The following is a 72,089-nucleotide window of genomic DNA, read 5'->3' on the forward strand; positions in this document are numbered from 1 at the left end:
TGATCAGCCTGCTACCGTATAAAGTGGAAAGAATAAATTTGAGAAAATCCATAGCATTTATCTTGCATTACCATTGCGGGAGCAGAAGGCTGTGTAACGGTAGCGTTTACAGGCTATGGTTTCAGATGCTGTGGCATGCTTCATTGTGCTGCTGAAAAATATTGACCGTGGACATCGTAATGAGTTGAGTAGGATCTGAACCATGTCAGACTATTGAAATTCTAACAGAGCACATGTTGTTCCAGAGGTGCAGGGCTTTGTTTCTAGATATTTTGCTTTCTATTGAATCAACAACTGTGTACAACATATGTACCTAGTCTTGTTTTTCCACATGAATCACTCAATGACTAGGCTTAATTAAAAAGGAAATAACAAATTATGTTTCTAGAAAATGCCACAACCGATCATTTCTTACTTTGTTATTTGGAACCTGTATGCTAATCTCTAAGGGCATAAATATACATGTGCCTGGATTATAGCATGTGATTAGATTATGCATTTTTTTCTCTCCTAATAAGTGAAAGCAGAGCACAGCCCAGGAAGAAAAGTATCCACTAACACTACTGGCCAATGAAATCATCTAGAATCTGATCAGAGCTATCTTCCCAATGACTGACTCAGGCAGGGTGTGATTGTTTTGCTTGAATTTTTGCTTTAGTTGTCTGATGCAGCCCCCTCTCGGGGGTCACCTATCACCATCCAGTTGGCTAGGACAATGTGAACAATGATGAATTTCACTTCTCCAATACTGTGGTCCATATGAGGACTACAGTATACGATATTGCAGGTTTTTTTAAAAGGCAAATTTGTGAGTTGAGAAGTTCCTATTTGTTAGCATTTTAATGAACTTGGAATAGTTTTCTTTTGGAAATACACTAAGTTACCTCTTAGAAGGACTAAATGTTCGTGTTTCTCCCCCATCCACCAAAGTCATATGTTGAAGTTCTAACCTCCTATGTGACTGTGTTTGGAGAGGGGGACTTCTAAGGAAGTAATTTAGTTAAAATAGATCATGGTGGGGGGCCATGTCCTGATCTGATAGGTTAAGATAAAATCAGTTTCTTTTTTTTTTTTTTAAAGATTTTATTTATTTATTTGTCAGAGACAGAGGGAGAGAGAGCGAGTGAGCGCAGGCAGACAGAGAGGCAGGCAGAGGCAGAGGGAGAAGCAGGCTCCCTGCCGAGCAAGGAGCCCGATGTGGGACTCGATCCCAGAACCCCGGGATCATGACCTGAGCCGAAGGCAGCTGTTTAACTAACTGAGCCACCCAGGCGTCCCAAAATCAGTTTCTTTATAAGAAGAGACACTCGAGCTCTCTCTCTTTCCGTGTGTGTGTGTGTGTGTGTGTGTGTGTGTGTAAATGCAGATCAAAGACGTCATGTGAGCAGACATGTGAGCAGGATGGTAACCACCTATAGGTGAAGAGAAAAGGCCAAGAAGAAAACCTACCTTGCGGGCACTTTGATTTTGGATTTCACAGCCTCTAGAGCTGTGAAAAATAAATTTCTGTTGTTTAAGCTACTCAGTCTATGATATTCCGTTATGGTACCCCAGGCAGACTAATACACCTGTAAACTTGCATGAAATGTGAGAAAATATGAAATTTAGGGACAAAGGTGGCTATGGCACATTATCAGTGTGGTAATTAAGATCTCAGACACTAGAGTCAGTCAGAATAGCTTTTCCATTTTCTTTGTTTTGTCACCTCACCAGACTTTGGTTTCTTCATTTGCATAATTGGAACAGTAATACATTCTACTTAATGAGATTGATTATATGTGTAATAGAGTCACATCAGGCCTTAAGTGCTAGTTAATATTAGCTATTATTACTATTATTATGACATGAAAATAGACAAAACATTGGGTCAGTTTCAGTCCTGAAAATGAACAAACATGTTTATTATCTTTTATAAACAAAAATCACAAATGCTATACTCATAAAAGATTTGGTGCCATTCTGATTTAATAGTGCAAATGAAGCCTAGTTTTTCTTTTTCTTTTGGAATTGGTGGTAGAAATCCTCTATTTTCCAGAAATTTTTAAATAGCATACTAAAATGATTTTTTTCAGTATAGGTCCTATAGTGTGTTAAATACTTAATTATGTATTCCTTATTCTGAAAAATAATTACCTGTTTTGATAGAAGGATATTCACAAACTCATTAAACGTAACTTCTCCAAAGTGGCACGGAAGTCACACAGTAAGTTTGTGACCAGCCAGTCTAGCCCCAATGGAAAAGGTAAGTCTGCAGAAGTTCAGAATGTGGTACAAAAACTATATAGTAACCAATCTAGACTTTCAAAGGAATGCAGCTAACAAACCTGGGGATCTGCCTACCTGGAAATTCAGTTTCTTACTTCACAACTTGACAAAATCCTATTTACTGTTACTAGAATTATGTGCAAAAGCCAGTAAAAGAGGAAAAAAAACCCCAGAAAACCCAACTTTTCCAGACTTGTAGAAGATTTGTGGTTGATGGTTAATCTAACACCACAAAAAACAGTTTTTGATATGGGTCAACGGCAGGAGTCCTGCCTTGGAGTCGTGGAATGTTTCCACAGAGTTTTATTAGAGAATGCCCTTTCCTGAGAAACAAATTAATTAAGGGAAGACAGACAAATAAACTGCTTTCCTTGAGAATGGGCAATGCTGCAATGAATGGCATTCCTTAAGAGAGGGTCTGGGCACAGCATGAAGACTAATGAATTACTCAGTCTCTTTCACTCTGGAGACGTGTACTTTGATTAGCATCCAGGGCTGTTTGCAAAAGGACTCACAGTTATGGCTTCGTCCCTTTCTGAGCTTTGTAAGAGGTAAGACACATTGGTCAGTATTTCTCACATACCCAGTGTATCTCCTCCAATTATCTCAACTACAATCGACACCAAGCAATTTAGAGGGGAAACTAATTGAACCTCCAAGCACTTCAAGGTGCTTTTTAAACTGCTTAATGTAGATCTCGATATCACAATGATTGACAAAGTATTATCAGTGTCACCATAGGAACCAGAAGTGTTTTACATAGTCCTAAAAGGATCTGACACATTTTTCAAAGGATGGACCCCACTGTTACCACCTGCTGTTAAGAGGTTTCAGTTCTTCGGTGTCTCTTATCTCTAGCAGTTCTTGATCTTCATATTTTAAGATTTGTTTCCCTGGTGAGAGGAAGAAAAGCCCTTTTCTATTGTTCAATAGTTTCATTGTTTCTCCCAGCCTTACAAATGACAGTTGGGGTGACTGCCTATCCCATTTGGTTTCTGGTATGGCTCTAGTTCGTGACCCCTTGGATTCTAACAGGCTTCCTAGAACGCTGCCCGGGAGCCGGGGGCCCTTAGCATAGATCTGACACCACAGGGCAGATTCGAATGGAAAGCCAGAGTCCCATTGTCAGCATGAATGTTCCCTTTATGATGACCTCTGGGCAGCGGGGGCTTGTACAACAGTGGGCACCTTTTCCTTCAACCTTGAGAGTAGCGTCTTGAGGGTAGAAAGCAAAGGGCCTCTATTTCCTGGAGGCTGTGAAGTAGGATTCCAAAATGTATGTTTGCTTCTCCCCTACACTCCCCACCACCAAATGTGCAGGATCAGCTATGCTCTCCCGTGAATTCAAAGAATCTTGTTACAAAAGGCAAATATTTTTCTTAGGGTGAGTAAATAAACATAACAAATCTGAGCAAATATCAGTTCATAATTCCTTTGGTGCTAAATTCCATGTGCTCTAAAGCTCCTTCTTGAGTTTGGGTATGGAGGTTTACATTTTTGCCCAGGCAATTTTTTTTTTTAAATGTAAATTAAGGCAATAAAATTAACAGGACTGAGGTTGGATAAGGCTAACTAATTAGTCTACAACCTGATTTAGGCTATCTTGACTAACATTGTTAATCTGCCTCATTTGGTGACCAGTGCGGGCAAATATCCCCCTCATTTGAAAAGTGACTCTGAAGTCAGAGTTATTCAGACTATATTTTCCAGTGACACCAGTCTCTCTCTTTTGTCTTCCCCAATCTTTGTTTTGAAAAATTCTAACCCTTCAGAAGTGTTGAAAGAATAGCCCAATAAAGACTCACATACTCTTCATTTAAATTCATGAACAGTTAATTTTATGTGTGCTCTTTACTTATTATCTATTTATCTATATATCATCATCATCTATCTGTCTATCTAAATACACATCTTTTCCAATTTCCTTTTTTTCCTTTGAGCTATTTGAAAGTAAAGTATAACATCATGTTACTCTTCCTCTAAATATCTTAGTATTTATCACCTAAGGATAAAGCCATTTCCCACATTATCACAATGCCATTTTCACTCCCAAGAATTTAAAAAGTGGTGTAATATACAATAACATCTAATATGGAGTACAGGTTAAAAACAATCAATTATCCTTTCAATGTTCTTTATAGCTTTTTAAAAAATCCAATCAAGGTTCATGTATTACATTTAGTTGTGATATATTTTCAGCCTTCCTTCATTTGGAACCACTTAAAAAAAAAAAAAGATTTTATTTATTTATTTATTTAGAGGAAAAATGGGGGAGAAAGGGCAGAGGGAGAGAGAGAGAATCTCAAGCAGACTCCTCAAGCACCACAGAGTCTGATGCCAGGTCTGATCCCAGGACTTTGAGGTCATGACCTGAGTCTAAATCAAGAGTCCAGTGCTCAACTAACTGAGCCACCCAGGTGCCCCTGGAGCCACTTTTTGTCTTTTGTCACAGAAACATGTTGAAGAGTATAGTCCAGTGGTTTTTGAATAGCTTACAGTTCAGATTTTACTGATTCTTCCCCCATGATTAGATTCTAGAAATTTCGACAATACTACATATACTTGACAATACCAGGTGTGCTTGACATTTCATCATCCCTGGAGACACATAATACAGAACTTAATCACTTGGTTGAAGCAGTTTATGAAAGCTCTCACTTTCACAAAGATACAATTTTTCTTTTATAAATTAACTAACCTATGAGGTAATACTTCGTCATCATATAGATAGTGTGAATATTCTATTTTCCACCAAACTTTCACCAAATGATTTTAGCATCAGTGGCTTCTTCTAGAATGGGCCCCCAAATAATAATAAGGATGGAAATATGTATATCTTTTAATGAAAAACTCATTTTTCTACTTACAGGGGGGGAATGAATAAATGAAGACTGGAAAAAAAGAGAATATACTCCCTTACCTGCTTGCACTTATGACTTCTCCAGAATCACCTTTCATGCATTTCTCACTAGGCACCAAGTCTGTAAAAATTACATAGATTAACCAGATAAAGGGGCAACTTCATTAATATGAATTTATTCTATAACTTCAAATTTATAGCATTTATTTTTTATTAATCTAATTTGTGAGCTCCATGAGACTGTTTTAATGAACATAATAACTTGATATTGGGGTCTCTGGATAGTATTTGGGGGTCATGTCTGTTTCAACACTCAACTTATAGTTGAATTTTGTTTGGTTATCCAGTAAGAAAAAAAAATACTAATTTTGTAAGAGATAGCAGTTTATTGTGACATCTCAAGGTGCTATTAATTAACCACTCTGGAAGCTTGAAAGGGATTTAAATAAAAATTTTTATCTTGAATTGCATGTAATAATATTATTTAAAAAATAGTTTGCATTCTTATCAATAAATATGTTATATTAGAAGTAATCTAAACCTAAAATGATGGTTAGAGCTAATTACAATTTAATGTTTATAATATGTTCTGAATTTGCTTGTTGTGGGAGAAGTAAGCAGTTATATCTAAGTCTTGCCTGGCATATAATTTAACTTAAACCACACTTGTTGCCATAAAAATGTATAGTTTTTTTTTTTTTAAGATTTTATTTATTAACTTGAGAGAGAGAGAGTAAGTGAGAGAAAGAGAGACAGCACAAGCGAGAGGGAGAGGCAGAGACAAAGGGAGAAGCAGACTCCTTGCTGAGTGGGGAGTCTGACATGGGGCTCGATCCCAGAACCCTAAGAACATGACCTGAGCTGAAGGCAGACACTTAACCAACTGTGCCACCGAGGTGTCCCCAAAATATATAGTTTTTATTTGAATGGACTTCTACAGGCCTGATTTTGCACAAGATTAGTATAGAAATAAATATTCTTGTTCAGTACCATATTCAAATGTATATGAAGAGAATATAGGTAAGCTTCACATGAAAGTACTAGACCACATAGCACTGATGAAGGGGTTAAAGTTTTCCAAAGTGTTAAAGCCAGAGAAGTGTGATGGCCCATAGGCCTGTATTCTTTCCCTGGGATCTTTTTGCATTGCCCTCTTGATTCAGCCCACCAAGCATACTCTGTTCTGCCTTAGGGCCTTTGCATCTGCAGTTCCCCTGGCTCTCTCCACAATTCCTTCACATCTTTATTAAACCACATCTTTCCAGACAGGCATACTCTAATTTCCTCATTGATTTTGTAGCCTCTGTTTAATTTTCCTGTTACCCTTATAAAATTTTCATGTTATATATTTCCCTTCTTTCCTTCTATCCTTCTTCCCTTCCTCCCTTTCTTTTTCTTCTTTTCTTCTTCTTCCCTCCCTCCCTTCCTTTCTTTTCTGCTACTACTACTAGCATATAAATTCAATGGAGAGTAGGGATTTTTAATCTGTTTCTGTTTATTCCTGAATTCTGAGACCTGAGGACTGTTTCAACACATAAGATGGACTCTGAGCATTTGCTGATTAAGTAAACATGATACTTTAAAATAAAGATACACATGTTATGTATATTTTTTTAAAAGGGAAATTAATATTAAATGTTATAAAATCTCTGAAGGGCTATGTAGAACTCTAGGGTTTTACAAGCCCAGTTTGAAACCAATTGCTCAAGACTTTGTTATTCCTCTTATTTCTGGAAATTGAGGGCTGTATAGGAAGTCCAGTAGTAAGGGGGAAAAAGCAAACTTGTGGCATCCTTCCAAACTGTTTCTTTCAACAAAGGTATCAAAAAATATATCACTGCTACATATCAGTGTTCTCACCTAAATGCTTGATTCCATTCTAAATAAAAACAAAATTTTTAAAGCCCCCTTATTTCTCCCTCTACTACAACTTAAAGCTGCATCATTAAGAAATTAATAGAATAGTTTCCTTCCTAATTTATATAGATTATTAGAACTGGAATGGCTTTTAGGCATCCTCAAATACAAATACCTCATTTCCAGGTGAGACAGCAGTCCTCAAGAATCATCTAGCTTGGAGAGAGGAAGCAAGATGGCGGAGGAGTAGGAAACTGAAATAGCATTAGGTCCCAAAAGTTCAGATAGATAGTTATGAAACCATTCTGAACACCTACAAACTCAATAGGAGTTTGAAGAGAAGAAGAGCAGCAATTCTAGGAACAGTGAATCGACCGCTTTGGGGAAGGTAGGACATGTGGAGAAGTGAATCCGAAGCAACAGGAAGATAAATTGCGGGGGAAAGGGCTGATTCCCGGCAAGCAGTGGAGCAGTGGAGCACAAAGTCAGAACGTTTAGAAGTCTGCTCCACTGAGGGATGTCACTCCAGGGGATAAGCAGAGGACAGTGTGGTATCAGGACCTTCAGGGTCACAGAGAGACTGGGGAGTGTCTGAGTGTGGCAGAGCTACCAGGAGTCGGAGTGGGGAAGCCGGCTACAGAGACAGAGCCGAGGTGGGGGCTTTCACCTCAGGATTACCTTAAACTGTGATCCAAGGCACAGTCAGACCACTGTTCTTTGAACAGGGACCCCCACAACCGGCAGATCCAGAGAGACCCTCCTCTATCCTCTGGGAGGAGTGGCACAGGAGCACACGACAGGAATCTGCTGGGTTTGGAGACTCCAGATGGAGCTGTGTGCCAGAGATAGAAATGCTCAGTCACAGGCTGGGTGAGCACAGAGCATGGCCAGAGGCCAGGGAGAGAGAAGGGATTGATAGCTTTTCTCTGAGGGTGCACTGAGGAGTGGGGCCCTAAACTCTCGGCTCCTCCAGGCCGGAGATTGGGAGGCCGCCATTTTCATTCCCGTCCTCCAAAGCTCTATGGAAAGTGCTCAGGGAACAAAAGCTCCCAAGAGCAAACCCAAGCAGATTACTGAGCCTGGCCCCTGGCAAGGGTGGTGCAATTCCGCCTGGGGCAAAGACATTTGAGAATCACTGCAACAGCCCCCTCCCCAGAAGATCAGCAAGAACGTCTAGCCAAGACAAAGCTCACCGATCAACGAGAACTGTGGAACTCCAGAGCTAGAGGAAAACAACACATAGAATTCATAACTTTTTTCCCCATGATCCCTTAGTCTTGCAAAGTTAAATTTTTTTAAATTTATTTTTTCTTATTCTATTTTTAACTTTTCCTCTTTCCTCCTTTAATTTTTTTTTAACTATTTTATTTTATCAATAACTTTTTAAAAAAATCTTTAAAATTTTTCATGGTTATAGTCCTATTTTATCCCTTCATTTTATTTAACCTTATTTTTTTATATACATATAGGTTTGTTTCCTTTAAAATTTTGGGATATAATTTCTTCTAATCAATATATAACCTAAATCTAGCTCCAGCCTGATCACATTATCTCCTTTTTTCCCCCCAACAAACATATCTTATCAATTCCTTTTTTAGAATTATTAATTGTCATATTTACAGTCAAATTCCATCCCTTTATTGTGTTTACCCTTATTTTTGTGTATATATATAAATTTTCTTTCTTTAAAATTATGGAAGGTTGTTTCTTCTAAGAGCCCAGAATACACCCAAAGTCAAGTGGATGACTCTGTTTTATTCACCAGTCTAATATATATTTTGTTTGTTTGTTTGTTTTGTTTTGTTTTGTTTTTGTTTTTAATTTTTTAATTTTTTCCCCCTCTCTTCTACCCCCAGTTTTGGGTCTCTTCTGATTTGGTCAGTGGTTATTTTTCTGGGATCTTTGCCACCTTTTAGTATTTTACTTTCTCACTCATACGTTCTTATCTGGATAAAATGACAAGGTGGAAAAACTCACTACCAAAAACAAAACAAAACAATAAAAAACCCAACAAAAACAAACAAACAAAAACAAACAAACAAGAGGCAGTACCAACAGCTAGGGACCTAACCAGTACAGACATTGGTAATATGTCAGAACTAGAGTTCAGAATGATGATTATTATGGTGCTAGCTGGGCTTGAAAAAGCATGGAAGATACTAGAGAATCACTTTTTGGAGAAGTAAAATCCCCTTCTGGAGAAATAAAAGAACTAAAATCCAACCAAGTTGAAATAAAAAAAAAAAGCTATTAATGAGGTGCAATCAAAAGTGGAGGCTCTTACTGCTAGGATAAATGAGGTAGAAGAGAGAATTAGTGATATAGAAGACCAAATGACAGAGAATAAAGAGCTAAGCAAAAGAAAGACAAACATCTACTGGACCATGAGGGGAGAATTTGAGCGATAAGTGATACCATAAAACAAAGAATATTAGAATAACTGGGATCCCAGAAAAAGAAGAAAGAGAGAGAGGGACAGAAGGTATATTGGAGCAAATTATAGCAGAGAATTTCATTAACATGGCAAAGGGAATAAGCATCAAAATCCAGGAGGCACTGACAATCCCCTTCAAAAATCAGTAAAAATGTGTCCACAGCCCATCATCTAATAGTAAAACTTACAAGTCTTAGTAACAAAGAGAAAATCCTGAAAGCAGCTAGGGACCAGAGGTCTGTAACATACAATGGTAGAAATATTAGATTGACAGTAGACTTATCCACAGAGACCTGGCAGGCCAGAAAGGACTGGCACCATATATTCAGAGCACTAAATGAGAAAAATATGCAGCCAAGAATACTACATCCAGCTAGACTGTCATTAAAAATAGAAGGACAAGGGTGCCTGGGTGGCTCAGTGGGTTAAAGCCTCTGCCTTTGGCTCAGATCATGATCACAGGGTCCTGGGATCGAGCCCCGCATCGGGCTCTCTGCTCAGTGGGGAGCCTGCTTCCTCCTCTCTCTGTCTCTGCCTGCCTCTCTGCCTACTTGTGATCTCTGTCTGTCAAATAAATAAATAAAAACCCTTAAAAAATAGAAGGACAGATAAAAAGCTTCCAGGACAAACAAAAATTAGAAGAATTTTCAAACACCAAACCGGCACTACAGGAAATATTGAAAGGGGTCCTCTAAGCCAAAAGAGGCCCTAAAATTAACAGACCAGAAAGGAACAGCAATATACAGTAACACTCACCTTACAGGCAATACAATGGCACTAAGAGCATATCTTTCAATAGTTACCCTGAATGGAAATGGGCTAAATGCCCCAATCAAAAGACAGAGGCTATCAGAATGGATAAAAAAACAAGACCCACCAATACGCTGTCTGGAAAAAGCTCATTTTAGACCCAAAGACACACTTCAAATATTTGAAGTGAGGGGGTGGAAAACAATTTATACCATGCTAATGGACATCACAAGAAAGCTGGAGTGGCAATCCTTACATCAGATTTTAAGCCAAAAGACTATAATAAGAGATGAAGAAGGAAACTATATCATACTTAAAGGGTCTGGCCAACAAGATCTAACAATTTTAAATATCTATGTCCCTAACATGGGAGCAGCCAATTATATAAAGCAATAAATAACAAAATCAAAGAGAGAACATTGACAATAATGCAATAATAGTAGGGGACTTTAACAACCCCCTCACTGAAATGGACAGATATCTAAGCAAAAGATAGACAAGGAAATAAAGGCTTTAAATGGCACACTGGACCAGATAGACATCACAGATATATTCAGAACATCCCATTCCAAAGCAACAGAATACACATGTTTCTCTAGTGCACATGGAACATTCTCCAGAATAGATCACATCCTGGTCACAAATCAGGTCTCAAATAGTACCAAAGGATTGGAACCATTCCTTGCATATTTTCAGAATACAAGGTTCTGAAGCTAGAACTCAATCACAAGAGGAAAGTTGGAAAGAACTCAAATACATGGAGGCTAAAGAGCATCCTACTAAAAAATGAATGGGTCAACCAATAAATTAAAGAAGAATTTAAAAAATTCATGGAAACATGAAAATAGAAATACAACTGTTCAAAATATTTGGGACACAGCAAAGGTGGTCCTAAGAGGAAAGTATATAGCAACACAAGCCTTTCTCAAGAAACAAGAAAGTTCTCAAGTACACAATCTAATCCTACACCTAAAGCAGCTGGAGAAAAAACAGCAAAGAAAGCCTAAACCCAGCAGGAGAAGAGAAATCATAAAGATCATTGCAAAAATCAATGAAACAGAAACAAAGAAACAGTAGAACAAATCTATGAAACTAGGAGCTAGTTCTTTGAAAGAATTAATAAGATTGATAAACCCCTTGTCAGACTTATCAAAAAGAAAAGAGAAAGGACCTGAATTAATAAAATCATGAAAAAAAGAGGAGTGATCACAACCAACACCAAAGAAATACAAACAATTATAAGAACATATTATGAGCAACTATACACCAGCAAATTTCACAATCTGGAAGAAATGGATGCATTCCTAGAGATATATAAACTACCAGAACTGAACCAAGAATAAATAGAAAACCTGAACAGACCCATAACCAGTAAGGAGATTGAAGCAGTCATCAAAAATCTCCCAACAAACAAGAGCCCAGGGCCAGAAAGTTTCCCAGTAGAATTCTACCAAACATTTAAAGAAGAATTAATACCTATTCTCCAGAAACTGTTCCAAAAAATAGAAATGGAAGAACTTCCAAACTCATTTTATGAGGCCAGCATTACCTTGATCCCAAAACCAGACAAAGACCCTATCAAAAAGGAGAATTACAGAACAATATCATTGATGAACATGGATGCAAAAATTCTCACCAAAATATTAGCCAAAAGGATCCAACAGTACATTCAAAGATTATCCACCACAACCAAGTGGGACTTATTCCTGGGCTGCGAGGTTGGTTCAATAACCACAAACTAATTAATGTGATACAATGCATTAATAAAAGAAAGAACAAGAATCAAGTATACTCTCAACAGATACTGAAAAAGCATTTGACAAAGTATAGCATCCTTTCTTGATAAAAACTCTTCACAGTGTAGGCATACAGGGAACATACCTCAATACCATCAAAGCCATCTATGAAAAACCCAGTGAACATCATCTCAATGAGGGAAAACTGAGAGCTTTTCCCCTAAGTTCAGGGACATGGCAGGAATATCCATCATCACCACTGCTATTAATCAACATAGTATTAGAGGTCCTAGCCTCAGCAATCAGACAACAAAAAGAAATAAAGGGCATCTAAATCAGCAAAGAAGAAGTCAAACTCTCACTCTTTGCAGATGGTATGATACTTTATGTGGAAAATCCAAAAGACTGTACTCCAAAGCAGCTAGAACTCATATAGGAATTTAGTAAAGTGTCAGGATAGAAAATCAATGCACAGAAATCAGATGCATTTCTATACACCACCAAGAAGACAGAAAGATACCTAGGTATAAACCTAACCAAAGAGGCAAAGAATTTGTACTCAGAAAACTATAAAGTACTCAGGAGAGAAACTGAGGAAGACACAAAGAAATGGAAAAACATTCCATGCTCATGGATTGGAAGAAAAATATTGTGAACATGTCTATTCTACCTAAAGCAATCTACACATTTAATGCAATCCCTGTCAAAATACCATCAATGTTTTTCAATGAAATGGAACCAAATAATCCTAAAATTTATATGGAACCAGAAAAGACACCCGAATAGCCAGAGGAATATTGAAAAAGAAAACCAAAGGTGGCGGCATCACAATTCTAGACTTCAAGCTCTATTACAAGGCTGTAATCAAACAAAAACTATGATACTATTATCAAGAACAGACACATAGATCAATGGAACAGAACAAAGAGCCCAGAAATGGACCCTCAACTCTATAGACAGCTAATTTTCGACAAAGCAGGAAAGAATGTCCAATGGAAAAAAGATAGTCTCTTCAATAAATGGTGTTGGGAAAATTGGACAGCCACATGCAGAATAATCAAAGCCAATCATTTTCTTACACCACACACAAAAATAGACTCCAAATGGATGAAAGATCACCATGTGAAATAGGAATCCATCAAAATCTTTGAGGAAAACACAGGCAATAACCTCTTCAACCTCAGCCAATGCAACTTCTTCCTAGAAACATAGCCAAAAACAAGGGAGGCAAGGGCAAAAATGAACTATTGGGGCTTCATCAAGATCAAGAGCTTTTACACAGCAAAGGAATCAGTCAGCAAAACCAAAAGTCAACTGACAGAATGGGAGAAAAGATTCACAAATGACATATCAGATAAAGGGCTAGTATCCAAAATCTAGAAAGGACTTCTCAAACTCAACACCCCAAGAACAAAGAATCCAATCAAGAAATGGGAAGAAGACATGACCAGACATTTCTGCAAAGACGACATCCAAATGGCCAACAGACACATGAAAAGGTATTCACCATCACTCGGCATCAGGGAAATACAAATCAGAACCACAATGAGATACCACCTCATGCTAGTCAGAATGGCTAAAATTAATGAGTCAGGAAATGACAGATGTTGGCAAGGATGCAGAGAAAGGAAAACCCTCCTAGACTGTTAGTGGGAATGCAAGTTGGTGTAGCCACTCTGGCACTCTGGAAAACAGCACGGAGGTTCCTCAAAAAGTTGAAAATAGAGCTACCCTGTGACCCAGCAATCACACTACTGGGTATTTACCCTAAACAAATGTAGTGATCCGAAGGGGCACATGTACCAGAATGTTTATAGTAGCAATGTCCACAATAGCTAAACTGTGGAAAGAGCCTAGGTGCCCATCAACAGATGAATGGAAAGATAAGATGTAGTATATATATGCAATCGGATTCTATGCAGCTATCAAAAGAAATGAAACCTTGCCATTTGCAGTGATGTGGAACTAGAGGGTATTATGCTGAGTGAAGTAAGTCAATCAGAGAAAGACAGTTATATAATATCTCTGGTATGAGGAATTTGAGAGGTAGGTGGTGGTTGTGGGGAGTAAGGAAGGAAAAAAATTGAAACAAGATGGGATCAGGAGGAAGACAAACCATAAGAATCTCTTAATCTCACAAAACAAACTGAGGGTTGCAGGGGTGGTGGGGGTTGGCATAGGGTGGTTGGGTTATGGACATTGGAGAGGGTATGTGCTATGGTGAGTGCTGTGAAATTGTAAGCCTGATGATTCACAGATCTGTACCCCTGGGGCAAATAATACATCATATGTTAATAAAAATAATTTAAAAAAAGAATCATCTAGTTTTTGAGTAGAAACTAAGCAAGAATAAAACCTGGTCTTCTGTAGCACAGCTGCATTCTCTCTTCACTATGTGCCTGAAATGACATGCTCTGTTTTTATACATTATGGAGAGATTTATAAATAGAACAACAGGTCAATACCACATCCCTTATAAAAAGGGATGGCTTAGGGAAAGGATCCCACTAAAAGGACATGCTCAGGGGTCCTCCTGTATCAAAAGGCTAGTCTTCTAGACAGTCTGTTAAAATGAGGAGGCCACAAACCCCCTCAAACATTACTTTCATCACTATCGCATTTAAATTCTCATAAGAATTTGGCATCCTTTAAAGGAAAATTTTTGCCACGAAAGAGAGTAGTACAGAAAACTTGTAATAGGAATTGTACTTAAAAAGGGGAATATCATGTAATTTTCTTTTTGTTGCACCAATGAAAGCAATATTCACACGACGGAATTAACAGCATGCCAGCTGATAAGCTCTCCAATAGTTTCCAATAAAATCTTTGTGCTGTGGAAGAGAGCTTCAAGCAGGTTAAAATAGCAAGGAGATCTGAATATAAGTGTTTAAGTGCAATTTTGAAGATTATATACTTTCTGGTTTCCAGAGTCTCATTATGTAGGAAAAGAAATATGAGTGTGCTTTCCATCCATGGAAATTCACTATGAAATTATATTGGGAAGAAAGTCAGTTTGTTTAAAAAGAAACAGTGAGATCCAGATAATTATTTAATGTTATAAAACCCATATTTAAATATCCAAATAATCTGTAGAAAAGCTAAAATAAAAAACTTCAAATGAAGTGTAAGTTGTGAAGATGTGTCTTCTTGATATTTTATTTTGCCACAAGCCTCTCTTGGGTGTGAAGGAAAGCCTCAGACTATGAGGGCGGTGGAAAGATGCAATTATATCCAGATTTGTGGAGTACATACTCGCACTTAGTCTTTTTCTGTGTCATTAGCCAAGACTCTGTGAAGTAAAAATACGTTTTTGTTCATGTACACTTAAGTAATTTTAATGTTTTTAAGTTCATTCATTTGGAATACTATTTTTATTTTATCCTATTTTTTATTCATTTATTCCCTAGTAATTAAAAAAACAACACCATAGAATATACTAGTGATATGAAGAATGTAACAATATTGGAGAATATGGAGTAAACCAAATATACCCTCTGGGCCTTGCTTTCCGTCCAACCCCACCCCTGTCCTCAAACCTCTTCATTTTTACTTCAGGCTCAGAAGAAAATCTCTGTAATGGCTTTATTTTTTTCTTCCAATGGTTGAATTTTGAAATGGAAGGGAAAATGGAGAAATATTAAAACAGACTATTAGAAGTCTAGATTCAGGGGTGCCTGGCTGGCTCAGTAATTGAGCGTCTGCTTTGGCTCAGGTCGTGATCCCTGGGTCCTGGGATAGAGCCCTGCATTGGGCTCCCTGCTCAGCGGGAGGCCTGCTTCTCCCTCTCCCACTCCCTCTGCTTGTGTTCCCTATCTCCTGTCTCTCTCTATCAAATATAAAATAAAATAAAATAAAATAAAATACAAGAAGTCTAGATTCACATAGATTCTTAGTATTCCCACTAGAACTATTGCCCTGCCATTGGAAATACAGAATCATAAAATGACTTTGGAAAGTCTATATTGTATAGTTTACTATATTGTATAGTTTACTGAAGTCAACTTAGCTATACCCTATAAAACTTTCGGGATTAGAAACGAGATAAGAATTCTTGCAGTCACCACTTGTATTCAACTTTATACTATTTTTCTAGCCATAGCTAGAAATATAAGGTTTTAAAAAGGAATTATGATTGGAAAATAATAAATAAAATTGTCATTATTAGTGAATGATACGTTTCTTCATGTAGAAAATCCTGAGTCTATAGATACGGTTAATATAATAAAAACAGTTTTATTTCTAACCAACAAGGACTACAATATTTTAAAAATTAAAAATCATTTAAATGCCTTTTATAAATAGCATCAGAAAGTATCAAGTACTCAGACAAATCCTCAAGAAAGAAAACTAGAAAGCATTATGGAGACAATCATAGACTTACATTAATGGGGGGATGTTCACTGATGAAAAGAGTCAATATTCTAAAGGTATCAATTTCCCAAAATGAATCTATAGACTCATTTCATTTCCACTCAAAATCTCAGCATTTTTTTTTTTGGTCCGGTGGAAATGAAAAAGCTGTTTCTAGAATTTACATGGTGAATCAGAGGGCCCAAAATAGTTGAGACAATCTTCAAGAAGCACAAAGTTGAGAGATACAAACTCCTGAACATCAAGCCTTAATATGAAGTTAGAACAATTACGACATTGACATTGTACAAAGTATAAATGAAAACCCAGGGTAAATAAACAGAAAACCCAGAGAGAGAGAGAGTCACATATGGATACTATGTGACATAGTCAGCATTGCAGAGCAGTGAGGAAAGAACAGTTCTTTGAATGAATGGTGCTGGATATGTTCAATATCTGTGTGTAGTGGGGAGGGGGCGGCAACTTGACAAGCTCTCTCCTCTCACCCTACAAAGCACACAAAGCAATTCCTGGTGGACTGTAATTATACATGTAGAAGACTAAGAAAGATGGCATTTGCTAGATACAAAAGTATCTTTTTCACTTTAGAACAATGAAAGATTTCTTAAACACAGTTGCAAAAATCACTAGCCATAAAAGGTAAGATTGATGAGCTAAAATACATTTAAACTAGAATCACCTTATCTAAACATTTTTTTAATGGACTGAACAGGTAAGCCATTGTCTGTGTTTTAAAAAATTAAGATCTCTGAATGTTTTTATTCCATAAACATTCTTTTGTTTATATTTTTAGATAAGATCATCCCTTACATTTATTTGCAAATGTTAATTATGCTAATTTTTAAATGGTTTCTATATTTTCGTGGATTCATTGTTCTGTTTGCAGTTTCTTCCTTTCACTGTATTTGGGTTTTGCAAACGTTATGATTATTGCTTGTTCATTTCACACGGGCATTTAAATTTCCTGATTTCCCATTTGTGAATGAAGGTTCTCCTTAGGGCATCTTCCTTTCCCGTTATCCTAAAAGAGGGTTAGTTTGTGCCTCTGGGGTAGGAAGTGAAGGCGGTGTGTCTTTTCAGTTTGTGAGTTCCTCCTGCTCTTGGTAAATGCCTCTGCAACCCCAATTTCCTGCATTAGGAATGCTTTAGTCCAGCAGTATATGCTACTCTTACTTCTCAGCTATTGTTCAGCATAAGCAGAAGTGGAAGTAGGTGCTGACCCACCATGTTGCTACATGTGTCTTCCCCATTTCTCCTGGTAATCACCACCAAGCCCTAGCCACTCTTTGGATCCATTTACTCTTCATTTGGAGCACCCTTAAAATTTCAGAGAATTCCCCTTTCCATGTTTCAGCCTATGCTTTCTCCAGTCCTCACAGCTGGTCTCAGGGCATGTTACCTGGCACTCAGAAGGGCCCTGTACTTGGTTTAATATTGCCATCTTGAAATTCTTAATGATTTTTAAATAATGGTGCTAGATTTTCATTTTGCTGGGACTCTCTAATGTGGCTTTCACTACATATAGCGGGGCCTCCCTAATATATAGCTGGGCTAACATATAGCGGGGCCTCCCTAATATGGCTTTCACTACGAACTTGATTCCTTAATTTCTTTTAGGATTCCTCAAACATCTTATTCTGCTATAGTAATTTTTTCCTATATCCAATGAAATTATGTTTTTTATTTTGTAAGTTTCATGGAGGTATAAATTTCACTTATTTTAAGAGTACAGTACAATGATTATCACTAGGTTTACAGAATTATGCAAGCAACCATCACAACAGTCAAGTTCCAAACTATTTCCAGCACTCCAAACAGATTTTACGTGCCCATTTCTACTTCCTGTTTTCATCACCAGCTCTGCGCTTTTTATATTTTCAAGCAATTTTTTAAAATGTATAAATTCTTAGGGGGGCTTAGATGTGTTTGTGTGTGTGTGTGTGCACTTATGTGTCTGGATGCTGAATTTCTCTTGAAGGAAGTTGAATCTTGAAGGAAATTCTCGTCTCTAAAAGAGGAGTGTGTGAAACTATCAGTCTGAGCAGCCAGTCACCTTTCTTCTCTTTTTCTCTCTAATAGGTAGGTAGTAAGAGGTCATTTTGTGTGAACTCAAGTCTGGTGACAAGATAGTGAATAGGATCCATTTAGAGTTGGGAACTTCTACCTAAACAAAACCTGTTTGTTTTTGTTTCCTTTCAGGATTAAAAAAATTATTTGAAAATAATATAACCATACTACTTAAAATCATAAACTGGTTCATTGGTAAACTCAATAAAACAATAATATATTATACCAAGCAGACTTTTATTCATTCTTCTTTTGGTTTTAATTTGTACAAAATTTTTACTTTTTCTGATTGTAAAACTCCTAAACAGTTATACTTATAGATGTGCACAATATAGAATGAATGATATAAGGAGAAAAACAAAGTTTTTAATTATTCTAATGCTGTATCACATTTTCCATTATTTGTCTTTGCATATAGGTATTTATCTCCTGGATTTTTCTATTTGTTTCTATGTGGATTCATAACTCATATACAATTTTCTCCTTGTTGTTTCCTATGTATGGGATCATTTATACATATTCATAAATAATCTTGAAAACATAAATTATTTGTGTCAGTGGCAGCTAACCTTGGAGAAAGAAAGAATCTAGGAGCAAAGTGTTAAATACTGTTCTGAATGTGAGAGTCATTAGTATCTATTTGTGATTAAAATCTTTCTAGATGGTTCTGTAGCAAGGAGACTGACTTAAGGTGATAAAAAAATCTTATGTAGGCCACCCCCTTACAGAACTTTACTAATGAAGCAGGTTAGAGAAGGCAGAAGAACCTTTTAACTAATTTACTTAGGCAACCTCCACTTTTTAAATATGATTGCTTTCTATATATTTCTCTCTCTCTCTCTCTCTCTCTTTTTTAAATATAATTCTGTTTATTTGAAATGTCCATAAAAGGCAAATCCATAGAGGCAGAAAGTAGATGAGTGGCTTCCAAGGGCAGGAGGATGGGAAGTGACTGGTAATAGGTAAAAAGGTTCTTTGGGGGGATTGATGAAAATGTTCTAGAATTAGATGGTTGCACATTATAAATAAACTTTTTAAAAATCACTGAGTTGTACATTTTTAAAAGGTGGATTTTGTAGAATATGAATTATATATATTTCTTAACATATTTACATTGTAGTTTTTTTTGCATTTTTCTGCTTCCAAGAAATTTTTATTCCATAAAGGTGAGATCTACACTCAGTGCAATTCCTAACACATAATAGGTGTTCAATAAAAGTTTACTAGTAAAAGATTAGGAAAAGATGAAAACAAAGTACTGTTTTTGTTCTTACTCCCTATTTTGGCCACTGAATAAACCTGCTAATCTCCCCAAATGCAGAAAGCAGAAAGATATATAATTTAATTAGATAAGTCCTATAAAGACATATAACATCACTTGGCAAGGTGACTGGCACATAATAAGTACTCTGTAAATAAGGATATTAGTCTTAATAAAAATAATCTGTCTCCATGTAGTTAGAAGCCTGAGTTCCCAGCTCTGGAGACCAAGAACAAGTAATAGCTACAAATGGGTAGCAGTTGGAGTGCCCGCACCCAGGGATGGGGACAGGCACAGGCCTTCTCTAGTCTAGTTTGTCCAATTGGAAGCTTGTTCGGAGTACCCCTCGGGCCACCCTTCTTTTCATCTGCAGATATGCTATTGAACATTGTAGTTCAGTCCTGTCAGCCTAAATTACATTAGGAGGATTAGGAGGTGCTCTGCAAGGAGAAAACAGGATTTGGCAATTTGATTTCAGGAAGACTTGGAAGGTCAGAGATGGAAGGCCAAGGTGGAATGAAAAAGGCTTTGAGTTTCTGCAGTGAGAACCACTCATCGGGCAAGAATGGCAGTTCCTGAAGTGTAGGAGCAATATTTTCTGTAAGAATCTTCAACATGATAGAATTTTTTCTGTTTCCTGAGGTGGGAGATACACTGACATGTCTACAAGGAACATTTTTGGGTTAATTTTGTTGTTGTCATAGGATTGCTCATTGAAATAGACTTTTGGCTCATCACAACAATTCTCTTTATTTAGTAATACTAAGAAGTTATTTTTAATTTCCCCTTAGTGTTTTTCATTACATTTTTGTTAAATTTTATCCAAAACTGCTTTTAAAAACAGTGCTTCATTTTTTATGCTTCAAATAAAATCTGTTTCCTTCTTATGAGCAATTGGCAATTATACACGAAGTTAATGAGATACTTATATGTGGAGGGGGGTTTCTAGAATATATTTTTTACACATAGTCACTTGTTTCTTTTACAACTAGTCTGCATGTCATGTTTTGTTGGTTGTTTGAGGATGAAAGGTTTTTTTTTTTTTTAAACCAAATATTGTTCTAAATAAAGAACTGAAAGAAAACCCTGTATTCTTGTTCACTCAGTGGCTAGTATCAGGTGTTTGTTGTCTGACCCTGGATGAGTTACCCAACATTCCGAGCTGTAATTTCCTATAAATCTATACAATGAAAATAATAGTATTCTGGGTTTTTTTTTCCTTTCTTCCTTTCCTCAAAGAATCTATTTATTTATTTGAGAGAGAGAGAGAGAGCATGAGAGAGGAGAGGTCAGTGGGAGAAGCAGACTCCCCGCTGAGTGGGGAGCCCTGTGTGGGACTTGATACAGGGACTCCAGGATCATGACCTGAGCCAAAGGCAGTTGCCCAACCAACTGAGCTACCCAGGTGCCCAATAGTATTCTGTTTACAGAGTTCTTGTGAGGATTAAAGGAGAAAATGAATGTAAGCAGTAAGCGTTGGACTGGGTGCGTAGTAAATGCTCAATAAATAGTTTACAAAAACTATTTGAGTGTGTGAATGTGAGAAGCAGTCCAGCAGACACTGTTTTCCTAGCAGATTATGTTTATAGGACCGTGCGGGAAGATTGCAAACATCTGTGCCTTAGTTGCCATTCTCCTGATTTATTTAACCATGTGGATTTTGTCAACTATTTTCAGTTAACCAGACACAGGCAATGCCATAGACACTGCACAGATGGTTTCTTCAATCCATCAGCGATGCCTGGGTGTGGCAATGCTGGCACTGGGCACATTAAAAGTTAGAGGCAAGGAAATTTGAGATTTTGAATCTTGAGACTTCTGGAGTGTTTTTAAACTCTGGTATGCTTCACCTCCAATCCTGGAAAAGTTGATCTTTCTAAATATATATATTTTTACAGAGTCAGCACCATCATGGCTGCCTGACTCATTAGGGAATGTTCTGAGTCTGTGATAGGAAGGCAGCAAGTGAGAAAGGTTGAGAGAGTTAAAAAACACAATTTAATGTCTGCTTCACTGCTTGTTTTTATTACTAAGCTATAAAGACAATGTAGAAGTGGGGCATCTGGGTGGCTTAGTTGGTTAAGCCTCTGCCTTCAGCTCAGGCCTGCTTCTCCCTCTGTCTCCACCAGCTTGTGTGCTCTCTCTCACTCTCTCTCTCTCTCTTAAACGGATAATAAATAAAATCTTAAAAAAAAAAAAAAGAAAAAAAATGTAGAGGTAAGAGCAGAAGTGTTTTGACAGTCTACTACAAAATGTTATGTTCCCATTGTGGACAAATCAGAAAACACAGAGAATAGGAAAAAAATTTTTCATAATCCTTCCACTCAAGGATAACTACCCTTGACATTTTGATTACATTCTTCATTATGATTATTTATGTGCATACATACACGCATATGTGCACATATATACATGCACACATATACGTGTATTTTACAAAAAATGGAATCACACTGGAAAGTATTTTGTCACCCACTTTTCCCACTATGTAAGGTAGTCCTAAAACTCTTTCACATAATTTTAATGTTATTCTTCATGATTCTTTTAAATAGATGTAGATAATCCACCACAAAAATGATATGGTACTTCCTTAATCTCCTACATTTTGAGAGTTACTTTTCAATTTTACTGCTATTGTTAAACAATGAGTATTAAAAGTTTTTAGCTAAAAGAGACAATTTTGGAAGGAATTGAGTGAGTCGCATAGGAAACTTTCTATTCTATCAAGGTTATCTCATAAAATGATTGTATTTGAAATCACTTACCAGCATTAGAGAACAACATAAGGGAATATAAAGAAGTTTCCAAGACAAAATGCATAAAAAAACAGGAGCTACAAGCTCCACAGAATAGAGAGAGTATATAATATGGATGCATGCTGAGTTTCTCTGTACAGGCAATTCTCACTTTGCATAGGAGTACAGGACTGTGAAAACAGCCATTCAGACTGAAACCGTGCAAAGTAATACAGTGAATGAGAAAATATAAGATTGTTCGATGACCTTTAAAAATTTCTGTCAAATGTTGAAAATTCTCTTTCAGTGATAAAAGTGTGGTACAGTGAAATGAAAATGAATAGCAAAACTAATGCCTATTTAGTACATCATAATGTAAAATAGTACAAATATTGAGAATTCAGTGTTTTTATTTCTGTGTAAAAAACTTCTCAAAAGTTGTTTGAACATTAATTGCCATATTCACATAAATAACTTATGATGTACTCAATGCATCTCTTCTGTGCCTTGGCAAATTTTGATCAGCTTCAGACATTTAATCCTTGGCTTTTTCAATGTCATGTAGTATCTCTGAGAATGCCTTTGACTTGACATCTTTTGCCCAAATCAGGCATTTCCTCCGGGACTCTTGCCTTCTCTTTGTCACAACCATTTTCCTCATTTATGTCCACAAGCTGGCCTTCCCAAACCCCTGTACCTGCACATCTAGAGTGTGTCCCACAGTAGTAGGAGCAAGATTACCACTGTCAGCCTTTTCTCCTATAACTCCATGAAGGTTATACTTCAATCTCATTTTCAGCATTATCACTTTTCATTTCTTTGCTGTACTTTCATCTTCATTAACCAATTCCTTCTCTTATTATCCATTTTTGTAGAATTTCATGGGGATTTACCACTGGGAAACAAAGAGGCAAAACTACCTGCTTTGCTGCCTGTATGTGGTTGAGTCTCATGGGCCGTGACTCATCACTGACCAACTTTGAAAGAGATGACATGATTGGCCACTGATGAGGATAGGCCTCTGTTATTCATGTAGTGATTTAGGATGCAAAGACAAGCAGCAAAATTTTTACTTTATACAATTACTCACAGTTAATATACTGTGGTAATAGAAATGTGGACCAGGTTGTTAGTAATTTAACTAAACCATGGTAACTAAATGTGCATATTGGGACTGTGCAAAGTGAGGACTGCCGATACATATTTACAAATAATGAGTGAGGGGGATGGCTTTCCAAACTGGTTTCATAGGCTGTAAATGGCAGTACCTCTCCCTAGTCCAAGCTATCTGGGAGGCGACGTTGGTTCTATGGAATCTGAAGGATATGTTGCACTTAGGTCACTAACCGCAGCATCCCACATTAATTCTTCCTCCTCTGATGTCACAGCACAGCAAAACTCAGTGAGGATTTCAGTCCAACATGGGGATCATTGTTTCCTATGATTCTCATACTCTGACAGTGCCCCCCCACACACACCTCATGGATAGTGACCAAAAAAAAAAAAGGCTCAAGTCCTATAGGGCCAAGTCTCTATGATAGTTCCAATAGGATACATCTTTGAAGTCAAGGTCAGGTCAATGGTGTTAAACATGGGGGGGGTGGGAGTGGAGGGACAAGGAACCAAGAAAGTTGAGGAATTTACAGCCAAGTCTGTAAACAAAGAAGACTGATGGTAGTTGAAGACAAACAGAAGATTCACTGGAAAGAGGATGAAATGGTCTTATGAAGTAAGGGTTGGGGACCCTGCAGAGATTCCCCACAGAGTCTTGCTATGTTGTTCCGATTATCTTCGCACCACAGTGTCTGTCACGTAAAAAGGCCTTACAGATGTTGTTAAATGAAGCAGGAATTATTGTTGGAATTCGACCACAGAGACAAGCATTTTTTAAATGTCAATTTGGGAGAAATAATACTCTAATAAAACCTAGATTACATTGGACTAAACCACACAGAGCACAGAAATAAAATGGACCAAAGATGAAAGTTAAGCACAAGGCTATTCGGTGAGAAATTCATTTTTTTTTTCCTCTCTGTTTGATGATTTGGTCTCCTCTGCACTGTTCCCCAGGTAGTCAGAGTGATCTTTTGGAAATGTAATTCATATTATATAGTTTCTTGCTTAGCACTTTCCAGCGGCATCCCTCATACAAAGAATAAAATCTGAAGTGTTTATCATGGCTCACAAAGTCTCTGTAATTTGATCCCTAACAAATTCTCTCATCCTACCTCTTACCTCTCTCCTCTACCACTTCCCCCTATGCTCCCATATTCTTTTGTTATATTAGCCTTTTTTTTTTTTTTCCCTATGCCACAAACAGGGAAGTTCATTGTGATCTTAGGATCTTTGCTCTTGCAGTTACCTCTGCTCGGCAAGTTCTACCTGTAGATTCTCACATGGAAAACTTTTTAAAAAATATTTTATTTATTTATTAGAGACAGAAAAAGAGAGAGCATGAGCTGGGGGAGAAGCAGTACATGGAAAAATTTTAACATGATTTTTGAAGGAAAGGATGTGTGATAAAAACACTCCCTATAAGAAAAATGATGGAAGGTGAATCATGTGCATGGGTCAGGATAAATTGGTTATGCTGCAGTAACAAATAGTCCCCCAAATCTCACTGGTTTCAAACAACAAAAGTATATTCTTTTGCTCATGGTAACATGGCCAGTGTGGATTGGCAACAAGGTTCTACTCACTGGCGAGATGCTAATATTTTATGATACCACCAACTCACCATGAGGTTTCAGGGTTTGCCATGTCAGAAGAAGATGAGACAGAGAGGAGAGCTTTGTCAGTTAAATGGTTTATCCCTGAAGTGACACAAATCATTGCTCAGGTTGTTTGACTGTAAGTTTGGATCTATTTCCTATCTGCATTTCCAAATTTTTATTAGGCCTGTTGACAGGGACTAAATTTTCTTGTTGGAATTTTCAAGGTAATTTGAAGTACTTCTAACAATTTAGATTCCTGGGTCCCACCTTGCAAGACAGGACTGAGTTGGTGTGGGGTGGGAAATGGTCAACACCTTATCTGCATGGCTTCTAGTAACTAAGCTGCAGGGGATGTGGACACCACACTTGGAGAAACACCTCTAGAGATTAGAACAATGGTTGGTCTGTTGTAAGTGCTGAATAAATATTTTTTGACTGACTGTATAATTAGGGTTCTTTTATAAATAAAGATTTAAAGGAATGAATCAGTGATTTAAATAAAAAGAATCTGCGTATACCAAGTTACAGTAGGAGAAAGAGAAAGGCCTGGAATTCTTTTCATCTCCCCTCAAATAACTTCCAGATTCAGGAGGAGGTAATGCTAGGACTTTCTTTCACTTTGGGCATGTTACTAGGTTGATCCACATCGCATCCCAGGTATGTCATATATCTTGTTCAGAAAAAGGGCACCAGTCTACTGATATTTTTTAAAAAAAGAGTGGATGAGTTCTTTGACTCATTTCCTTTGAAATGAACCGTGGAGAAAGCAAATCCAATCTTATGTAATTAGAAGTTACTTTAATTACGTGAAGTACAGCCTACATTTCTTTGACAATGATAGATAATAACCTCCTTTTTATATTGTATTAAAAAATCTAATGGCCAATAACTACAACCTTAACTAACTGGCAACTGAACTCTCTTGTGACTTATTTCTGTGTCATTTTCACACTCTGATCACAGAATAGCAATTCTAGGACTAAAGATCATAATGATGTCATAAAAAGAAAACCATAAATGTATACTTTTAAAGTGAAGCTAAATGTTCCATTATGATAGATTACCCATCCCCTTGAAAAGCTCAATTGTTTAAAAACCAGATCTGCTACATTTTCAATACTCAGACTTTCCTCTGAAAAGAAGTTTCAGGCTGGAGGATTCCATGGGTGTGTATTCATATGCATTATGTTTTGGTACTTAAAATCTGAAAGCTTCTAAAGTATTAAAACTTTCATGTTAATCATGGTAGGAAAAAAAGACAACAAGCTGGTGCTTAAAATATCCATTAATTGTTTTAAACATTAATTTGCAGGTGGATTCTATTTTTACAATTGCTGTGACATCTTACTTTAATAATGTCACTATTTCCTCCTTCTCTGGGGAAGTTACTCATAATGTTAGACTATACTTAAAGATTGTGGATGAATATGGGTACTCACACCTTGGAGCATGGGCTAAATGTAAGATAACAAAAGAATATTTGTTCAGTTACTACAAATAACAGTGTGTGAAATATATAGATTCTGACTAGTGAACCTCTGTTTCTTGGCTGGGAAATGAATGGATCATAATAGGTAATTTTACTTTTGCCTGAATATCGATCAAGTTTTGCTAATACTTTTTTTTTTTAAGATTTTTTGTTTGTTTGTTTTGTTTGACAGAGAGAGAGAAGGAGAGAGCACGAGCAGAGGGTGCAGGAGAGGGAGAAACAGCTCCCACCTGGAGTGGGAAGCCCAGTGTGGGGCTCCATCCCAGGACCCTGGGATCATGACCTGAGCTGAAAACAGACCCTTAACTGATTGAGCCACTCAGGCATCCCTGTTGATATTTCTCTAATAAATGGTAACAAACTAAAAGAACTCTAAGAAATACAAGAAAATCACAGGTACTCAGACACTTGCTTTTTTCTGTTACTGCATGAAAGTTGTGCTTTTCCTGGGTCACATCTGAGAAGGCAACATGTACAGCAGAGGCAAAGTCTTCTCTCCTACAAATGTCTCGGTAGTGTCGTAATGTAACGGCTTTGTGTATTTAAAATATACCATGAACAAGGGTAGTCCTCCACATCCATGGCAAGGAGAGTGTGATGTGTTGGTTCACAGGCCTCATATCTTCATAAAGAACAGCATGGGATTAAAACTGGAAGCTAAAAATTCCGAGCTGTCTATATTGCTTAGGACATTAGTGGGACACATATACACACATATATATTTCTAAAATTCAGGTGTAGAGTTGAGCTAATCACATCCCTTCCCTATCTCATAATAATTACTATTTCTAGAGGAAGTCCTTCCATTTCCTTTTTTTTTCTTTTTTTTTTTTTTAAGATTTTATTTATTTATTTGTCAGACAGAGATCACAAGTAGGCAGAGAGGCAGGCAGAGAGAGACTGAGAGGAGGAAGCAGGCTCCCTGCTGAGCAGAGAGCCCATTGTGGGACTCGATCCCAGGACCCTGAGATCATGACCTGAGCCGAAGGCAGCGGCTTAACCCACTGAGCCACCCAGGCGCCCCCCATTTCCTTTTCTTGTCTCCATTTTTCGATGCCTATTTCTTTCTTTCCTCCAGAAAATTACCTAATGTGTTGTTATGCATATTTGTTTGTGCTATGGTCAAATGTGTGTTGTTTTATGTCCTTGTTTTTTTAATTTTCATAAGTGGGCCTCAGTTATAAATCTCAATCTGCTTTTCTCTGTTTCACTCCAGTTCTATATATGTTGCTGGCTGTTTTTAACTCCTCCAGGCTGCTCACTGTTGTATCATTTATTAGGATCTGTGTAATATTCATACTCGCTTTTCAAAAGCACAATTTGGGTTGTCTTTATTAATGTGTTCATTCTCTATTTCTATCTTTCTAATAATCAAAATGGTTTGTAAATGAAGATCTTAATGTACCAGAAAGAGGGAAAACTACAGCCTTTACTAACATTTCCCAGTGAAGTTCTGTAATGGCACCGGAACATCACAGCTCTCTGACCAAAGAGAGGACTTCCATTATTAGATGAAGACATAAAATACAGGAAATACCCTCTATTACTCTTCCAGTCTCCCCATGCTTTAATCTAAACCTAGCCCAACTGATGTTATAAAGCTATCCTTTAGAGCATCCATTTTCACTGAAACATAGAAGGTGCTTGTGCAGATGTAGGATCTGGGATGCATGAAGAAATATACTACTTGAAAATAGCATAAAGCCAGAAGGTGCTGGAAGCAGACCTGCTTATAACATTGGCTTGCTCAGTCACCATGCGTGGTCATTAAGTGACTCTAGTTTTTTACTCTTCATAGATCTTAGCCAATAACTCAGAATATCTTGAGTTTCTTAAGGAAAAGTGATCATTACTATTAAGTAGGACCATTTCCCATAGTCTTTTTAAGATCTTTGCATCCTAATGAGGAATGTGGGCCAGGCTGATGAGGACCTGCTCCTGAGAGCAGTCAGGCTGTACCTGCGTCCCCTGGCACTGGGCCAGGAGGCTGTGTGCCTAATCTGCTCAGAAATCGTTCCTTTCTGTCTGTCACTGAAGCCTGAACACACTCCAGGAATTAGGTACTAATTAATGTCAACACATTATAAATGAAGAAAGAAGGGAAATTGCTTGGACTCATTTCTGAGGAAATTTTTAGCAATTCGCTCAGTTAAAGTTAATGTGTACCTCAGGGCAGTACTGAACCAAATCATAAAATGCTGCTCATGGGATGAGTGACCCAGAGCTGACCTGAGGGAGCCTCTCGACCAGTATTTGTTTCCATATCATGTCTATTTTGTTAGGATGATGCTTATAGCATTTGATGATCTGATCTGACCAGTAGCATCAGATGGGTGACCAAAGTATGGCTTTACAAGCAGTAAATTCTAGTTTACCTACACACAATTCTAGGAAATGACTTTCAAAATGGCACTTTCCTGATTTTAGTCTGTAGCTGCTTTATGGGCTTTAGTGAACAGTTTTTCAAAGACTAGAACAAGTAGGTCATTACATGGATTTTAGGAAGTCTTCCTCTTTTAATGAACAGCAGATTCTAATATCCTGTTTTTATATCTTTAAAATCTGGAACCAGATGTTAACATCCAAATCATTGTTTTGGATAATCAGGATAATAAATGTGTACTAGTATCTCACATACAGAGTCCAATACTGAGTCCAGTATGTGGAAACCAGTCAGGGGTGAATCTGTAGTCAGGAATGGGAGACTCAAGGGGGTTCAGTTCTGTGTTCATTGTTCTTTAGGCTTCCTTATTACATTCTACCCCTTTAAGGATGCCCTTGGTATGCTCCTTATTGAAGCTGGCCTGAGTAAGAATGTCTGGCCTTAGACAGGTAAACACTTTGCTGTTTTTGCTTAGGTCTTGAGCTCACTAGAGAAGACTCAATGCCAGCCAATCCCTCCATCTTCAATGCTTAGCACAACACGTAGCACATGGCTTGGGACAAGAGTAACCAAATAAGGAATACTACAGAGTAATGTAGGCACATCTATAATGTCAAACCGTATTTTGACCATAGTAGTTGGAGTATTGGAGACTATTGGAGAACTCATGATGTTCAACATCACTCCCTCAGCCATGGACTTCAGGTTAAAAAAATAGATTTCACTCCTGAAAATCTATATGGTCATGGGTAAGCAGCCTTGAAGTCTCAATTCTCTCATCTGTATATTAGGGTTAAATCTGTAAATAATGGATTTGTGGCAAAAGGGAAGAGGTCTAGAGTAACGATCTGTTTGGCCACATCAATGCCAATGATTTTGCTAAAGTGATAAAAAATAAGATCTGGAAAATTTGTTTTCTTTTTTTTTTTGTCTTTTTTTTTTTAAAGATTTTATTTATTTGACACAGAGAGAGAAATCACAAGTAGGCAGAGAGGCAGGCAGAGAGAGAGAGAGAGAGAGGGGAGGAAGCAGCCCCCTAATGCGGGGCTCGATCCCAGGACCCTGGGATCATGACCTGAACCGAAGGCAGAGGCTTTAACCCACTGAGCCACCCAGGCGCCCCAGAAAATTTGGTTCTTAGTTAAAAACTGTTTTGATTATATTCTAAGATGTGTTTTCCTAACTCTTTTTTTTTTAAAGATTTTATTTATTTATTTGACAGAAAGAGAAATCACAAGTAGGCAGAGAGGCAGACAGACAAAGAGAGAGAGAGGAGGAAGCAGGCTCCTTGCTGAGCAGAGAGCCTGACGTGAGGCTCGATCCCAGGACCCTCGATCCCAGGACCCTGAGATCATGACCTGAGCTGAAGGCAGAGGCCCAACCCACTGAGCCACCCAGGTGCCCCGGTTTTCCTAACTCTTAATATGATAGCAAGAATAAAGTGATTCAAGAAAAAGCATTTTTCTTTGTTTTCCCACATACTAAGTGCTTTCTGCAAACTATGGTGTATAGGGGATAGAAATGGAAAAACACACAAATAAAAAAGTCAGGATAGATAAAGCTTAATAAGAAAAAACTGTTTGGAATTTCCTGATTCTATCTATGCATTAATATTCCTGCGAATAATGTGTATAAATGGGGCACCTGGGTGGCTCAGTGGGTTAAACCCTCTGCCTTAGGCTCAGGTCATGATTCCAGGGTCCTGGGATAGAGCCCCACATTGGGCTCTCTGCCCTGCGGAGAGCCTGCTTTCTCCTCTCTCTCTCTGCCTGCCTCTCTGCCTACTTGTGATCTCTGTCAAATAAATAAATAAAAATCTTAAAAAAATGTGTATAATTTTCACTGCATTTTGGTAAAGTGTTGGAAGATAAACATGAGGAAAGGAGCAAAGATCTGTGGGACTTGTCCTAGGAGAGTAGCAGATAGACTGGACTACATGGAAAAGTCACCTAGGGGGATTAACTCATTTCTAACAGTGCTAGTATTAGATGAAGAGGCTTTTTTTTTTTTAAATGAAGATGAGAGCACAAGATACACTTTGAAATGTTTAAAAGCTGAAACAGAGGATGTTTTGTCTCTGAAAATTTAAGAGAATGATAGCACACACTTAACAAATGTCTTGCAGAGCACCCTTTCAAATGAAAAAAATATATTAAGCATACCAGAATGGCTATCTATGTGGGGGAGAGAGAATGGGGCCAAAGGGAATAAATACATACATTTGAGGGGCCTTGTCCAGACCACTGGTGATTAAGTCGACTCTCTCTGCACCTGGGGTCCAATAGAAACCACCAAAACAACGAAACTGAAACACCATGTGAGTATGTAGGGTTCTCAGGGGAGCCCTTTTCATTTCCTACACTGGGGAATGATGCTGCAGGCTATGGAGTGCCTAAGATTCCCAGGTGCAGGTGTGAGTGACTGAGTGAGTGTGTGTGTGTGTGTGTGTGTGCGCGCGTGCGTGCACACGCATGTTTTCCTGAGACTGAATTTTCATGAAGAGAGATGGAGCCTGAGAAAACTGCTGGCTTTTGAATACTTTGGCTTTCTTGAGTCAGGATATTCACTGCCCAAACATAGCTTTTCCTTTCAATAGCAGCTCTTCTTAACTTTCCCATGGCTTTATGTGTAGAATGTATGCGCGCATGTGTGTGTGTGTGCGCATGTGTGTGTGTATAGACCTTTGGAGTGTTTGAAGGTCAACAACACACCATTTCAAGACCCACTCCCTGTAAGGGTTAAAATGGTGCTGCAGCAAAATTCCCAACAACAAAGTCCAGCCCATTAAAAGGCAATTAGATAAACAGTTGCTACAAGCTTGAAAAATCTGCCTCCTTTACCAGGGTGAGTCACTTGGAATCCATCTACAGTTAATAAAAAGGAAAGGGTGGGGGAACATGGATGAAATGTGAGACAAAGGGAAATAAAATACTCTTTCAAAGAGAAATGTATAGGGATGCTGCTGGAGGCACTCAGGCAGAAATATGGGTCATTCACTTAAAAATTAGAAGATTTAGTTTTGTAAATTTAGCTTTTGTAAATAAGTCTGTTACCTTCTGCCAAAGGGATAGTAAGATCATGGTTGTAAAACATCTCAAATATTGCACTCTATTTTCTATGTTCTATATTCTTGACCATTTAGCTACCTATCAGTTGACTGCATGTTTGATCAGTTTCAGATAATGCCACAAATATGCATCAAGACATGCCTCTATTGGTGAGCTCACACACTCAGTCTTTCTGCATCACTTTATGACCAAGTTTTCCTTCTACTCTTCATTTATGAGAGATTCAAATGTTTTAAAAAAAGAAACATTATCCTCAAGTGATTATGCCAAAGGCTGTGATCCATCCAAACTCACATGCAAAACAAGGCTGGGCCTGATCAGTGCATTTTTGGGCACCGGGCAACAGCTGCTTGTCATCTACCTTCACTGGAGTGTTTTCTCATTGATTGCATTCCTTCGTTTGACTCTTTCATCTTAAAAGAGACAGAAGAAAGAAAGGGAAAGAGAGAGAAGGGGGGAGGGAGGGGGAGAGGGAGTGAGGGAGGGGGAGAGGGAGTGAGGGAGGGGGAGAGGGAGTGAGGGAGGGGGAGAGGGAGGAGGCCACCATTAAGACCACAGTCACCTCACACCACTTATAGACCACTGTACATCATCGTGCAGGGCAGAGAAGGCATAACCCATGACCAAAGCCAAAATGCACTTGTTGGCTTCACTTCTGTGGTGTAAACAATGCCAACTGAGCATTGGTAGTCTTGTCAAATTGGGTACTTTTGGTGCAATTCTACTAGTTTTGGTCGCTTAAAGAAGACAGCTCCCTCATGCGCAGCCTTCAGTGTGGGAAATGAGAAGTGACACTTACAGCAGCAGTGAAACCTTTACAAATTCAAGGGGACTTTTGTGGGTGTGTAGAAGTCAGGATATTAAGGCAGAGAGCAAAATCATGTCAGCATGGCTGAAATAGGTACATTGTTAAATTGTAACTTTCAGTTTGCCCTCATTCAGTAGAAGAATAACAGCCTCTGTCTAGATGTTGTTTTCATCACTTTTGTTTATGATGTAGGACTAGACATAACTGTTAAATTTATTGAAAAAAGTTTCTTAGTAAAATATGAGCATAGAAGGTTTCATAAACAGTTATACTTAGAGATATATTGAGCCAGATATGTAAATTGGTACAGGAGAAGTGTTCTGAAAGATAATACAACAATAGCTTTCACCTTTAAAATTGTCTTGCTCCAAAGTAATCACTTGGACATTAACCTTACCAACATTCTTCTGGATCTATCTCCTCAGGCAAAAGAAACAAAAGCAAAAATAAACTATCACGACCACATCAAACCAAGAAGCTTTTGCACAGTGAAGGAAGCCATCAACAAAAGATAAAGGTAAGCTATTGAGTGGGAGAAGATATTTGCAAATGATATATTTGATAAGAGGTTAATATCCAAAATATATAAAGAACTCCTACAACTCAACACCAGCAAAACACCAAGTAATCTGATTAAAAATGAATAGAAGACATGAATAGACATTTCTCCAAAGAAGACATCCAGATGGCCAACAGACACATGAAAAGATGTTCAACATCACTCATCATTAGGAAAATGCAAATCAAAACCACAGTGAGAAACCACCTCAAATCAGTCAGATGGCTAGTATTCAAAGCACAAGAAATAACCAGTATTGGTGAGGATGTAGAGAAAAAGGAACCATTGCTGCACTGTTGGTGGGAATGGGAACTAGGGCAGCCACTGTGGAACATAGCATGGAAGTTCCTCAAAAAGTTAAAAAAAGAATTATCCTGTGATCTAGCAATTTCACTCTGGGTACTTACCCAAAGAAAAGGAAAACACTAATTGAAAAGATATATGCTCCCTTCCATGTTTATTCATTATTCATTATTCAGTTTTATTCAGAGTAGCCAAAGTAGGGAAGCAATCTAAACATCCACTGATAGATAAATGGATAAAGAAGATGTGGTATATATATGTATATGTACACATATACATACATATACATAAAGATGTGTACATGTACATATATATGTGTTATGCACATGTATATGTGTATACACACACACACACACACACACACAATATAGGATATTACTCAGCCATTAAAAAGAATGAAATCTTGCCATTCATGACAACATGGATGGACCTAGAGGGTTTTACGCCAAGTGAAATAAGTTAGAGAAAAACAAATAGCATATAATTTCATTAAATGTGAAATCCAAAAAATGAAAATAAAAACAAAAACACATCCTTATTTACAGAGAACAAACTGGTAGTTGCCAGAGGGGAGGGAGATTGAGGGGGATGGGCAAAAAAAGTGAAGGGGATTGAGAGATACAAACTTCTAGTTATAAAATAAATAAGTCACAGGGATGAAAAGTACAGCATAGGAAATACAGTCAACAATATTATAATAACATTGTATGGTGACAGATGGCAGCTACATTCATTGTGGTGAGCACCGTGTAATGCATAGAACTGTTGAACTGTTATGTTGTACACCTGAAACTAAGATAAGCTACATATCAACTGTACTTCAGTAAAAAAAATGGCAGAACCAAAAATCTATTTCTAAAAAATTATTCTTAAAAAAAAAAAGAAAGTTGGTCTGTTGTAGATGTATTTGTAATAGCACATTTTTTAAAAAGTCCAAAACCAGGGGAGGAGGTAAACAAATTATTTCTACATCCATACAATTAAATATGTGGCTTTAAAAAACTATTCTGTAAAAAGATACTCATTCTGGGAGAAAAACTGTCATAAAATATAAACAACAGAAAGATGTGACCTATAAGTTGCTTGAATAGGATGTCTATTGTGGAAAATAGACTTGGAGAAGCATCCAGAAAGGTAGGGAGAACATTCAGCAAAATGTAAAACATTTTTCTTTCCATATTTTTAAAATATTTTCTAAGTTCTTTTCTGAGTGCTTTCTTGTGTGATTAGATACCATACCATAAATGTGACCCCCAAAACCTCATTAATATTCAAAGGGCTTTCTCTGAGTCCAGTGATTTGCTTAAACTCAGAGGTTGTGTTCACATGCTATCCTATGGGTACTGGGGTAGGAGCATCCAATAGAAGACTCTTGAGGCCATCTCAAGCTTGTACTACCTGGGGACCGTCAGTGTAAAAATGGCACACTAGAACATGGTAGGATCCTAGGGAGGAATGGTTCTCCCCAGGTTTTCCATCTTGTCTGTCACCCATAACCAGATGCTCATACTATAATACAAACGGTAACAAACTCTGAGTTCATGAAATGAAAGGCACTATTATATTGCTGATAGTGAGGAGGGGGGTCCAAGTTTAAATTGCTTTGGCAATCCTAACCTTGTGTTTCCTGATTCTGATGCAAGTGAAACCTCAACTTTCTCATATTACAATGGTTTATATAATATATTTATAGATATGCATAGAAGTATATGATAAAACAGGGCTTTATGGTTGGAGTAAGTAAGCAGCTGGATATCACTTTGTTTGATTTGTACAGAAGAGTGGAAGTCCAAACATAAAATGAAATGACTACTCCTTTGTTTAGCTATCATAGACTGTTTCTTTATCACAGTCACATGCAATCTATTGGAAAAACGGAGAGGCAATAACAAACCCAGCACCAAGCTCCATTCTAACAAGTCCCGTTCCAGCATATAACCCCCACATTGGTATCTCTGGATTCAAGGTAAGGGGAATAGCTTCCAGTGGTCCCTCCTGTTTTACTGCATAGCGACTGCTTAACACACATTCAAAATAAATACTCATAGGAACACTCACGCACAAAAGCTTTCTACTTAACACCATCCTGGCTGTGGTGATGAATAATCTGTGATAAATTTCCACTCCCCACACCTTCCTAAGCAGCCCTTAAAACCAGGGTGTACAAATGGCAGCTTCCTCTTCATGTTGCCTTAGATTTGGGAAGAATAAATGACCAAAATTAGGAAACAAATTTAAATCTTTTGCACAACGAAGTGAAAATGTGTTTTTACAAAACAATCTCTATTCTGTTGATACTGGAGAGGAACCCTTTTAAGTGAGTCAAACAAGAACCCCAGTGAAAATACAGGGATCTGCTGAAATTTCAGGCTTTTTTCATCTCCTTTCTGATTTCACACAATACAAAGCATGACTCTGCTCAGGCTAAATTTCCTCGCATTGATTGCTAGATATCAGAGGATGGCCGTTAAGTGTTATCAGATTACCAAACACATGCAATGTTTGCTTGATTGACAATTTTGCAGCTGGCATACTGAAATATATTCTGCTTAGCAACTAACGATAAGCAGAAGAAAACTTTCCGGCTACGTCATGGTTGTGAAAACAGGTGCAGGGTATCTGGAAAAAATTTTACTCTGAAAGGAAGACAAAAGTGGTCTTCAAATGAACAGCTTGAACCTAAAGGATGTTATGTCACCTAATAATAAAAGCAAATACAACTTCCTAATTCTAAAACTTTTTGTGGATTCCCACAAAAATAATTTACCTTTTAGCTACCAGGGCAAACTTAATCAACTTACTAAGAATAATTTTTCTTCAAAGATTGCTATTTAAGTCTAAGGACACTTTTATTATCATTAGAAAAATCTGTGTTATAGTTTGATTCCTCTGTACTAGTGGTGGTGAACTGAGTCATACAGTCTTTTGAAACATTACCCAAATAAACTGTAGGAAAAAGTTAAGAAAAATTGGAAGACATTTTTACCTTGTTTAATTTTTCAGATTTTGATTTTTTGAATGTTAGGCTCTTTAATTTTAGACTATTTAATGAACAAAATGTATAATGGTCATATCCTCAAAGGAACAAGAATCAGAAAACTCTGGATCTTTTCATGACGATCTCTAACAGGTTCTAGAAGTCTGAGTCAGGGGAGGCAGCAGTGTAAGTTCTAGGCTTTAGATGGTTTGAAACACGTTAGTAGAGATTGCCACAACTAAGAGTTCAGTTTATTCTTCTAGTTTTAACCCAAATAAAAATTCTCATCTCTCACTTCACATGTACTTTTTTATTTCCTCTGATTGATTCTGGAAACAATGGACTTCAAAAAAAAATAGGGTGTTTTTGTTTTGTTTTTAGCTAAAACTATTTGTCTGGTGTAGAAATACAAAACCCTATCTTTGGTTAGTTTGGAGATGCAGGAACCATGTCTTTTCACCATTTCAACAATCCTGGCAGTCATCAAATGACTCTATTCTAAGTTAACCACCAGTCGATAAAAATAAAATGTTCTTTTATTTTTTTCCTCTGCTATCTTCTATCTAACAGTTTCCAGATTCTTTCCCCCCCTAAAGTTATTTAGTCTTGACTCAAATGGAGTGATCAGCTTGGTACAGCCACTCCCAAAGAATGATTCATTCATTTAGCAGCTTCTGTCTTTTTCCAGGCAACCTATGATGAACAAGTGTGTGGCCTCTTTAATACGTTCTTCTCAACCTCCCAGTTTGACGTGAGAACATAAGAAGGAAGATGAGCCTGGAGTGCATCTTCTCCCACTCAGAGGTGCATAGCCAGGAGGGAAGGCAGAAAAGTTGTGCTCACAGACCACACAAAGTACTCCCCACCAGGCTGCAGCTGTGACAAGCCAGCAATCCTTCCCTTGGCACCTAAGGCACATCTTTCATAGTCTAAGAATAGATGTGCTTACATTGATCAAGAGTGGGGGAGGCTGACAGAGCTACCCTCATGTGGCTAGGGCTCAGATGCATAAAGATGTCAAGAGATCTGGTTTTAATTGAAATGCAAGCATTCACCATGTGGTTTTTTAGACACAGAGCAATTTTGCCTTATATGGTCAGTAGCATATGTTTTGGCAATACAAAAAAAATCAAAATAAAAACAGTGAACATGAGTTGTAACAATAACTTATCAGGGACTATAGGAAAGAATTATAAGCAGTGAACATTATATAAAGACATGATATTTATATTTTTTATTGTTATACAGATTTAACATGCTAACTGAAAAAAAAAATCATTCCACAGTTGATTGCTGTTTTATTCACTTGTAGAGAGGTAATTTTCCTACAGACAGATTTTCTTGTGATTGATACATTAGCAACTGAAAAAACACTTTGTATTTTCGATTACTCATTGGGCATTAGGATCACTTCTTTGAAAACTGCTACAATATTTTCATGATCATGAAACCATAAATACTGAGAACTGACTCATGATTCAACTGATGTAGAAAGATCAAAGAGCCATATCATAATTTAACCTTAACTGAATGTTTGTGTGGAGATAAAAATTAGGAGAGCAGGTCAATCCTAAAATAAAATTTACTTGGACTATTTATTTCTCCTTTTCAAGGTTTAAAATATAAAGCCTTCATTGGCTAATTTGTCCAGATGGCAACTTAGAATAAACGCTGAATACCACTAGGAAATGGTTCTTGTTTCTTATTTCTAAGAGGTCATCTCTACCTTGTCTTGTCAAAATGTGAGACCTCCATACTTGCAAACTCCCTGTGGCATATGGAATTGAACTGAAACTTGGTAGTTCCATTGTTGTGTTTATGTGGCCTCATACTAAGAACATTTTTTTAGGAAAGCATATGACACGATTAATTGAAAATATATTTTTTGTAGAGTGAAAAACTTTTGGCTTCATTATTGGTAAATAAATGGTTAAATACTTGAATAAAGCAGATTATGGCTATGCCCCCAAGTGGGACAAAATTTATAGTTGAGGCAGTACCTTTCATATATTTTACTGCTTAAATCCCACCAGGCCTGTGGCCACCCACTTTGCCCACGCATAAAACAGGCTACATAAATACAGAAGGTGATAGATGTACCAAATAATTATCATACCTATTTGCATATTATTGACTAATTTGTTGATTAATTAAAAGCTGTGTATAAGGATCATCGAGATCCAAGTGTGGATAAACTTGATATTCAGCTTCTGGGAGGTTGTGAGAACATGTTCTGGATTGTTCTCACACCAGATGTCACGTGTTTTCCTGAGAAAATTCAGGCAGAATTCAAAGCACCTTCAGGAAGGCCCATCTTATCTGGGTGACAGTTGTCTGACTGCCAAACAGAGCAGAAGAGAAGGGGATAGACCTACAGTTACTTCCCCCAAAGAATAATAAAATCAAAGTCTTCCTTAAGGTTGGCCACTGTGGGGATGCCTGGGTGGCTCAGTTGGTTGGACGACTGCCTTCAGCTCAGGTCATGATCCTGGAGTTCAGGGATCGAGTCCCACATCGGGTTCCCAGCTGCATGGGGAGTCTGCTTCTCCCTCTGACCTTCTCCTCTCTAATGCTCTCTCTCACTGTCTCTCTCTCAAATAAATAAATAAAATCTTTAAAAAAAAAAAAAAAAAAAAAGGTTGGCCACTGTGTGACTTACAGTCCCCTGTTCCTCTTTTGTCCAAGGAAGAAGTGAAGGCCCTAAGTGTCAGAAGTTGCCACAGAATAGAGCAAGGAGTTCACCAGACAGAGGCCAGTGGAACCCAGCTACAAGCAAATCACCTTTCTTCATGGTTAGTGCAGAGCCTTAGGACATCCATCTCCTCATCCCAGTTATCCTCTGATGCCACAGAAACCTTCATACCATCCAGTTCTTCTTGGCCACCTCACTTTTAGGTACTTGGATTTTGTTTCTGGAATCTGGTTCTGTACAGTCACTGGATTCTCATCTTTAAAATTCACTCTTGAAGTGATTCCCTGGCATCAATTCCCTTATGACCACATCATCTTAGAATCTCGTCACTCAATCCTCTTCAGACTTCTTTCTTTTCAAAGTTCCATTTCTCACTGACTGCCACCTAATCTAGCACAAAAAAACTCCCAGGAGTCAGAGCCTCCATGGGGAACCCCCATGCAGGTCAAGTCCTGGTTTGAACCTATGGCTGGGTGTTCACACAAGGTCTCAAACCCCACGTGGATCACTTTGATTCAACAAAAGGAATCTCTGAGAACGAGTTGGTCCTCCAACAGCAGGCCACATGGGGAAGCAGACATTTCGATGCTCCTGAAGTTACTCAGAGTCTCAGAGTATGGGGGTGTGACAGTCAAGGAGTATGTGGGAGGGAGTGTATGTGTTGATTATGAGTGTGTTTGAGTGTGAGAGCAAAGAAGTAAGTGAACGACTATAAGCATGCGAAAGTACGAAAGCTTGTGTACGTGTGGTGTGTGTGTGTGTGTGTACAAGTGGGAAATAAACACAACAGGAAAACTTAGTAACAAGGTCTGAGACACGTGGTATGCCACAGGATCTCTTGGTAAAAACTGAGTCAGACTCTAGCTCAGTTTCTGTGACCCCCTCACTGAGTGATCCAGAGAAGCCACTTTCTGTCTTGTAGACCACAGTTTTTATACTTGAAAAATGAGTATATGAAAAGTACTGTAAACTCCCTCTACCACAAAAAGTACCCCCACATTGCCATCCTGATTCTCTTTAATCAGCCCTACTACACATTAGAAAGTGAATATACAGCTGGAAAAAAGGAGGCTAGGGTTGAGAAGTATAAAAACAGCCTCAAGCCCCCTTGTCACATACTTTTTGGGTTCTGGTCAAAATAGTACAGGAAGAGAGAGACACAGGGTGAGAAGACAGCATCTACAGGGTGATGGTAAGAGGAACACAAGCACACTGATATTCCTCAGCCAGTCTCCTGGCCTGGAACATCTCCTTCTTAAATTCTTCTGAGACCTGGACATGGAAATCAACCCATATACCTTGCCTACTGCTTTTAAAAAGTGTCTCGACTCTTTAATAGAAAGAATTGGGTGGGTAGGAGATAGTTCATGTCATCTTAATTTGAGAGTAAATGTTACATGTCCCCGAATGGCCTCTGTTAATTATAACCAGGAAACAAGCTTGGAGCACCTCACTTCTTTCACTGGCTATATTGATGGCTTTCCCAGACTTCTACATAGAAGATAGCCCCGAAAGGCAACAAACATTAGGCAAACCTCTCTTTTCATGCTGCTAAAAATACATCAGTTTAACTGCAGTGCTATCTAAAGACTTAAACCAAAGCCAGAAACAAATGTAAATGCTACCCCTCTTAATAAACAGTCATTAATAAGTTCATACTTCATTCTAAGTCAGGCTGGGTAAGGGAATTATCAGTTCATAAGCAATGTAGATGAAGGAAAGAAGGAGATTTGTAAAGCAAATACACTGGAAAGTCATAACCCAATATCCCCATCAATTCAAACTCAGACCATTGAAACAAGAAAGGACTGTAGAGGTGGACTGGACTAAGTAAGATGAAGATCTAGGGGACTGAGCCCAGAGAGGCAAAGTGGCTGCTACAGGATCGCCAGAATTTTAGGGCTGAAGGTCATTTTCTGTCTCCCAGATTGATGCCTTTGCCGCTATTGTCTCTTATTTGTTATGTCCTTACGCTTTAGAAAAGTGAAATATTTTCCCAAGGTTGAGTTTTTGGAGGAAAAATTCCTGTGGCACTTCCAGTGTTTCTTTTTAAAGTTCCCTCCTTGGATTTGACATCTTTCATGGTGGGATTTTCCACCTCCCCTCTCTTCCTGACCACAGACTCGCACACTGACACAGCCCCCCTCTCTCTTGTGCTCTTCCTCCTCAGACTCCCTCTTCCTGAATGTCCTGCTTTGCTCCCTACCTTAATGTCTGATTGCCCCCTTTTCTCTCTCTCCAGTCACATGGGAGCATCTCCAGCTCCTGAAATCTCCACAGCCCATCTCAGCTGTTCTGACTTCAAGTCAACCACTTCTGTGGTTTTCAAAGTGTGGTTCTTGAGACAGCAGAAACACATCACCTGGGAGCTTGATGGAAAGGCCAATTCTCAGGCTTCAGACTAGACCTACTGTCCCAGAAACTCTTGGCGGCGAGGCCCAACAGTCTGTGTTTTAATGAGTCCTCCATGTGACTCTGACCTCTACCCAAGTCTGAGAACCACTAACCTACCTTACTTTCTGGTGGCATGAGTTCAAAAGCCAGAGCTCTGCATAGGACTGCTTGTGTTCAGATTCTGCTTTCTGGCTGTATACTTTGGATAAGTTACTTATATAAATACCCTCTGTGCCTCCTATTCCTCAACTATGAAATAGAGATAATATAGATTTGACCTCAGAGATTTGTTGTTGGCGATGAAATGATACAAGGTGTGCACATAATGTACTTAGCACAGAGCAAAACCAAGGAAATGCTAAAAAATATTAGCATTTATTCTTTCATAAGATAGTTCAACTCACAATACGTGAAATGGGTCACTTTTCATTATCACACTCTTATGAAACTTGTAAACAAATATAAATCAATAGGGAAACCATGTTACTTAAGAATGTAAAATCACATTCTGAATTGGATCTTGATATTATCAATTTCTATGAGATTACTTTCATGTTTGCATTTAGAATAGTTATGTAAATATTCATTTTCTGTAATTCAACAGTTAATAAAAATGATGACATAATGTCACTCAAAAGAATCAGTTTGGAGAAAGCTATTGCACTGCCACATAGGAGTAAACCCAGAAAAAGCTTTGCAAGTTTGTTCTTGTAGCAGCTGATATCTGTAAAGGAAAACACGCATACGTTTGTTGCTAATAAAGCACCTTGGTCTTTCAGTCTAAGACAACTGTAAACTTGTCTGTGCAGAATGTCCCTCAGGCATAAATCAAGATCAACAGATGGAACAGGACCCCACAAGCAACTCTTCAAATCCGAATCACTCATTTTTCTTGCCCATAAATATCAGTTCATATTAATCAATATTACTAAACAGCACTTACAATTGTAGCAATTCTTGCAATTATCATACAGAAATGAATTCATAGTATTTTACATATAAAATGGCCCTTCTGTATATATTTCAGAAAATATAGTAAAAGTTGGGTAATCTCTTGACCCAGTGTGCTAAAGTGTAACTCATTTCCCTTCCATGCAAATCTCAAGCCCTTTTAAATATCATATACTTGTAATAAAATAATCAAAATACTGGAAACATCCTTGCTCTCACTCCAATGAGTAGGGCCATTAATTAGTGGAGAGCTTTATATGTGATACCTACATTTTAAAATTAGATATTACTTTCCAATATAACTATTTAGTAAATGGATATTGCCATTTTAAAACTTGTGTTACTTGGAACATATGTACAGTGTATGGTCCCTGTGAAATGGCTCAAGCCAATAGTGAAAACAGAAAGTTCATCCAGAAGGGACCTTTTTAAAGACAGGCCAAAAACTATATGTGTCTAGCAATTTCTGGCGAGTCACTGGCAAAGTCCTCAGCTGTGAAGATCCTGGGCATAAGGTTATGCTACTGTGGTTAGGGAAAAATGGTGGTTGTTAATTTAATTCCTAGCGGACACAATTTCTGTTCCTCCAAAATATGCTTTGGGGTAGTCACCAGGAGACTACTTTACTTTGGCTGAAATGGAAATTCCTTGCCTTTCATGACACTTCAATTTTCACTAAGAGACAAACAAGTTGCTTAAACAGGTAGAAAATACGTAGATAAATTCTTACAGTGTATCAACAAAGGTTCATATACGGCAGTTAAGTACAAGGAATTGTAGGACAAGAAAAACAATGTAATGGAGTAGAGCCGTAGAAAATCTGGTGTAAAAATCAGGCACGTGAATGGGAGGTGCTCCACTTGGAGGACACACTTATAAGCACAGCTGTCTTGATTTCTTTCTCAGGTGTCACCATCTTGGCCCTGAGACCACTTTGTTTAGTGCTAGGGAGAAGATCTGGGGCCAGAGGCACTTACTAAGATGTCCAAATTTCTCTCTGGCCTAGTGTTCTTCCCCGGCATTTGTTATTATGAATTTTCCTAATAATCATCTTGGAATAAGGAATCTGTACTTGCATTCTCATTGTGAAATCAATCCTTTAAAAGAAAATAATAGCACCGCTGTTAAGATTGAAACACTAAGAGGATACTTCAATCAAAAGAGCTAAAAGAGCTCTGCTATCAAAGAATAGATTTACCCAAAGCAAATAGTGCCAGACAGTCTTGATGGCATTCTCAATAGAATTAAAAACCATGAGCACAATGAATGTACCTTAACACACATATATTTATATTTTTGTAATGCAATTGATAGAGTTTCTCAATAAACCTTATTTGCCAACCTCATTAGCGCTGGCTTTGCTGTGTGCTCTGTCACATGAACTGAGAACTGGCTGGAAGACAAGTCCTAATGACTCAGGGCAACGTGTTGACTGTAGGGTCAGCGGGAGGTCTGGTTTTGTTTAATGTCTTTATTAACGATCTGGAAGAAAGAGTAAATAATTCTTGAATGAAAGGATATTTTAATGACCGGCACATGGGCTTAACTGGAGAGCATAATGAAGTTGAAGCATGGAAGCACCAGTCCCAAGCTTGCTACTGACTTGAAGGAGGCAGTCGCTTGATCTTTCTAGATCTGTTTCCCTTGTGGAAAATGGGATAATGGTACTCTTGTGAGAAAACAAAGATAAGATTTTATGATTTCAAACACAAAGTATGATAATACTCCCTCTGATAATATTTAGCCCTTATCTACTGTTTAGAAGTCACTTTATATGGCAAGACCCAGAGTAAGAGCCTGTGTCAGGAACAGAACAACATTGTCGAAGGACAACATGTTTGAAGGACACATGGCTAAACACCCTGGAAAAGGGCTTTGTAAAGTAGGTAGAGGAAGCTTAGAGAGAATAGGAGGTTGAAGAATACCCACAGATTCTTTAGAGGAAAACTACATAGCAGAGTAAGGGATGACGCAGAAGAGGGTAAAGCTGTCTTGCTGTGTTTGGAGATGGGGCAGAGGGATGAGAAGGAACCTCAGGGAAGCCTCCCATACCATCCTCCTATTTTACCCTCTGGTCCAGGCAGACTATGCACACAGAAGATGTATTTACACCCCAGTACTCATATATTGCTCTTCACTTCTTATATTAAAATTTTGAACTATTGAAAATCAGTAGATCATTTCAGTTCAAGCCTTCAAAGTGATTATCTTGGGAGAGTCACTTCTAGTCTGATGCAGTGTCTGAGGTGACCGGCTTTCTCAGTTTACAAAGGGGGCAAGGAGCTATGGGAGGGGGCAGGGTAAGTGGGTGCTCATTTACACAAACAAGACAAAAAGGATATACCAAGTTTTTTTTTTTTTTCCATTGAGAAATATGATTTTCAAGCAGATCAGAATTCTTGTGACAGCTGAGGAGCCTATTCTTTTTAATAGTGAAGAGTCTCATTATAGATCCTGGATATCAACCTTTTGTCTGTACTGTCATTTGCAAATATCTTCTCCCATTCCGTGGGTTGTCTCTTTGTTTTCTTGACTGTTTCCTTTGCTGTGCAGAAGCTTTTGATTTTGATGAAGTCGCAAAAGTTTATTTTCGCTTTTGTTTCCTTTGCCTTTGGAGACATATCTTGAAAGAAGTTGCTGTGGCTGATATCAAAGAGATTATTGCCTATGTTCTACTCTAGGAGTCTGATGGATTCCTGTCTCACGTTGAGGTCTTTTATCCATTTTGAGTTGATCTTTGTGTACGGTGTAAGAGAATGGTCGAGTTTCATTCTTCTACATATAGCTGTCCAGTTTTCCCAGCACCATGTATTGAAGAGACTGTCCTTTTTTCACTGTATATTTTTTCCTGTTTTGTCAAAGATTAATTGACTATAGAGTTGAGGGTCCATATATGGGCTCTCTACTCTGTTCCACTGGTCTATGTGTCTGTTTTTATGCCAGTACCATGCTGTCTTGGTGATCACAGCTTTGTAATAAAGTTTGAAATCAGGTAACGTGATGCCCCCAGCTTTATTTTTGTTTTTCAACATTTCCTTAGCGATTCGGGGTCTCTTCTGATTCCATACAAATTTTTGGATTATTTGCTCCAGCTCTTTGAAGAATACCAGTGGAATTTTGATCGGAATGGCATTGAAAGTATAGATTGCTCTAGGCAGTATAGACATTTTAACAATGTTTATTCTTCTGATCCAAGAGCATGGAATGGTCTTCCATCTTTTTGTGTCTTCTTCAATTTCTTTCATGAGTGTTCTGTAATTCCTCGAGTACAGATCCTTTACCTCTTTGGTTAGGTTTATCCCCAGGTATCTTATGGTTCTTAGTGCTATAGTAAATGGAATCAATTCTCTAATTTCCCTTTCTGTATTTTCATTGTTAGTGTATAAGAAAGCCACTGATTTCTGCACATTGACTTTGTATCCTGCCACGTTGCTGAATTGCTGTATGAGTTCTAGTAGTTTGGGGGTGGAGTCTTTTGGGTGAACTCCTCAAACTCAACACACACGAAATAGGCAAACATATCAAAAAATGGGAAGAAGATATGAACAGACACTTCTCCAATCAAGACATACAAATGGCTAGCAGACACATGAAAAAATGTTCATCATCACTAGCCCCAGGGAGATTCAAATTAAAACTACATTGAGATATCACCTTACACCAGTTAGAATGGCCAAAATTAACAAAACAGGAAACAACATGTGTTGGAGAGGATGTGGAGAAAGGGGAACCCTCTTCCACTGTTGGTGGGAATGCAAGTTGGTGCAGCCTCTTTGGAGAACAGTGTGGAGATTCCTCAAGAAATTAAAAATAGAACTTCCCTATGACCCTGCAATTGCACTCCTGGGTATTTACCCCAAAGATACAGATGTAGTGAAAAGAAGGGCCATCTGTACCCCAATGTTTATAGCAGCAATGGCCACGGTCGCCAAACTATGGAAAGAACCAAGATGCCCTTCAATGGACGAATGGATAAGGAAGATGTGGTCCATATACACTATGGAGTATTATGCCTCCATCAGAAAGGATGAATACCCGACTTTTGTAGCAACATGGACGGGACTGGAAGAGATTATGCTGAGTGAAGTAAGTCAAGCAGAGAGAGTCAATTTTTCATATGGTTTCACTTATTTATGGAGCATGACAAATATCATGGAGGACAAGCGGTGTTAGAGAGAAGGGAGTTGAGGTAAATTGGAAGGGGAGGTGAATCACCAGGGACTATGGACTCTGAAAAACAATCTGAGGGGTTTGAAGTGGCAGGGGGTGGGAGGTCGGGGTACCAGGTGGTGGGTATTATAGAGGGAACGGATTGCATGGAGCACTGGGTGTGGTGAAAAAATAATGAATACTGTTTTTCTGAAAGTAAATAAATTAATTTAAAAAAATAGTAAAGAGTCTTATGAACCAAATGAATATTAGAAAGTTGCTGGTTCTCGTACTATAAAGAAGGGTTGCTCAAACTAGCCTGATCCTAAGTATTTTTCAGGAGTGCTTTTCAAAAATACAGAACTCCATGTCTCAGCCGAGAGCCACCAAAGCAGAATCTCCAAAGAAGCCAGTGTAATTGTTATGATCAAGCAAGAGTGAGAAATCCCAAGGTTGAGTTAAGGGTGTTAGATTGTTCTAAAGAGTTTGTCTAATCGATCTATGATAGACTGACATAACCATATCTACTAAAGATGGCATTCATTCCAAGCCTACTCAGAATATTTGTGTTGACTTATTTGGGCTTCTATTTTTTTCCTGCATGAAACCAAAGATCACATTGAAAATAGACTGTTTCTTTGCTTTTTTGGTTTTTCTTACCAGTTAGTAAAGGATATGTTAGTGCTTTAGAATTCCATTTTACCAAAAAAAAAAAAAAATTCATTTTATAATTTCTAAGAGTATGGCTTATTTTTTCATGAATGTTTTGAGTTCATTTATAATTTATATCCTCCCCATTTCCAAAAAATGGTTTGAATATTTTATTTTAAATTGTGTTTCTACTGAAGGTTGAGGCAAAACAAACAAACAAACAAACAAAAAACAAAAAAACTCCCAAACAACAAAACACACTTGAGAGTCCCTGATGTGACTAGAGGGACTAGTCTCATCAGCAACATTCTTATAAAATTCACCTCACCCTCTTCCTTAATGCAGTGTTCTTTATGCTGAGCCACAGATTTTTATTTATTTAGGAGACAGACAAAATGATGTAAAAGACAGTGAAAATTTGATAGAATACTTCCTGTGTGCTCTGAGAGAATTTTAAAAACAGAAGAAACTTTAGAGGAAGACCAAAGAAGCTCCCCAACAAGAACATTAGAATTCTTGCTATATGTAAGTCCTTTTCTGGTTGTATCTGGGCTGGTGGAAGGCAGACCCATCAGTGATACATTGCTCTGAGCCTTTATTCATGCCACTTCTAGAATCACGCCACTAAAGATTTCAAGATTAATTTGATGATTATCTAGAAAACATAAGACATAATTTAAATTAGTGTACATAGGAGGATAGGTTGGAGGAGAAGGTCCCAGAAAAATATCCAAGGAAAAAAAAACCAAACAAACCCTAAAAACTCACTGAGAAAAAAAAGAAAAAAAAAAAAGAAGCCTTAAAGGCCACTATTAAATAGGTTATAAAATGATGAAAACATTCTTTGAAAAAGTAAATCTACTATGAGTGATATGTGTCACCTAATTTTACTTTCACTAAATATCGTGGTTGTTTTAAAATATTTCCAGTGTGCATTTTGTGTCTGAGGTGATTTTGCAATTTCAATCAATTTTTCTCTAAGGAGAGCTAATATTTTATTCTTTTCCTCTCCTGACAGGCTATGGCTTATACATCTTGATTAATCTACCTTCCTCTTCATTTTTTAAAAAAATATTTTAATTTGAAATAGCAAATAAAAAAAAATCCATCAAAGAGTTCAGTTTGTTAGTATATCTGTGCTGAGTAAATTGTGTCCCAATGACATTTGTAGAAACATGGTACTGCCACTCAGTTGGATTGGGGTTCCTAAGGGTGGTGTCATTCAGTAGATCCCTCTCCACCTCTTCTTTCCTCAGTGAATAATCTCACATGAATTCTGCACTCACACATCTTTATGTTCCAGGGAAGCCTCAGAGGATAGTAAGAATCTCTTTCTGACCAGCACTTACCTCTTCACCACGGATGCTATGAGCTCAGCACAGTCCCTGTGTGTGGAAGGGGCTAGAAGGATGGAGTTTATTTTCTTATATAGCAGTTCTTATTTCTACTTCTTTCAGAGTCTGGCCACTCTTTAACAGAACATTTAAAATAGAAATCATACTGAATATTCTCACCTCCCAATTTTAGCTCTTCCACTTACTAGCAGTGTGAATTGCAGGTAACTTCTAAATCTCTTAAATGAGGACATTACTGGGGTACTGGGGTGGCTCAGTCAGTTAAGCCTCTGCCTTTGTTTGGCTCAGGTCATGATCTTGGGGTCCTGGGATTTAGCCCTATGTCAGGCTCCCTGCTCAGAGGGGAGTCGGCCTCTCCCTCTTCCTCTACACCCACCTCCCCCAACTTGTGCTCTCTCTCTCTCAAATAAATAAGTAAAATCTTAAAAAAAAAAAAAAAGAGTGAGGTCATTACCCAGGGTTTGCTGTGAAAGGAGAAGCTAAAAGCCTAATATATCCAGCAAAGTGTCAGGCACATGGTCTGTGCTTGAGAAATTCTAACTACTGTTATTATGATAGAAATATTCTATTTTCATTCATTAACTTTTTAAGCTTTTTTCATAATCTTGGTTTTATTCTATATTATTCTTAAATTTTTAGAAAATTTTAATGTTATTATATTGAAGATTCAAGTACTTCATATTTAAGATCTTTTTGTGTTTAAATTCTTATGGTTATTTAATTAGGTTTTAAAATATTTCATTAATTTCCTTTAAAACTTCATTTTCCATTTATTATTATACTGTCATTTTCCTTTTCTTCATTTCCCCTTCTACTGATGTATACATATATGTGTATATAAATTTGCTGATTTATTTTATGATTTGGTTTTTATAATAGAGGCTCACATGAAATGCAAGGATGCACAAATGGTAATAGCTTGTTCTTATTATAAAGGGTTGGAGGCAGCCTTTTCTCCAGCTGCTCCTCTGACTATGTTTAACAGTGCTCTTAGCTTGTGTGAAGAAGCAAAATCTTGAGATGCTCAGGATAGCCCTGAGTTAACTTTCCCTATCATTAAATTTGCTTAAGGCGTTCAGAACTTATTTTGACCACAACAGCATAGTCTCATGACATTCATTAATTACACTAGTATTTTTATTTTCCAGTGCTGTTTTTGCTATTATCAATGCCATTTCCTGGCAAAAGCAGTAATTAAAGACTTATTTGGAGAAACAGTACAAATGATTCATTTATGTTTTTCATTTATGTTTTCTCATTTGTTTGTTAGAAACTAAATAATGTCTTATTCATTAATTTACGTATCCAACAAATGAAGTATATTGTTGAAGAGACAGTTCCCGTACCAGGGTATCTACTATTTAGCTGTGTAGCTGTACGCTGACCTAGATGTAACCACTAGCAATATGTGGTTAATTGAGCATTTGAAATGTGGCTGGTGTGACCGAGGATTTTAAATTTTATTTAATTTTATTAATAGCATTAATAACATAAAATTTTAATGCTTAAGCAGTATAAAATAACTGGCCACTAAATACAACTTTATTGTACATACAAAGATTTTATATATTTATTATTTTAGAGAGAGAAATAGAGAGCAGGGGGAAGGAGGAGAGGGAGAAGAGCGAGCAGACTCCATGCTAAGCACAGAAGCTAAGTCAGGGCTCCATCTCATGGCCCTCAGATCACAACCTGAGCCAAAATCGAGAGCCAGACACTTAACCCAATGAGCCACCCAGGTACCCCTCATGAATAATTTTTATATTGCTACATGTTGAAATAATATTTTTGATATATTAGATTAAATTATACTATTAAAATTAAGTTCACTTATTTCTTAATATGGTTTTTTTGATGAAGCTACTGAGAAGTGACATATGTAGTGAGCATTTTATTTCAGTTGGCATAGGCAATCCAACGTCTATGAAACAGAACCAATTACAAAATAATATTCAAATAACATGCAAAGAGTATGTCTGGTTAGTAGAGATTTAGGGAATTTATTTTTAAAGATTTAATCATGATTCAGAAGGAGTTAGAGAAGAATCACTGAAACACATGCATTCATTTGAGCTGGAAAGTTGAAAAAGCATCTGTAGAGCAAAAGAAAAACAATGACCCAAATCCCAGGTGTGATAAAATGGCTAATCCAGCTGAGAGGAATTTGCATAGAACATTGATATTATAAGATATCAGAGTTGGAAGGAGTTAAAGATTCTTGTCTAAACTCTCACCCTGTGCAAAAAACTCTATTCAGTAAGCCTTCAAGAAGTATGTATCCTATGCCTATGGCATGTTAGATATTGTTCTAATCTGCATGTTGGAGACACAACCACAAAGAAGGTGGACAAATCCTCACTCTTGCTACATTCTAGTTGAGAAAGACAGATAATAGGCAATTTATAAATAAATGGGCAAGAGAAAGGATAGATTCAAAATTTGGATAGTACTAGAAAGAAAATAAAATGATGATGGGTATGGAGAGATGGAGGATTGAGAAGCTACCTTCTGCTAATTTAGATGGAGTACCCAAAGATGGCCTCATGGAGGAAATGACATGAAAGCTGAAATTGGAAAATAAGACACTGTCAACCAAACCAAAGTCTGGAAACAGAGCATTCATCAGATGAACTGACAAAAAAAAAAAAAAAAAAAAAAAAGGAAAAGAAAAAAGATAAAAGAAAAAAAAGTGAGGATGAATGAGCTTGGTGTGTTCCAGAAACACACTGCTGTGGCTGGTGCACATGAGGATGGGAGCATAGGCAGAAGCCAGATCACATCTGACCTTAGAAGTCAAATGTGATGGTGCTGGGTTTATAAGATGTGGAATGAAAAACTGTTAAAGTGTTTTTATGAGGAGTGTAATATGAACTGATTTCCTGCTGCTCTGTAGAGAATGGATTGTAGAGGAGAAGAAAGCACTCCTCCAATATCCATGAACTGAAAATCATGCCTCCCTCTTTTGCATTCCTATGCAAAATTATCTGTATGTCTCCTAGGGCACTTTTCCTTTCTTACCTTGTATTCTAATTATTCAGTTCAAGTCATAGCTCTACTACTGGGGAAGAATTCAGTCTGATTCATCTTTGCCTTTCCCGTAGTCTCAGCACACTGCCTTGAACATAATAAGCCCTCCATAAATATTTATTAAGCGAATGAATCATGGAATGGATGATAATTCAGACTCTGCTTGAACACTTTCAATGACAAGAAGGGCATAGCTTCATAAAGCAACCCTTCCCATTGTTAGGAGGTTCTATATGGTTAAAAAAATGCTGTAAAATTGATACAAAATGGATATTTCTCTTATTTTCATTCACTCATCTTTATTCTTTCATTTGTCTGTAGGAGAGCAGAGAAGAATAAATTTCCCCTCCCAAAAGGGTATCTTTAAGCATTGCTAATAGTGATTATATTCACAAAGGTTTCATTTTTGCCATCCCCAACCTTTTAAATATTTTTAGACACATTTTCTACTTATTCTCCTCACCACATTCCTCAGGTTATATTTTAGTTTAATTTGATCTCCTTAAAATTTAACATATCAAATCAAATATACTACATGGATCTGAAGAATCAGAATATATTGAGTCTATAACAAACTTCAATATATTGAGTGCTAAATAAACCTTAGCATGGATACATGCTAAATATTTTTAATAGCTTCATCAAAATATTGGTTAATATCAAAATATTTAATCACATTATTAAGATGTCTCAACCAGTTGGAAGTGATGAGTGGATACTTCTTTGACCCATTGCACCAAGCTTGTCAGTGGCTCACTGAAGCAACTGAAATTGGTAGGGCAGAGTCAGGAATCATCTCACTGAGCACTCTGATGGTGTGTGACTTGAGTTAAATTTAATAAAGAACAATGTTAAGCTGGTAATGAGTGTTATCTTTCTAAATCAAAGGTATGCATTTAGGAGAGATCTTAATTCTCTTAATCTCCGACTTCTCAATTTAGGCTTTGTGAATTACTAAATATTAGATGGCTTCCAAAATGGAGGCCAAGTTGGGGAGAAGGAAATTTTAAAGTAGAGAAAAGCTATTTGGAAGAGAAAGTCTTTCCTTATAGCACACTTCATAGACAGGTGTTAATTGCACTTGCCTGGCAGAATCATAATGTTGGAAGTAATCATGAAGGCCACCTGCCAATCTATTTAAGATTTTTTTTTTTTCAGGGACACCTGGGTGGCTCAGTCGGTTAAGCCGCTGCCTTTGGCTCAGGTCCTGATCCCAGAGTCCTGGGATCGAGTCCTGCATCAGGTTCCTTGCTCAGCGGGGAGCCTGTTTCTCTCTCTGCCTCTGCCGGCCACTCTGCCTGCTTGTATTCTCTCTCTGACAAATAAATAAATAAAATCTTTAAAACAACAACAAAAAAGAATTTCTTTTTTGAAACTGTAGGAAATGAACCATGAACATTAGATCTGCTTCCTTTGATTACTCAGTAACTCCTTAAAGGATGAAGAGAAAAATGGGTAAAATCTTTGTGCTTTTTGTCTTAATGAAGCATGATCCTTATGGCAAGCATCACCTTCCCCTAGCTTCATCTAGTTATCTTCTTTTTTTCTTTGCCTTGATAGCTTCTACTCTTTTAAAATGAACTTTTAGTTTCTATTAATGTAAGTTGTCCTGAATCTTTTTGAGGTGAGGTTTGATTATTTCTGATAGGTCATGAGGCTCAAGGATAACTTAAGATTTTATCTACCTCATGCAAACATACATGCATCAGTGATCTATTAATCTAGGAAATTCAAGGTGGTCTAGAATCATTCCACTTCTTTTGTTTGTTCTGAGAGGAATAGCTCATACTGCTGATTCAGAAATGAGTTATTAGCAGTTTGCCATTTGGTCTCAATTCCATCTTGAGTGACAATAAATTTATTAAGGTTTTTCTTGAATTTTTTTGATCTGCATGCTTTGTTATGAATTAATTATATCTATTATGGTTTCATTGACTAGACTTTTAAATATAATAATCTCAAAAATGTATCTCCCAAGTCAATCTTTAGCTACATTAAAAAAATATTCTATGTAAAACAAGTAAGATTTTGACAGTAAAGTCAATATTCTCAAATATTTATCATTCTTTTGATGTGTTCACAATAAAAAATGGAACCTGTTAAGAAAATATGTTAATGAGAAGGAAAACATTTTAAATAGAAACACTGTTTTGATCCTCTTGTGCCTACAAATAAACAGAAGATATACTCCACCCCCCCCCTCAGAATGTTAGGCAAAGCCCTGTCAGTTAAAAGTGGAGACCAATGACTGTTTAAATCACCAAACATAAAATTAAAAGCTGGTAGGTAGAATGGAATGGCTATGGCCAACCAAAGCCAGGGTGAATGGACAAAATATAAAATAAGAACTAGAATGAACAAATCTAATATAAAATTAATCTATGAAAAGCATCTGAAAACTGCTGAAGGAACAAGAACTGTAAGAGTTAATACTCCCCCCCCCAAAAAGGAAATCATAGAGATAGTCTGACATTCTATATTCTGTGGCTAGGTGAGTATGATAATTCTTAGTGTAGGCAAGAAGATGAATACACTGGTTATGGACCAAACAGAAAAATGATGTCAGAAAAAGCAGGAGAGATTTTGGTAGACTGAAATATAGAGTGATAAAATTAGAGATTAAAGGAGCTTCAAACACAGAGCTGCTTTAATCTCAGGTTATTTACAAACCTCCAAAACTACACAATGATAGAGGCTAAAAATGCAAGGGAAGAACTCTAAAAAGTAGAATAAAATTTGTATTGGTCTCTACTGTCAAGAATATATGATTAGAATTTTAGACTTTCCAGGGACAAAAGTCACAGCAAATGCACCATGCTCTCAGATGAAAGCCCTGCAGGTCTATGTCCTAAGGACAGGGTTATATTAAGCCTTTGCAGACCAAAAACCCAACCTCAACTCTTTCTGTTCAGTCAGTGAAAACTTGAATGTTACGATCTAAAATTAAGAGAAAAAATGGAAAAAAGAAACAGATTCAAAATGGCCCAGATATCATAAGTGGTAGACAAGAACTTTATAGTAACTGTGAGTCATAGGCTTAAGAAATAGGTCTCTGCCCTTAAAGAAACATCACAACAAACAGCTCCACAGAGATCTAGCATAGAAAAAAGCAGTTTGAAAAATGCCTGGGGTATACAGGAGAAAGATTTGTATACAAATCTCAGAGTGTGTACTGGAGGGACAGGGATTATTGGGAGACTTCTCCAGTAATAAAATGCTGGCAGGCACCATTTCTTTCCTCTTCCCCCCAACCTAGACAGGCAGACACATGTGGCAGCACTGTGCCAACACTCTCCACCTAACTTGGTAACAGCATGCCTCGCTCCCATGTTCTTTTGTAGATCTGTTCCCTCCAGTATGCCCTTGGCCAGAGCCAATCCATAGCAGTGTCACAAGCCTGGTCTGGGGCAAAGCAACCCCAACCACTCCAAAGTGACTCCCCCTGGGGAGAGGAGAAGAGAAAAACCCACACCAGTTCCACTGTAGTCCCAGCAGTGGGCTGGGGCAGACATCTGGTCTTACTGCAGCCCCACCCACCAATAAAAGTTTCTCAGGGGATAATCCAGGGAAAATGTCCTGCAGTTCCGTGCTACTCCATCTCTGGTAAACATCTAGTCAGACTCAATTCAAGTCCAGGGTGGCCTCAGACAGGCCCATTAACAACACAGGTGGCAAACTGCTCACAGCAGGCAGAGAGAGCCTCGGTAGACAACTGTACTGAAGGCAAAAGTGGCTCAGCCACAAAGTAAGGCACATGCAGCACACATAGGAGGCACCCCTGAAGCATCAGGTTCTGGTGAAGAGGGGACAATGTGCTATAGGACACTACAGGACCTTTTCTTCATAAGGCCACTACTTTCAAGAGCAGAAGATGTAGCTGACTTTCCTAAAGCATAGAAACAGACATAGAGAGTTAGACAAAATGAGGAGGAAGAGGAATTAGTCCCAAATGAAATAACAGGACAAAATCACAGCGAGAGAGCTAAATTAAATGGAGATATGTAATGTCTGAGAGAATTGAAAGCAGTTTCAACTTGAACTTGAGAAAAGAGTGAACTTGAGGAAAGAGTGGAGGACCTCAGTGAAACCCTCAACAAAGAGACAAAAGCAAAAGAGGACCAATCAGAGATGAAGAACTCAATAACTGAAATTAAATATACACTAGATAAAATAAATAGTAGACTAGAGGAAGCAGAATAGATGAGTGACCTGAAGGACAGAGTAATGGAAAGTAATCAAGCTGAGCAGCAGAGAGAAAAATAAAAATAAAAGTGAAAACAGACTTAGGGAACTTAGTGACATCACCAAACATACTAACATTCACATTATATAAATTCACATTATAGAGATCCCAGAAACAGAAGAAAAAGAAAAGGGGCAGAAAATTGATGTAAATAAATAATAGCTGAAAACTTCCTGAATCTGGGAAAGGAAACAGAAATCCTGATCCAAGAGCTCCAGAGAGCCCTCAACAAAATCAGCCCAAGTAGGTCTACACCAAGACACAGTAATTAAAATGGCAAAGAGTAGTGATAAAGAGAGATTATCAAACATAACAAAAGAAAACAGTTACATACAAGGAAAACTCTGTAAAGCTATCAGCTAATTTTTCACCAGAAACTTTGTAGGCCAAAAAGGAGTAACATGATGTATTCAAAGTGCTGAAAGAAAAACCTGCAGCCAAGAATACCTCATCCAGCAAGACTATCATTCAGAATAGAAGAGAGATGAAGAGTTTCCCAGACAAAAGTGAAATGAATTCATGACTACTAAACCAGCTCTACAGAAATTTAAAGGGGATTCTTTGACAGGAAAGGAAAGACCATAAATAGGAGTAAGAAAAGTAGGAAGTGTAAAAGCAGTCAATTTAAGTATATCTATTAAAATCAATCAAGGGATTCACAGAATAAAATGATATAAAGTCTGACACCATAAACATAAAATGTGGGGGCCTGGGGACAGGAGTAAGAAAAGTTCAAAAGTAAGCAACCATCAACTTTAATATAGACTGCTACATGCATGAGATGTTATCTACAAACCTAATGATAACCACAAATCAAAAACCAGTAATAGACAAAAATAAAGAGAAAGGAATCCAAGTATATCACTGAAGAAAATCAGCAAACCATGAGAGAACAAGACAAGAAAGTAACAGAGAACCACAAAACATAAAACAAGTAACAAAGTGGCAATAAGTACATAACTATCAGTAATTACTTCCAATATAAGTAGACTGAATGCTCCAATCTAAAGATGTAGGGTGACAGAAAAGATAAAAAAGCAAGAACCATCTATATGTTCCCTACAAGAGACTCCTTCAGACATAAAGACACATACGGATTGAAAAGTGAAGGATGGAAAGCATTTATTGTGCAAATGGAAGTGAAAAGAAAGCAGGGTTGCAATATTCAGATCAGACAAAATATATTTTAAAACAAAGACTATAACAAGAGAGAAGGACACTCATAATCATCAAGGGAACAATCCAACAATGATAACAATTATAAATACTTATGAACCCAGTAAGGGAGTTCTCTAAAACATAAAGCAGCTAATAACAAACATAGAGGAAGTAATTGTTAGTAACACAATAGTAGTAGGGGACTTTGATAACCCACTTACATCAATGGATAGATCATTGAAACAGAAAATCAACAAGAACATAATGGTTTTGAATGGCACATTGGACCAGATGGATCTAATAGAGATAATCAGAGCATTCTATCCTAAAACAGAAGAATGCACTTTCTTTTCAAATGCACATGGAACATTCTCCAGAATAGATCACGTATTAGGCCACAAAACCAGTCTCAACAAATTCAAAAAGATTGACATCATACCATGCAACTTTTCTGACTACTTGCTATGAAACTAGAAATAAACCACAAGAAAAAAATCTGCAAAGAATAAATTCACAGAAGTTAAATAATGTGCTACTAAATAATGAGTGGGTCAACCAAGAAATCAAAGAAAAATTAAAAAATACATGGAGACAAATGAAAATGAAAACACAAATGTCCAAAATCTTTGGGATGCAGCAAAAGTGGTTCCAAGAGGGAGTTTATAGAGGCGCCTGGGTGGCTCAGTGGGTTGAGCCACTGCCTTCGGCTCGGGTCATGATCTCGGGGTCCTGGGATCGAGTCCCGCATTGGGCTCTCTGCTCAACGGGGAGCCTGCTTCCCTCTCTCTCTCTGCCTGCCTCTCTGCCTACTTGTGATCTCTGTCTGTCAAATAAAGTAAATAAAATCTTTAAAAAAAAAAAAAAAGAAGAGGGAGTTTATAGCAATACAGGCCTACATCAAGAAGCAAGAAAAATCTCAAATAAACAATCTAACATTACATGTAAAGAAGCAAAAAAAAAAAAAAAAAGAAGAACAAAAAAACCCCAAAACTAGTAGAAAGAAGGAGATAAGACTAGAACAGAAAGAAATAAAAGAGAAACTTAAAAAAACAAAAAACAAAACAAAACAAACAAACAAAAAAACCCAACCAAACAACAGAACGAATCAGTGAAACCAGGAGATGGTTCTTTGAAAAGATTAAAAAAAATTGATAAACCTCTAACCACACTCATAAAGAGAGAGAGAGAGAGAGGACTCAAACAAAATCAGAAATGAAAGCAGAGAAGTAACAACTGACACCACAGAAATACAAAGGATTATAAGAAAATATTATGAAAAATTATATACCAACAAATTAGACAATCTAGAAGAAATGGATAAATTCCAAGAAACACTTAACTTCTCAAAATGGAATCAGAAAGAAACAGAAAATCTGAACAGATTAACTACCAGCAATGCAACTGAAATCGGTAATCAAAAGGCTCCCAAAAAACAAAAGTCCAGGACAGGGTGGCTTCATGGGTAAATTCTACCAAACACTTATAGAAGAGTTAATACCTATTCTTCTTAAACTACTCCAAAAAATAGAAGAGGAAGGAAAATTTCCAAATTCATTTTATGAGGCCAACACTACCCTATTACCAAAACCAGATGAAGATGCCACCAAAAGAAAACTACAGGCCAACATCTCTGATAAGCATAGGTGCAAAAATCCTCAATAAAATATTAGGAAAAAAATCCTGGATTTATTCCCAGGATGCAAGGGTGGTTCTATATTTGCAAATCAACCAATGTGATACATCACATCAATAAGAGAAAGGGTAAAAACCATACGATCATTTGACCAATACAGAAAAAATAGGACAAAGTACAACATCCATTCATGATAAAAAGCCTCAATAAAGTAGATTCAGAGGGAATATACCTCAACATAATAAAGGCCTTAAATGAAAAACTCACAGCAAACATCATACTCAATGGGGAAAAACTATGAGTTTTTTTTCTAAGATCAGGAGCAAGACAAGGGTATCCACTGTCATCACTTTTATTCCACAGAACACAGAAAAGAAAAAGATATAGAAGGGATCCAGGATGCCTACGTGGCTCAGTTCCTTAAGTGTTCCACTCTTGATTTCAGCTCAGATCATGATCCCAGGGTTGTGAGATCAAGCCTTGAACTGAGCTCTATGCTCAGAGGGGAGTCTGCTTGAGATTTCCTCTATCTCTCTCCCTCTTCCACTCTCCACCAATGCCCCACCTCTAAAATAAATAAATAACCCCCCCCAAAAAAGAAATTAAAAGCATCCAAATTGATGGGGGAAGAAATAAAGCTTTTACTATTTGCATGTGTTATGATATGATATACAGAAAACGGTGAAGAGTCCTCTAAAAAACTACTAGCATTGATAAATGAATTCAGTAAGGTCACAGATACAAAATCAATATACAGAAATCTGTTGCATGTCTATACACTAATAATAAAGTAGCAGAAAGAGAAATTAAGAAAATAATCTTGGTTATAATTACACTAAAATAGAAAGAAAGGAAAGATACCTAGGAATAACTTTAACCAAGAAGGTGAAAGACCTCTGCTATGAAAACTATATAACACTGATGAAAGAAATGGAAAATTACAAATAAATGGAAAGATACTCCATGTTCATGGATTGGAAGAACAAATATTGTTAAAAGTCAAAAATACAAGAAACAATAGGTGTTGGTGACAATGTGGAGAAAATGTAATTCTCATGCACTGTTGGTGGGAATGCAAACTGGTGCAGTCACTCTGGAAAACAGTACAGAGGTTTCTCAAAAATTAAAAATATAAGTACTCTATGATCCAGGAATCACACTACTACTTACCCAGAATATGAAAGAACTAATTCAAAGAGATACATACACCCCTATGTTTACAGCAACATTATTTACAATAGCCAAATTATGGAAGCAGCCCAAGTGTCTATCAATAGATGATTGGATAAGAAGAGTGGCATATATACAGACTGGGATATTACTCAGTCATTAAAAAAAATAAATAAAATCTTGCCATTTGCAACAACGTTGTTGCATCTGGAGAGTAAGATGCTAACTGTAATAAGTCAGTCAGAGAAGGAAAAAGACCATAAGGTTTCACTCTTATGTAGAATTTAAGAAACAAAACAAATGAACAAAGAAAAAAAGAGACAAACAAAAAACCAGGCTGTTAACTGTAGAGAATAAACCGTGGTTACCAGAGGGGAGGTGGGCGGGGAGGATGGGTAAAATAGGTCAAGGGGATTAAGAGTACACTTACCATGATGAGCACCAAGTAATGTATTGAATTGTGGAATCACTCTACTATACATCTGAAATTAATGTAACACTATATATTAACTATACTGGAATTAAAGTTAAAAAAAAGAATCTTAATAGATGGATTTGGTAGCTGATTTGAAGAGTAGAAGATAAGATCAGGGAACTAGAAGACAGGTTATTAGAAAATAGATAAACCAAATCTAACAGATAAAAGGACAAAACTACATTAAAAAAGAGCAATAGGGGGCGCCTGGGTGGCTCAGTCATTAAGCGGCTGCCTTTGGCTTGGGTCATGATCCCAGAGTCCTGGGATTGAGCCCTGCATTGTTCCCTACTCAGCAGGAAGCCTGCTTCTCCCTCTCCCACTCCGCCTGCTTGTGTTCCCTCTCTCGTTCTGTCTCTCTCTGTCAAATAAATAAATAAAATCTTAAAAAAAAAAAAAGTGAGCACACACAAAACAGACAATCATATCAAAAAATGGGCAGAAGATATGAACAGACACTTCTCCAATGAAGACATACAAATGGCTAGCAGACACATGAAAAAATGTTCATCATCACTAGCCCTCAGGGAGATTCAAATTAAAACCACATTGAGATATCACCTTATACCAGTTAGAATGGCCAAAATTAACAAGACAGGAAACAACATGTGTTGGAGGGGATGTGGAGAAAGGGGAACCCTCTTCTACTGTTGGTGGGAATGCAAGCTGGTGCAGCCTCTTTGGAGAACAGTGTGGAGATTCCTCAAGAAATTAAAAATAAAACTTCCCTATGACCCTGCAATTGCACTCCTGGGTATTTACCCCAAAGATACAGATGTAGTGAAAAAAGGGCCATCAGTACCCCAATGTTTATAGCAGCAATGGCCACGGTCGCCAAACTGTGGAAAGAACCAAGATGCTCTTCAACGGACGAATGGATAGGAAGATGTGGTCCCGGACGAATGGATAGGAAGGTCCATATATACTATGGAGTATTATGCCTCCATCAGAAAGGATGAATACCCAATTTTTATAGCAACATGGTCCATACTGGAAGAGATTATGTTGAGTGAAATAAGTCAAGCAGAGAGAGTCAATTATCATATGGTTTCACTTATTTGTGGAGCATAACAAATAGCATGGAGGACATGGGGAGATGGAGAGGAGAAGGGAGTTGAGGGAAATTGGAAGGCGAGGTGAACCATGAGAGACTATGGACTCTGAAAAACAATCTGAGGGGTTTGAAGTGGCGGGGGGGGGGGGGGGGGGGGTTGGGGTACCAGGTGGTGGGTATTAAGAGAGGGCACTGATTGCATGGAGCACTGGGTGTGGTGCAAAAACAATGAATATTGTTATGCTGAAAATAAATAAAAAAGAAATTTAAAAAAAATGTGAGCAATAGATCCTCCTGGACCACAGTGGAAAGTTCTAAAAGACATGTGTCTGGAGTACCACAAGGAGAAGGAAGGGAGAGCAGCAATATTAAAAGACATGATGGCAAATAATTTTTCCAAAGTTGAGGAAAAGAAAAATCCATAGAATAAAGGTTTGTGAAGCCCCAACAGGATAAAAATGTAAAACAAACAAAAGAATGAAAAGAAACTAGACACACAGTAATAGAAGTGCTGAAAACCAAGGAGAAGAAAAAAAAGTTCAGCCGGAGAAAAAGTCATCAAATCTTCAAAAGAACAAGAATAACAGGACAAACGGGAGATACAGGAGCAAAATCTTTAAAATGCTCAGAGAAAAAAATCACCAAACAAACAAAATTTCCAACTTGGAATTCTATTCCAAAGAATATATCTTTAGAAATATTTCTTAGAAAATGAGTTTGAGAAAATTATTCAATAGCAGGCATGTCTTAAAAGAAATATTAACAGATGTTCTTTATGAAGAAAGAAAATGACTTTGGATAGGAACATGGAAATGGAAGGAACACAAGAAAGAATCAATAGATGGATAAATAGAATTGAATATTGATTGTTCAAAATGATCATAATAATGTCTTTGGTATTTGAAAAATACATACAATTAAAATGCATGAGAATAATAACACAAAAGACGGGAGGAGTAAATATAATTAAAGTGGTTAAGTTATTAGGATTACCAGGAAAGTGGAGAAAAAAATTTGTAATAACTTTAAATCAGTCAATGAAGCATGACATATCTTGGCCTGTAATCACCCAAAGAATTTAATAGTGCATAACTGACTCAATATGGAGAAAACAAAAAAATTTAAATATTTGATTAATGTAAAAAGGAGCAAGAAAAGAGAGGAAGGAGGTATGTAAAATAGTTGAATTAAATAGAAAAAGAGTAAGATGGTAGATCTAAACATCCCACGTGGTATGTTACTACATTAAAATGGACTCAGTGCTCCAAGTAGGAGATTATCAGACTAATTAAAGAACAATGGAATTTAACTATATGCTTTTTATAATAAATCACAGGACATAATTGTTTAAAAATAGAACAAAGGAAATAGAGGTACTCTGTAATGAATAACAAAAAGTAGTGTACCTATACTAATATAAGACAAAGAAGGCATTAATAAAAATGCATTTATAGAAATACAAATTGATTAATAAAAATGCATTTGTCAATTATTTCGACAAACTTGAATAAATCAGGTTTTTCCAATACAGCACCCTGTATATCTGACTACTGATAATGCAAAACAATCTTTGCTCAAAATGGCTATTCTAATTTATGATGGATTATGCTGCCAGACCTGTTCCACTAAGAGTCTAAGAAGGAAGAAGCCTGGAAACAATTTTGGAATAGACTATATTTTATGAATGTCATTAATAATGGTAAGAATGCAAACCAAATTGAGTTGTGAAGACACAGTTCTTCCCTTTTATGGTCAACGTGTGAAACTTCGTGGTGCCGCATGGGATTAACATGAAGCTCATTACTGCACACATTAAAAATAAGAAAGTTCTTCCTGCCGGCGGATAAGCACCTGCAAGGGCACTCCAAAGGCTTTGTGTTGTTGATCCGCGGGAGAGCCTCTCTTCACAGAACAGCTGTCTGACATGCAGCGCAAACTGTGCCTCCCTTGTGTTTTGAAAAAGATGATGTCTGCACTGAATGGACAGGCACACAATAATGGGAGTTTTGGCTTGTAGTTGCTCTGGCCGAGTGACAGATCTTCACTGGTGAAAAATGGATGTAAGCAACCTGCTCTGTAGCACAAACTCTGGAAATAGTGTTTGAGAGGCATAGGTTGACATTCTGCTTAGTTTTTATTTGTTTCCATGGAAAACATGACACTCAAGGCCATTTTGTTTTTATTGACCAAACTGAGATTTTCCATCCTGCTAGCCTATCCTCCTTCTCCTCCCTTTGTCCTCCCAAGGATAAATTTAAACAACATTTCTCAGTGATTTATATTCCTCCATGGTCTCCAGTACTGTTTTACAGAGATATTTTTATATATGCAAAGTTTTTTTTATACTGTCTCCAGATGATAAATTGACTCTCATGGAACTGAGAAGATTTAATGTTCAGAAAGGTCTAGTCAAGTTAAGACAACTTCATGGATAGGAGTTTCAAAATCTATCTTTTAATCTAGTACATTGAGCTCATTTTTGGAAGAAGCACTAAAGGAGCATAAGACTAATTCTGTTCCTAATTTCTGATTTAAAAAAAAATACAGAGAGAGTGTTGTTTATTGAAATACACACGATATAAGGTTTTGTTTCTGTTTTGTTTTAGAATACATCTGTAGCATTTTTTTCCTCAAGCTTCTAATAACTCATAGAATTCATAAACAGCATATATACCAATCTCTAAAGCTTAAATTCCATGTATTCTGACTCTAGAGTTGTTAGATAAAATACAGAGCATCCAGTTAAATTTGAATTTCAGATGAATAATAAATATTTTTTAGTATAAGTATTCCCAATGATTATATTTTCATCTGTGAAATCCGTCAACCCTATTCTGTGATACTGTTTTTAAGAAAAGACAGTTTGGGTGTCAATGGCTCAAATATTATTAACTACAACTTAAAAATGAGGTTTCCTCGGTGTGTGTGATAAGACCTATTTAGTTTGCTTTTGAGGCACAGAAAAAGCTACATTTATTTATGTGTCTCAAGAGAAACTTTAAAACTTTAGTAAAGTCTTTCATTTTGTTTGTCTTGCACTTTACTGCTTCAAATCTACATTTTCTTCGGCACCCCACAATGGTGGTTTATGGGGCCATCATAAAGAAAAATGGGCAAGAGCCTGCTGATAGGCAATCTGGCGCAAGATCCATTTCTTCCATGTATGTGTTGTATATAGCTGCTTGGTTTATGAAATCAGCTCCTATGTTAGCATGCTTTTTCTTTCACACATTAATGACAAAGATTAATAAAGATTAAGGAACAGCTATTACTGTTGATGTTGTTAAGAAGATAATCTAGTTCACAGATTCTGGAACCTGTGGATCTGGGTTTTAATTCCAGCTCTAACATAGTTTAACCACATAGCTTTGGAGGAGTTGCTTAACCTCTTTATGCCTCTGTTCCCACCTGTTAAATGAAGGTAAAAATGGTGCCCACTTCATAGGTAACTACCTCACAGGATTTAATATGCAGATGTACACACATGCTCATAGACTTGGGTGCAACACACAGTTGATGCTATGTATGTTTGTTGTTGATATTTCTTTGTTTGCTGTCTATGTGCAGCTAATAGGCCAAGGTTTTTATACATATTACCAAATTTAATCTTTGGGCAGTTATCCAAAATTAATTTTATTAATATATTTGAAATGTTACATAATTTGCCTAGCTAATAGAGACAGGATTCAAGCCCAGTGCTTTTTTTTTTTTTTAAAGATTTTATTCATTTATTTATTTGACAGAGAGAGAGAGAGAGCACAAGCAGGCAGAGAGGCAGGCAGAGGCAGAGAGAGAAGCAGGTTCCCCACTGAGCAAGGAGCCCGATGCGGGGCTCGACCCCAGGACCCTAAGATCATGTCCCAAGCCAAAGGCAGTGGCTTAACCCACTGAGCCACCCAGGCGCCCCAAACCCAAGTGCTTTTAATCAGCATGTTATCCTGCATGTTGATCTCACACACACACACTCACTCCCAGGATGTGAGGAGGTGTTTTTTTTTTTTTTTTTTTTTTTTTTTTTTTTTTTTTTTTTTTTTTTGAGGAGGTTTTTGTGGAGCATGTTATACTCATAACCTAACTAAATCTATATGATGAATCCCACTTAATAGGTAATAGTGTTCACTAATTATGCTGCCTTTTTCCTCCTTTTGTCCAAAGCAAGATTTATGAAATCCCAACATTTTACAACCCACTTTTTTCTGGTCTGTTGCTTTTACTTGTTATCTTTATCAAGTAATCACATTTGCAATTGTGTTATTTGGCCAGTGCTGAGACTTCTCTTGATTATGAATGATCCCTAATGGTTCTTCACATTTGACTGGGGCTTCTTTTGGCTATATGCCAATTTATTTTTTTGTCCATGGGTACACACTCACAAGCATGAATGTAAATGTGCACATGCATGTATGTGTTAAACCTCTTGTTCAGTTTAGTAAGAAACTGCTTACAAGTTATCCGATGATACAGATTTCAAGAAAATAGCAAAAGAGAAATGTACAATCATATGTTGGATGTGAGGTGATGACGAATACAGAGAAAACATCTGGGCAAATTCAGTGAACAGAGATAGCTAGGGGAGTTGCCTATCAGTCAAATGAAAACAAAAGAAGTAATTGAAACTGCACAAACACGTTAAAACACATCGAAACCTAATTCTAGAGGGATGTTTCAGTCAAAGAAACACATGGCAAAAGTAGGCAGATTGGAAAATAAAATGATCTTTTATTTATTTTTTTAAAACAATCTTTAAAAAAAAAACTTGAGTTTATCAAAATACTGTGAGGAAGACGTTTGATCCTTAGTAATATTTCTTGAAGAATCATTTCTCCTTATCTCCACTAGTAACCTGTTCTAAATGTTTCCATTGCTTCTCTCTCCCTCACAACAACAGGACTCTCTCGTCTTTGCTCTGGATAAAAATTCCCCTTCCAACCTTCTCCCTGACCCTTCAAATCTCCTCCTCCCTCCTTTCTGCAGCCACTAATCTTTTGTCAACTCCCCACCCCCCAATCTCTAGATTATGCATCACACTCAGTAATCTCTGTCCAGTCCCCAGGGTACAGAAGGGAGGGGTGAGGAACTAGGCCAGCAAAAAGAGGACCTTCTTGGAGAAGGAGAAGGAAGAAAGGCCAGAAACATTCAAATACTAATTCTTTCTTTCCTTGCCTTTTCTTTTGTGTGCTGTTACACTTCAAACACTTTGAAGGCACATATAAGGCAAAATTATTTCAAACATCATTGCAGAAATGAAGTAAATGCAATTTATATTTACCCACTCTATTAATCAACCCAAGTATAAGTTATTTATGACACTGATTCATTTTCTCAGTCTCTCTTTCTCTCTCTCCCAATCCCTCTCATTTTCTCTCTCTTTCCACTCTCTCACAGACACACAGACACAGACACACACACGCACACGCACACGCACACACACACACACACACACACACAAACATATAGACACATGGACATACATATAAACACAGTTCTCTTCTGATTTACATTTGAGGCTAACTAATATACCCAACTTATTTTGCAATGTTGATCACAGGCAAATGATCTCTCAACGAGTTCTAATCTTTCATTTGTAGGAATGTCATTGTCTGAAGAATTGTGTCAAATTACCACGTATAACAGAGATATGACAAGAAGATCAAATATGGGATTTATAATGATGCATTTTTTTATAGTCAGTATTTAGTGATGGTTTAAAAAGAAAAGATGTGCCTTATAATCAAGAATTGGGTTTCTATACTCTTATGGTAAACAAAAGTTAGGCACTAGTAAAGATTTAATATTTGTAATGTGGGAAACAAGAAAAGCAAGTGGAGAAATTTTGATGGACAAAGAGGGTTATAAAATATTCTTATTAATATTAACAAGAATAGCTACCACTTACTGAGTACTGACTTTCTGCTGGAAACTGGGAAAAGTTTTAAACATACATTATCTAATCTAACCCTTAGATCAATACTGATAGCAGTATTGTTATTCCATTTATAGAGGAGGATCTGAGGTTTATATGGATTAACTGTCTGTCATCTATCAAATGGTTTGTAAATTGCAGAGCTGGGAATCAAAGTCATCTCTACCTAAGCTAATGTTGAGCTTTAGACTTTATGGTGAGTGTGCATGTGTGTTTGTGGGTGTAATATATGTATACATACTTATATATATACAAATACACATAGCAATTGCCCCCATAGGCAGCTTGTGGTTTCAGGTAGGGAGAAGAGGTTTAGGAGGTGAGGACGGCTTTCTGTGAGGAGATGGGATAGACAGTAATAGGGCAGCTTGTCACCTAAGTGTGTTTGGGAGCTGGAGGATTACAGAGTAAAGGGAGGACACCTTCACAGTGGATTCTGTCATGCCCCAGTTCATCACTCTCTTTGCTATCCTTTCTCTGAGGCCTTCTCTCATAGTTTCATCTGCTTCATTCCTGTGAGTGTATTATTTCCCTTCTTCTCTGATTTCATACCTGAGCTCTTCTTTTCTCCTCTTGGCATCTACCTTCAGTGTTGTGTCCTCATTAACTATTGCATCTGCCCACCAGTGGATGGTGGTAAAACAGAAGGATATGTGCAGGGAAGTCAACACTCTTTCATAGGTGGTCTCATAGAAGGGTCTATGCAGAGTATCACAAAATTTCCAGGCACTGAGCACTGGTGCCTGTGGTTTATGGGCAGCCTAAGAGACCCCCATTCCTGGGGCGCCTGGGTGGCTCAGTGGGTTAAGCCGCTGCCTTCGGCTCAGGTCATGATCTCAGGGTCCTGGGATCGAGTCCCGCATCAGGCTCTCTGCTCAGCAGGGAGCCTGCTTCCCTCTCTCTCTCTCTCTGCCTGCCTCTCTATCTACTTGTGATTTCTCTCTGTCAAATAAATAAATAAAATCTTTAAAAAAAAAAAAAAAAAGAGACCCCCATTCCTGAAAGAATGGTCTAGGGAACCAGGCTGGTTACGCTTTAACACAAACCTTGTCTAACAGTATTTGGTACTATGAGTAGTGCCTGATTTTCATTAGTCTCGGACGCCTCTTATATGAACATCAAATAGCAAAATGTGTCCCCAAACCTCTGACATGAGGATGAGACTATAATTCTATATTATACATTCTCTTCAGCTGGAGGTATGTCCAGGGGCCAAAGCACTGCTTGGAAAGTCAGGCACATTGATTTAAGTTTCTAGCTCAGCACTCAAAAGATGATGTAGTGGAATTACTTAGGGTTTTGACTTTCCAACTAACAATTGGAAAGCATCAGCATCATGTCATCCCACATTTTCTGGGTACCCCAGAGGTCGTATATGGGATGCAATGGGTTTCACAGCATTTAGACATGGTCACTAGACTTCCAAATGTACTGTTTAGTGGGGAGACAAGCAGACCACTACAGAGTCACAACACTATAAATACATATGCTAGAGGTCCCATTCATTCTAATCCTGTGAAGTGCTAGAGGGCAGGGATGATTTACTATGTTGTCTCAGAGTTTATTTCATAAAGTCTCTTTTACCTTATAGTAGAGGACTCTCTTTTACCTTATAGTAGAGGGCTTTTCTGGAGTCTGGAAAGTATACAAATGATGATACAGAACATGTGATTATTTTCAATAATGCTCTAAAATGAAAGAACTCAAATACATGGAGGCAAATGAGCATCCTACTAAAGAATGAATGGATCAACCAGGAAATTAAAGAATTAAAAAAATTTAGGGAAACAGATAAAAATGAAAGTACAACTGTTCAAAATCTTTGGGATGCAGCAAAGGTGGTCCTAAGAGGAAAATATATAGCAATACAAGCCCTTCTCACAAAATAGGAAAGGTCTCAAATATACAGCCTAACCCTACACCTAAAGGAGCTGGAGACAGAAGAGCAAAGAAAGCCTAAACTCAGCAAAAGAGAAATAATAAAGATCAGAGCAGAAGTCAATGAAATAGAAACCAAAAGAATGGTAGAACAAATCAATGAAACTAGGAGCTGGGTCTTTGGAAGAATTAATAAGATTGATAAACCCCTGGTTTGGGGTTTATCCTTTCTTGATCAAAACTCTTCACAGTGTAAGCATAGAGGGTAAATACATCAATACCATCAAAAAGAAAAGAGGAAGGACCCAAATTAATAAAATCATGAATGAAAGAGGAGAAATCATAACCAATACCAAAGAAATACAATAATTGTAAGAACATACTATGAACAACTATATGCCAGCAAATTTGACAATGTGAAAGAAATGGATGCATTCCAAGAGACACAAACTACCAGGAAGAAATAGAAAACCTGAACAGACCGATTACTAAGGAGACTGAAGCAGTCATCAAAAATTCCCCAACAATCAAAAGCCCAGGGCCAGACAGGTTCTTAGGGGGAATTCTACCTAACATTCAAAGAAGAATTAATACTTATTCTCCTGAAACTATTCCAAAAAACAGAAATGGAAGGAAAACTTCCAAAATAATTATATGAGCCCAGGATCACCTTGATCCCCAAACCAGACAAAGACCCCATCAAAAAGGAGAATTACAGACCAATATCCCTAATGAACATGGATATAAAAATTCTCACCAAAATACTAGCCAATAAGATTCAAAAATATATTAAAAGGCTTATTCACTATGACCAAGTGGGATTTATTCCTGGGCTGCAAGGGTAGCTCAACATCTACAAATCAATCAGTGTGATACAATACATTAATAAAAGAAAGAACAAGAACTATGATCCTCTCAACAGATGCTGAAAAAGCATTTGACAAAATATAACATCCTTTCTTGATCAAAACTCTTCACAGTGTAGGCATAGAGGGTACATACCTCAATACCATCAAAGCCATCTATGAAAAACCCACAATGAATATCATTCTCAATGGGGGAAAACTGAGAGCTTTTCCCCTAAGGTCAAGAACATGGCAGGGATGTCTATTATCACCACTGCTATTCAACATAGTACTAGAAGTCCTACCTTTGGCAGTCAGATAACAAAAAGAAATAAAAGGTGTCCAAATCTGCAAAGAAGAAGTCAAACTTTCTCTCTTTGCAAATGATATGATACTTTACGTGGAAAACCCAAAAGACTCCACTCCAAAACAGCTGGAACTCATATAGGAATTCAGTAAAGTGTCAGGATAGAAAATCAATGCACAGAAATCAGATGCATGTCTCTACACCAACAACAAGACAGAGGAAAGAGAAATTAAGGAGTCAATCCCGTTTACAATTGCACCAAAAAACATAAGATACCTAGGAATAAACCTAACCAAAGAGGCAAAGAATCTGTACTCAGAAAACTATAAAGTACTCATGAAAGAAATTGAGGAAGACACAAAGAAATGGAAAAACGTTCTATGCTCATGGATTGGAAGAACAAATACTGTGAACATATCTATACTACTTAGAGTGCTTGACACATTTAATGCAATTGATATGAAACTACCACCAACTTTTTTCAATGAAATGGAGCAAATAATCCTAAAATTTATATGGAAACAGAAAAGACCCTGAATAGCCAGAGGAATGTTGAAAAAGAAAACCAAGGTTGGTGGCATCACAATTCCAGACTTCAAGCTCCATCACAAAGCTGTAATCATCAAGACAGTATGGTACTGTCAGTATGGCACATAGATCAATGGAACAGAATAGAGACCCTGGAAACAGACCCTCAACTCTATGGTCAACTAATCTTGGACAAAGCAGGAAAGAGCATCCAGTGGAAAAATGGTGGTCTTTTCAACAAATGGTGTCAGGAAAATTGGACAGCCACATGCAGCAGAATGAAACTGGACCATTGCCTTACACCTCAAACAAAACCAGAGTCCAAATGGATAAAAAACCAGCAGGTGAGACAGGAATCCATCAAAATCCTTATAGAGAACACAGGCAGCATCCTCTTTGACCTCAGCCACAGCAACTTCTTCCTAGAAACATCAGGAAAAACAAGGGAAGCAAGGGCAAAAATGTGCAAAAAGCTTTTGCACAGCAAAAGAAACAGTCAACAAAACCAAAAGACAACCAACATAATGAGAGAAGATATTTGCAAATGACATATCAGATAAAGGGCTAGTATCCAAAATCTAGAAAGAACTTCTCAAACTCAACACCCAAAGAACACAGAATCCAATCAAGTAATGGGCAGGAGACATGAACAGACATTTCTGCAAAGAAAACATCCAAACGGCCAAAAGACACATGAAAAAGGGCTCAACATCAGGAAAATAGAAATCAAAACCACAGTGATATACCGCCTCACACCAGTCAGAATGGCTAAAATTAACCAGTCAGGAATTGACAGTTGTTGGTGAGGGTGAGGCGAAAGGGGAACCCTCCTACACTGTTGGTGGGAATGCAAGCTGGTGTAGCCATTCTGGAAAAGAGTATGGAGGTTCCTTCAAAAGTTGAAAATTGAGTGACCCAGCAGTCACACTACTGGGTATTTACTCCAAAGATACAAATGTAGTGATCTGCAGGTGCACATGCACCTGAATGTTTATAGCAGCAACGTCCACAATAGCCAA

At 37.5% G+C, this 72,089-nt stretch overlaps 1 long non-coding RNA gene across 1 annotated transcript; it reads right to left on the minus strand.

The window, feature by feature from the left end:
- Positions 1-8,662: 8,662 nt before the first annotated feature.
- Positions 8,663-27,254, minus strand: LOC116586101. Its single transcript, XR_004283893.1, has 3 exons — positions 27,242-27,254; positions 10,843-10,847; positions 8,663-8,748 (listed from the first exon to the last, which is right to left on the minus strand). It is a non-coding gene; the product is annotated as an uncharacterized LOC116586101 (long non-coding RNA).
- Positions 27,255-72,089: the final 44,835 nt, after the last annotated feature.

Source organism: Mustela erminea, chromosome 3 (genome assembly GCF_009829155.1).
Source record: "Mustela erminea isolate mMusErm1 chromosome 3, mMusErm1.Pri, whole genome shotgun sequence".
In the NCBI taxonomy this organism is placed as follows: Eukaryota; Metazoa; Chordata; class Mammalia; order Carnivora; family Mustelidae; genus Mustela; species Mustela erminea.